At 57.4% G+C, this 55132-nt stretch overlaps 1 protein-coding gene across 3 annotated transcripts; it reads right to left on the reverse strand.

Moving 5' to 3' along the window:
- Positions 1-4338: 4338 nt before the first annotated feature.
- On the reverse strand, positions 4339-42464 carry FOXP4 (forkhead box P4). 3 transcript variants are annotated; one of them, XM_027896783.1, is made up of 16 exons: positions 42461-42464; positions 35926-35930; positions 23657-23731; positions 21897-21983; positions 16438-16585; positions 15737-15941; positions 15345-15449; positions 12959-13046; positions 11034-11123; positions 10419-10620; positions 10237-10313; positions 9920-10021; positions 6035-6156; positions 5843-5909; positions 5310-5476; positions 4339-5094 (listed from the first exon to the last, which is right to left on the reverse strand). In XM_027896783.1, exons 3-16 carry the CDS (start codon positions 23726-23728, stop codon positions 4950-4952), a joined length of 1677 nt encoding a protein of 558 aa, XP_027752584.1. In that variant the 5' UTR covers positions 23729-23731; positions 35926-35930; positions 42461-42464; the 3' UTR covers positions 4339-4949. The 3 variants fall into 3 exon arrangements, with proteins under 3 accessions (XP_027752584.1, XP_027752583.1, XP_027752582.1); XM_027896782.1 differs by lacking the exons at positions 35926-35930; positions 42461-42464 and adding exons at positions 31124-31213; positions 38515-38706 and having other exon boundaries at positions 11040-11123; positions 23657-23779; XM_027896781.1 differs by lacking the exons at positions 35926-35930; positions 42461-42464 and adding exons at positions 31124-31213; positions 38515-38700 and having other exon boundaries at positions 23657-23779.
- Between the last annotated feature and the right edge of the window lie 12668 nt (positions 42465-55132).

Raw genomic sequence — 55132 nt, forward strand, 5'->3', positions numbered from 1 at the left:
GGGGATGGGGACACCACCCCCCTAATGCTGGGGCACCCATGGGTGCTGGCTCAGCCCCCCAGGTGGGTGGTGAGGGGCTGCAGAGGCACGTTCAGCACACCCCAGGAAGCCACCGGCGAGCTGGAGGCAGCTCAGAGCCCTGGAAAAGCGCCACTGGAAAAAAGATTAAGTGAGTTTGGCTGGGAGGGAGCGGCGGAGGGAAAGGGGATGTAACAGTCTGTTAACATTGGCAGGGGCTGCACACAGATGGGAGCAGCCATTTCGGGGGGCTGGAATCTGGAACCTCATTCCCGTCCCCTCCTTGCTGCTGGCCATCGCTCCCTCGCTGCTGAAGGGCCTACAGGGATTTGCAGGGAGAACATTTTTGGGGAAAGGACTGCCAGGCACTGGAAGGAGATGCCCAGGGAGGTGGTGGAGTCCCCTTCCCTGGAGGTGTTCAAGAAATGACTGGATGTGGCACTCTGGTCTGTTGGTCAGTCACAGGTTGGACTCGATGATCTCAGAGGGCTTTTCCAACCTCAATGACTCCGTAAAAACGCCCATTTTTTTGTTTTAACCAACAACCCTAAGAAAGCAGCCAGCACAGCAGCACGATAGGTAATTTATTTTATTGCATTTTATAATGCCATTGTCCATACAGATTACATGCAGCTAGACCTACTGTACAAGGGTTTACCGTCTGCCAACGCAGACACACGGAGCTCAGAGTACAAATACACAGCGAGGCTATTTCCTTTATACAGCACGAGGACGGCGGGAGGGAGGGGAGGGGTCGCTTTGTACACATCCTCCCTCCCCTCCACCCTCCGGCCCCCTCGGGCCTCGTCCCACCTCCCCAGCATCACCTTCCCACCCAGCGCCAAAGAGGATGGGAACAGATGGGGAAAAACAGGAAAAGGTTGTGGCAGGGCTGGCGCTTCCCGGAGCAGCCAGGGGTGGGATGTGCCCGAGCCATGGGCTCCCCTGGGGCCATCGCGGGCACCTCCACGTCCCCCAGCCCCTGGCTCTGGCCTGTCCCGACCTCCCCCAGCACTTCCAGGACAAAAACCTAGATCCAGGGAGAACCTCCGGGGCGTGAGGCTGGCCAGGGGTGTAAACAAAGCAAAGAAACCCTTTGGTTAGATGCAGGTTCAGCTGCTGCTCTCCCTTCCCCTCCACCGGCCTCCCCAGCAGCCCCCCAGTGCTACCAGCACCCCCTCCCTTGGAGCACTGGTTTCTGCCCCCCTCCACTGGGTACCTGTTTGAGCTATCTGGGGGAAGACATCACTGAGAGGGGAAAAAAAAAAAAAAAAAAAGGAAAAACACATGGAAAAATTAGTAATTCCTTCAGTGGGAGATACCAGAAAAATGCCTTTATGTACAGAGAGGTGCCCACAGCTTCCCCTCATAGAAGTGCCCTGCGCTGGGCAAAAACAGGAAATAAAACACAAAAATACAGAAAAGCCCAAAAAGAACCACTTGTTTTGGTAGGCTTAAACCCAGAATATATATATCTCAATATATACAGACATACAATTCTGCCACACGTTGTGTTTGGTCCTTGATCCTCCCTCCCCCCGGCCTCCGGCGTGTGTTTGAGGTAAGACACGCAGAATTCAGTAAAATTCAAACCAGCAAAAAATAAACCAGAGGGGTGAGAGGGGTGGGTGAGGTGGGGGGGACACACACACACAGTACCTGGTTCAGGTGGGACCCTGCAGAGGCAGCTGGGCTGGGCAGGGGATAAGAGAAGGAATTAAATTTACCCCTGAGTATCAAACCGGGTACATTTCCTGTGAAATCACCCACCAGGATTCCCGGGGAAGAGGCATCACCTGGAGCCACAGGACTTTCCAAACCTGTGCATGTGTTTAAAGAAAAAAACTCCTTTATATTTATATATTTATTTATATATATATATAATATATAGAGAGAGTGCTCTTGGGAGCCGGGATGGCAGCTGAAAACCTCTGGGAATACTCAGCACAGAGGGGAAGGTGCCAGGTTTTCCTCACGGGGTCTGGGGGGTGATGATGGCACACAGGGATTTTGGCTGAATCCATGGGGATCTGGAGGCCCTGGGAGGCATTTCAGGGGGGTCTGTACCTCTGGAAAAGCTTAAAAAAAATATATAATCATACCCCGAGGAAGAAGCCCTGGAGGGCTCAGCAATGCCAGGGTGCCGGGGCCACCTTGGATTTATGGAGAATCCAGGGGGCAAAGCTGCCAAAAAATGAAAGAGCAGGAGGAAGGGGAGGGAAAAGGACCAGGAAGGGCAAAAAATGGGGAGCAGCTACTGAAACCTCCTCCAAGCAGTGAGGGGGTCTAACAGTGGGTGCTGGCACTGCCCAAAGAGGCACAATAACCCTTGCCTGGGGAGATGCCACCCCGAAATCCCAAAAGCCTGGATGGAGGCAGGTGATTCCCCAGGGAGGGTGAACCATGGCCGAGCAGCAGGGAGGGGCTCAGGGGCTGCACCCCGAGGTCCAGCCTGTCCATCCCTCCCTGCCCCTTCGTACGAGTAAAGCAGCAATGGGTGACACTGTCCCCCAGCAACACCCCCCGTGCCAGCTGTAAACTTGGTACTACAATAACTTAAAAGAACTGGGAACAAGGAAAAAAAACGGGGGAAAAAAGGAAAAAGAGAAAACGGGGAGGAAAAAAAAAAAAGAAGAAAAGGAAAATAAAAAAGAAAAAAGGGGAAAAGGGAAGAAAAGGGAAAAGAAAAAAAAAGAGGATAAAATAAAGTAGGTGGTGAAAATTCCCGGTGCCTCCAGCCTCGCAGCTCCTTTGGCAGGATGGGGGGACAGGGATGCAAAAGAGGGGGTCGGGTGGTGCCCCCCGGCCCGGGCAGGGTCTTTGGTGTCCGGCAGAGCCCGGGGGGTGCCGGGGCCGGGGCCGGAGGGGCCGGGAAGGGGCCGGGAGCGGGGGAAGGGGCCGGGAAGGGGCCGGGAAGGGGCTGTCCCGGAGCTCGGGCAGCCGCGGCGCGGGAGAAGCGCGGGTGACACCTACAGGGGTGTTGGGGACCCGCGGGAGGGAGCGGGGAAAACCCCGGATTTGGGAATGGGAAAGAGCACCCCTGCAGCCCCAGCAGGGAGGGGGTGCAGGTGACTCCCCGTTAACAGCCCCACCGGGCTGGGTCCCAGGGGATGATACAGGGGGTGGCACAGGAGAACACGGCTGGGGTGGGGGGTTCTGCTCAGCCTCCCCCCGGCTGCAGGGGGGAGTCAGGGACCCCCTTCTCTGCAGCCACCTGGGTATCGAGGATGCTTCAGGCAGTGAAAAGGATGAGTGGAGTTCGGGCTCACCCTGGGGACACCCCACAGCACCAGGAGCCCCCTGGGGAGGTCACAGAGGTGACGTGGGGACGGACAAAACCCACCCCCCATCACCTATAGCTGTGCGCTGCATTTTCAGTGCTGCTCCCAGGGTGTCAGCCCCATGTCCTGTGGGGACAGCAGCTCCCCAGCGTCTCATCCCGGAGTACCAGGGACAGGGAGGGACGGAACAGCCCTCGGGATCGCTCTGGGAGAGCCTGGAGCTGGGCTCAAAAACGAGAGCAGCCCCACATCCATCACAGCGAGTCCCTCAGGACCCCACTGTGTGCCAGGACAGCCAGTGCCAGCCCGGCTGTGCCAGGGAAAGTGCTGCTCCCCAAGGAAGGTGATGCTCCCTGAAGCCAGCACAGGGCACTGGGTACCCACATCACCACCCCAGAAAGAAAGAGCAGGGAGAAGAGGGGTGTTTGGTTGTGTTGTTCTCATTATTATTAATATTTTTTTTTTTGGCATTAATACCATCTGTTCACCTGAACTACGGACCTTCTGTCTCTAGAAATCTTTTGGTATCTTCCCATCTGGATGCACACAAAAGGATAAGGAAAAGAAAAGATGAAAGCAGGAGCCCCCCTGCAACAGGCTCGGCTTGGGGGCCGTGGCCAGGTTTGGCCACCACAGGGATCCACCGGGCTCAGCTTCGCTCCCAGCGGGATGGGATGACCCCCAACTCCTCCGCAGGAGCCCCCAGGAGGAGGCTCAGTGTTGGGGGACTCTGCCCTCCTGCTCCACTGAGACCCTGCCCCGGCTTTGGAGGTGGAACGGGGCGTGCAGGGGACCGGGAGCCTTTCCCTGAAGTCAAAAGTCAGGCCACTGGCCACCCCCACGTGGGCTGGGAAGTGTCACCCGCTGCAGCCATGCGGAGCAGGAACGGGGAGAAGTGTCCTGGCACTGGCAGTCAGCTGGGATGGTCAGCACTGCTGGGTGCCAGGAACCAGCTCTTGGAGGGCAGGAGCGTGGGGAGGCCGCTCTGCCTGCCACACAGTTGAGCAACTGGCCAGAGGTGACAAGGCAGAGGGGTCCTCGTCCTTCCCCAGCTTTGAGACAACGGTGCAGCCCGACATCCAGAGCAGGGCAGAGGACTCAGCGCCGTTTCTGCTGTTTCTTCCCCCAAAGCTGGGTGGAGGCAGCACACGTGGGCAGGGTCCACGGTCCCTCCTAGTGCAAAACCCCCCGGGGCCCGAGGGATGACAGCGGGGTCGGGGTTGGAGCCCCGCTGGGCGGCCGAGCAGCGCGGGGAGAGGGGACAGAGGAGCCTTCCCTGTGCCTGCTGCGCACGGGGAGGGAAGGAGGGACCATTTCGGATAGAAACAACCTACCATCCTCGTTCACCAGTCACTAACCAAGGGAGGAGGGGAGAAAAAGTCCAGCTCTCGGGTTTCTGCTTCTCGTGCCGCGGGACGTGCCCACGGCCGGGTCGGTCAGTCAGCGGCTGCAGCGCGGGGCAGTGGGAGCGTGAGGGACGCGCCGGCAGCAACAGCTTGTTGCCCCAAGGAAACCCTTTTGCTTTGTGGAAGTGCCTTTAAAGAACAGGTTAACGCCGAAGGTCACCTTGGGGAGGTGGGAGCGTCGCTTGGTCTCCGGCCGGGAGGGTGGGAAGGGTTTTGCCCCTCGGTGGGGAGGAGGAAGGAGTCCTTAGGACAAGTCTTCCACTGGCAGCTCCTCCTCCAGGTCCCTGTCGTCGGGAATCGTCACATTCTGGTTGGTGGTGGCCATCAGCGACACAGGTCTGCTGTCGTCCTCCGCCTCGGCTGGTTCCTCCTTCACGTGCACTGGGTGGCTGTGGGGGGGGAGCCTTCAGCCTCGGGGGGTTGGTCCCCCCCAGCCGCAGCCCCACCAAGATCTTGGTCCTAAACCCTCCTCACCCAGGGGACGGGAGCCATGGAAAGCCACGAGCAGCTCCCGGTGCCCCGTGTGTCACTGTCCTTTAGCTCCAAACCCTCCAGCACCCCAGTGCCCCCCGCCAGCCCCGTCCCTCATGTCACCCAGGCTGACCTGTACTGCTGCGGGGACAGGCGTGGGCTGTTGCTGCCGTTGCTGTTGACCTGCTCCACGGTGCTGCTGACGTCGTCGTGGCCCACGTGCAGCATGGCACTGGCCGAGCTGGTGTTGATCATGGTGGGGCTGTTGAGCAGCGGGAAGCTGCTCTCTGCCAGCGCAGCCTGCAACAGAGAGCGTGGAGCATCACGGAACCAGAACGGTTTGGGTTGGAAGGGACCTCAAAGATCAGCAGTTCCAGCCTCTGCCATGGGCAGGGACACCTTCCACCAGAGCAGGTTGCTCCAAGCCCCTCTACCCCAGCCCTGAACCCCTTCCAGGGACGGGGCAGCCACAGCTTCTCTGGGCAGCCTGTGCCAGGGCCTCCCCACCCTCACAGGGAAGAACTTCTTTTGTATCTCTAACCTAAATTTCCCCTATTTCAGTTTGAAGCCACTCCCCTTGTCCCTCACTACAGTTCCTGATGAAATGGGGCCGTGGAGGGGTTTAGTGCCCCCATGTCCCAGGCAGGGACAGAACAGGGTCCTTACCTGGTAACTTGCATTAAGTGCTCCGTAACCGAGTCCTGAAATCATATTTTTGACTAAGGTCGGACTCCTGCAGAAAGAGAAGGAGAGAAGGGTGCAAGGCTGAGTGCTGTTGGCCTGGGGACAGGGACACCGGCAGCAGGGGCAGGTGTGAGCACAGCTCCCAGGCTGTGTCCATGGCAGAGGAGCACCCACCCTGTCATCTTTGGTGGCCTTCGCTTTTGGTACTCGTGCTCGTCCACGGTCCACACGGCTCCCTTGACGTTCTCCACGCGCACGAAGCACTTGTGCAGGCTCAGGTTGTGGCGGACGGCGTTCTGTGGGCAGAGAGGGCAGGAGCTCAGTGGTATGACCCTCATCCCACTGCCCAAATCCTCCTCTTCCTCACCATCCTCCTCCTCGGCCAGGTCCCCACAGCTCTGGGCTGTCCTGGCCACCCCAAGGCTCCCCAAAGCCACCCAAGCTGCTGTGAGAGCTCCCCCACTCCATCAGCACTGAGGGGGTTGAGTTGTTGAGCCCCCAAACCACACATGGGACACGACCCTGTTTCGAGGACCTTGGCCAGATGCTGACGAAGATGGGGACAGTATGGGACAAAGTGACAGCAGCAAGGACGGGGAGCAGAACCCCGCTCTCTGCTCAGCTAATCTTCCCCTTTCTTTTCCTTTCCCCCACCCTCCCGTTTTGGTCCTTTCCCTCCCTTTCTTCCTTACATCGACCATCTTTACATTTCTAAATGTAAAATAAAGAGACACACACGTAGGCAGACAGCACAGCCCCGAGAGATACCAGCTCCCTTTTCCCCTTCCAACTCCCTGCCATTTGCTACTGCCCCTATTTCATTACCAATTTTAATTTGCCTCTAATTAAATCCTGTGTATTTTTCCGACTCACTTGCTAATCCATGAGGGAGGCAGGAGGCTGGAGTGGAATCTCTCCGAGCTATAATTACAAAGGGCCTAATCACGCCGGGGCTCTGCCTTTGAATAAATTTCCTTGCATTAAGGTTCTCAGATTCTCTGCCTTGCAAATGAGAATGACCCCAATTTCAGGAAGTTGGCCTCGGAGGGTTTTTTTTTTCTCTCTTTTTTTTTTTTTTTATTTCGAGTCCTGATTCGTGATGAGAGACTAATTCGTTACGCTAAAACATTAACAGCAATTTAAAAGGTCGAACGGGGGCTGTATAAACAAAGGAGCTGGCCAGCACAACAAGGCAAGAGGAGGCACAAGGACCGACTCCCCCCGCGCTGCCAAGTGCCAGAGTGCCCAGGAACTCATCAGATGGCACCAGCGCCCCTTTCGCTTCTCATTTAAGGAGGAAAACAAACAAAGCTGGGCCCTTCCCTTGTCCTCCATCCATCCCTCTCTCCCCTCACCCCCTTCTGGCCGTGGTGCCCGCTGCTGGCACCATGGCTGGGTGACAGGTGACAGGCAGCAGGGCTGGGCTCTGGTGCCTTTGGCCCTTTGGCAGAGCACGGTCCAAAGGGGAAACTCTGTAAGCAGCTTCTCAGGGCTCCTGGGGAAGGAACTTCAGGCCCAGTCAGTGCTGTCTGATGGGATTTTTTGGGGGGAACCCCTGCAGGACCCCACAGATCAGGAGCTGACCCAGCTTCTCAGGCGTGGTTGAAGCCAGGTCCCAGCTCAGAGCCACTGTCACTGTCCCCCAAAGGGCCACGCTCCATTTGGGCCATGCCCTGCTGGGAGGCACCACTCAGCCTCCAACCCCACGCTGGCATCTCCCAGGGTCGGGCTGCACAGCCCTGGCAGACAGACATCCCAGGGACCTGGAATTCCAAGGAGGACCCTGAAATCCACGGGGGAGCGGGACAAGCCCCTGTCCCCCACTCTGTCCTAACACCATCCCCTGCCTGGGGCCTGAAGTCCAGCCAGGTCTGGGGCCTTCCCCTGCCCTTGACCCGCTGCCCTTGGTGAGCAAACACAGGACGTCCCTCCCTCGCCGGATCCTGCCCACGCTCCCCTTCCCCCTTCCTCCCTGTGCTGGGGACTGCTCATCCAAGCAATGCCCTGACTGCAGCCACGAGTGTGGCACAGCAGAACCTTCCCTGCCCACAGAGACACAGGCCCAGCAGTGCCCATGTCCCCCCTCTCTCCCTGGTGACAACCCCCTGCTCCAAAGCACCCAGGTGGGGATGTGCCTGCAGAGGCTCGAGTGGAGGTAAAATGAATCCTGGCAGCGGGCAGGATTCGGCTCAGCATTCCCAGAGCCTGGGATGCCCCATCCCTGTGCCGGGCATCGGGCAGGGTGCTGTGCCCAGGACACGGAGGAGGTGCCAGGCGAGCCCCCCCTGGCATGGGATCCACCCCCACGGTGCCTCAGCCCAGCGTGGCTTTTGTATTTCGACAGAGTATTTGTTCAGAGCCAGACCCGCCTGCTCTGTTTGCTTCTCATCTCTCCTCTCTGATGGTGTTTGCTTTACACCCTCCACCCACTCCCCGGGCTGTGCTGGGGGCTCCCCGTGGGTCCCCCTGCTCTGTGGGGATGGGGCACCCACCCTGGTCCCCAGCACCCCTGTCCCACCCCAGGGAGATGAGGGAGAAGCTGCAGCAGAAATGGTGGTTTTCAAAGAGAGGAAACACACAATTTTTTCCTGTGTATCCCACTCCAGAAGAAGAAGCCTGACCTTGGACACTGGAAGTTACGAAGGGAAGTATCCCCCCTCCAGCTCTTTTTAATCTCCTGCCATCCCTTTTGGTGACAGAACAGGATAAAATGAATAAAAAAAAAAGCAGGGCTGGGAAATGCCCTTCTCCAGCTCTGCCCTTGGTAACACAGGGTGAGGGGAAGCCGCAAAAAACCTCCCAAAATATTTATTCCTTTCAGCCGATAAAAAGGCGGGAAAAAGACATTTCACCTGCCAGTCCCTCATTCCAGAGAGGGGCACTTGCAGTGCTGCCCGTGTGCAGCGAGGGGCACTCCAGACCGACACAGCCCGTGGCCAACCCCAAAACTGCCCCCAGCACCCGGCTGCTCCCGCCCAGCTCCATCCCAGCGCCCTCCTCCCGCCTGGAATGCCGGGATGCTCCGGATGGGCCGTGCTCCAGGGGCCACCCAGAGTGCTGGGGAGCCAAAACACGCCCGTTATTCACCCAGAAGTTCCCTGCAGATCCCAGCTCGGATCTGCCACAGCGACACACGGGGGCCCTGGGCTCCAGGAGAACCGATTCCTCCTCCTCCTCAACCCTCTCAAAACGCTCCATCTCGCTTGCACCTCGCTGATTCTAATTATTCTCATTTTAAACTAACACGTGTCCCTCTGCCACTTCACTCCTTGTTGCCCTGAGCAGGAGGGAGCTGAGCTGTGTCTCGCTAAATACGTGCAGCAGGAAACAATAAATAAATAAATAGACCTTTCCTGGTCAAGGCAGTAACTGAACCACAGAACTGCTCCTTCCACAACTCCCTGCTCCTCTGAGATGTGTTTTCTCGGCTCTCAATTTCTAAATAACCAAAGGGGAAGTACCCCCAGCACCCACGTGTTGCCCCAAAATTCACCTCCATCAGCCCAGGCCGGTTACAAATGGCTCCTCAGTGACAAAAACTTTCAGTACCCGCCTGTACAGCACCATGCACTGGGTGGGGGACCTGATGGGCACAGACACCTGCTTGGGGTCTGGCAGAGGAGCTCCCCTCGCTGATGGTCCCCCTGCCACCTCCACTCCCCATCCATCCACTCCCTATCCATCCTCCTGGCCCAGAACCTGCACTCCCAGCCACACTGAGGCCCAGCCACCTCGTCCCTCAGAGTCACCTGCCCCCAGGTCATCATTAACCTTCTTGGCTATTTCAAGTGTCTCTGTTTTGCCTCTGCCCTTCTCCTCCAGCCTCAGCTCCACAGAAAAGCCCAGGATTTTACAGCGCAGGGATGATGTGCCCTCGCAGACCAGGGACGCATTTTGGGGGGGGGAAATGGGGGATTTATCCATAAAATCATCTCCTGCACCATCTCCCAGCTATGCAATGAACTGGTCCTTTACCAGAGGTGCCCACACAAGCTCCCTTAGCAGCCAGTCCCAGGTGGGACGGGGTGAGCCCACGGTGCCAAGCAGGGCTGCTCTCACCTTCCAGGTGGCCGTGTTCCTCCGGAAGTAGGCAAACATCCGCGTGAACCAGTTATAGATTTCATTCAACGTTAGCTGCCTGTCGGGGGTCTCCAGGATGGCCTGGGGGAACCAGAGAGGGGACAAGAGCATCACTCACGCTGCTGCCCTGGGGTTCGACGCCCTTCCCGTGGTGAGGCACGAGGGGCAGAACTGGGGGTTCAGTGGGTGTGGGGGCTCCCCCAGGACAGAGAGAGAGCACAGTTGTGGCCGAGGTGCCCCCCAGGCAGGTCTCGGGGTCTCCAGAGCTGGACCCCACAGCCCGTGCAGCCACTGACCTGCCGGATGAGCGACGCGTACGTGAAGGGCGGCCGGACGTCGGCGTTCTTGTAGAACTCGTGATTCTGTGCAAGCTCTGGGGGGGGGGCGACAAGAAAGGGGGGGGCAAGGGTTGAGGGGACCCACTTTGGGACCCAGGGACTGCACCGTGGAGGGTGCTGAGCCCCACCCCGCAGCTCACCTGAAGATATCGGGGTGCAGAACTTCTCCGAGTTCCTCCTGCGGATGGGCCCCACGTTGTGTAAAGTGGAAGAGCTGATGACGGAGGGGCCCTGCCGCAGGGGGGTGATGGGCGCCGTGGCGGAGGTGGGGGGATGAGGTAAACCATCGGGGAACGTGTCAGAAGTGCTCTTGGAGAGGGTGGCACTGGAGACCAGGTTCAGCTGCACGGACAGGGGGAGGGAGGATGGGTGGCTGGGAAGGCAGGGGCTGAGCTGGCTCATGCCCCAGAGCAGGCAGGGAGGGGCTCACAGGGGGGACACTTGCTGGGCTTGGCAGGGATGGGATGCAACCAAGGGAGAGGATGCAACCATGGGAGGGGATGCACCTACAGGCCTGGATGCATCCACTCCACGCCAGGGCTGCCAGAGCAGCACAACACCCTGACACAGGCTGCATCTCCCTCCTGTTTGATGTGCACCAGCACAAGGGACCAGGCTGTGTGTGATGGAGAATGTCCATCCCACAGAGCCCACCCAGGGGTGACCATGCACGGGGCAGGGAGGGGACAGCAGTGAGGGGCAAGGGGAGGAGAGGGGGTGACTGTGGGGATGTAGAGGGCAGGAAAGGGACTCACGCTTACAGGCTGGCTGAAAGGCTTTGGCTCTGAAGGTCTCATGTGAAGATGGGCCATCATTGCTTGGAGACGCTCGCTCTCCTTGGCCAGCTGTGGGGAGCAAGAAGCAGGAGGGAGATGGTCAGGCAGTGCCCAACTCACCATGGAGGTGCCCATGGCCTGGAGGAGCTGCCAATGAGCCCCAAGCCCCGGCCTGGGCAGGCAGCACCCTCTATGTCCCCTGCAGCACCCACTGTGGGGGGCATGGGGGCCATTCCAGCTCCATGAGTGCAGTTCGATGAAAAATCTACGGTGAAAGGGAGCCCTTCCCATCCCTCCATGCTGCCACTCACCAGCGAGGCCACCCACCACAGCCCTCACGCTCTCTCCTGGGTGCTCTCATCCCCGTGCCCTGGTGCCTGCCGTCCCTGTCCCCTTCGCCCTCCTCCTGCTCCCCAGCAGCTCCCTGTCCCCCCACCCACCCCTCCACCCATCCACCCGGACGCCCAACATCGCTCTAATTGCTCCCTCCCCGCCTGTTTACTCCCCAGAGTGCGGAGAAGGGTGAAATATTCACTGTGGCACCAGGAGAGATTTTGAGCCCGGCGCAGGCGATGGGATCTGACACCCGCTCTCTCCCCGTCACCTTCCCTTTCCACCGTGACCCTCACAGCTCGGGGTTCGGCCACCTCCCCGCACACCACCGGCTCCCACCAGCCCAGCCTCGTCCCTGGGCAGGCGGCGGGGCCGGGCGAGGAAGGAGTTAAAGGCAGGAGCCAGAGCGGAGTTTGCCGCAAGTTTGGAGCAGCTCAGATGCTTTCGTGCTGTCGTGGTGCTCATTAGAGCTGACAGGTCTCCCCTCGTGATGCAGACGCTCCGCGCCGGCACAGCGGGAGCTCCGCGCTCAAAACTTCATAATTGGTGGCTCCGTGGCAGGTTCCTCTCTGCACACACAGCTCTGCTCGCCCTTCAGCTTTTTTTTTTTTTTTTCCCCCCTTCCTTCCCCTCCCCTCTTTAAGCCCCAGTAATTGCTTTCAACCTCTCGCTTTGGCGAGGGCTGGGGAGCAGGATGGATCGCAGGGATCACCCAGGAGGCTGCAGCCTCCCCCCCATCCCACAGTTCGCCCCGAGCTGCTGTGACTCAGGGTGGAGGCTCCCAAGGGTGCCCCACATCACATCCCACTGCCCCCCCCCAGGCCAGTGTACCCTGTGATGTCACACACACACACACTACCCTGAGCTCCTGCCAGCCCCAGCTGGGCACCCAGGCACTGTCACACCATGGGGGTCTGGGTGACTGACCCCCTGACAGACCCCTGCCCCATCCCTCTTTCAAGTCCTGAGATGAAAACTCCCCGTTTCCCCCCCCATCCCCCTCCCTTCTCCATTAACTGAATTATGCACAGCACGTCAGGAGCCAGAGATGCTGTGAGAGGCTCTATTTAAAGCACTGCCTTTCCAAAAATAGCGCCCCAAAGTTGGGCTCCACAGACCATGCTCAGCCACCAAAATAAGTGGCCTGATTTCCAAGGACCCCAGTGGCCCTGTAGCTCCCACGGAGGTGGCACAGCTCATGTCCCACCTGTGAGCATGAACCCTCCTGGCAGCACGTGCCTTCCACGTCTGTGGCATCTCCCTGTACCCACAGGGACACTTTGGGCAGGAGGGAGGGCTTGTCCTTTCCTCCAGCCCCACCACAGTCATACAGGAATGCTGGTATGGGGGGAATCAGACTGAGATTTGCCCAGGGCCTGATCTCCACCCAGATGTAGCCCAGGGCCAGCACTGCTGTCCGGGAAGGATGTTCGAAACGAGTCCCCAGGTGGGTGGTTACGCTCCCCAACCTCCCTACTCCCCGCTGAGGAGAGCAGCCAAGGCACAGAGTGCAGAGGGGGAAGGAAATGGCTTTTTACACCCGTGTCTGTGGAGGCAGGGGCAGCACCCACCTGTATCTCCAGCTGCTGTACCACTTGCATCTGGACTCGACACTGGGCCGTGCTTCGGTCATCAAGTGCATGTTCTGTGTTGAGGTGTCTGGGGAGGAGAACACGGAGGGTTATGCCTGGACATGCCCAAAACGCTCCCCCTCAGCTGGGGCCACACCTGGGATCAGCCCTGACCTGTAAATTGCTCAGGGATGCTCTGGCAGTGGTGCCCGAAGTGGGATGAGCAGAAAGGGAACTGAGGCATGCAAGTGACTGAGCACGCCAGGCTGTGCCACCTCCCCAGGTTGGAGGGTGGCCATACCCACCCAGCCCTGCCTGTGGCACCACATGGTACTCAGGAGCAGCCACTGGCTGATGGGAAGCCCAGGGATTTTCCTGGAGAAGGCTGCTGGCAGAAGGTGCCAGGAGGACCTGAGGAGCAGGTTTCCAGGACAAAGGTGTCATTATGGAGATCGACTTACACCCTCTAAGGAAACCCCCGAAGGCAGAAGGTGGCATTTCCAGGGTGTTCCCCATCCTACCACTCGTGTTTAGGAGGTGCTTTATGTTTGTGAAGCAGAAGGACCTTTGGTCCTCACTGCTCTCTCTCCTCCTCGGGGAGGGGAAGGACTCCTGAGGACGACACTTGTTGCAGAGGCAGGGACATCCTTGTGGGGGTCCTCACCCCCAAACCCAGCAAAGCAGCAGCCTGGGGATGCCCCCCAGGAGAAGGTGTCTCCTCTCCACCCTCAGTCTGGATGCAGAAGACAGCAGGAGTCTCACCCGGCTGATTGTGAGAGACTTCCAGCCCCAATCTGCACAAACAAGCCAGGTAACTGGGCCCAGCTGCCAAGCCTGCAGGTGAGCAAAGCCCCTGGTGCCTCAGCCCCGCTGCTCTCCCTGCGTGGCAGACCGAGGGCACGGCTGCTTCTCCAGGGAAAAGGCTGTCAGGGCCTGGGCTGTGCCAAGCAGGAATGAGACACCTCCCACTGACCCTCACCCTCATAAACTACTGCTCAAAGGCCATGCTGCCCCTTTCCACCCCAATCCTGGGGCTCTCTGAGCTGCTCCATGGAGGAGATGCTCAGAGGAGGCTCGAAGCTGGTGCTCAGAATCGAGGCCAGGCCCGCTCTCCATCCAAGCTCGGCCTTTGGGAGCTGGAAGTTTTCTATCTGCCCGTCCCACACCCTGACATGTCCCCACATTAGCAGAGAGTGGACAGAAACCCTTCACCAGTGTTTTTGGGAGGCTGTCCCTCGGGAAGCTTGGGCTCAGGGGGCAGGCAGGTGGGATGCAGGGATCCCACAGCCCTGGCTGGCACAGCACAGCTCTCCTGGCACTGTCACCCAGCCCCGGCCATCTGCTGCCAACTCCAGCCCCAACTTCCAAACCAGAGCTTGCTCATCTGCCCTGTGCCATTCAAACATGCCCTGCGAGGTGTGAGGAGATGCCTTATCTGGGTTCACCCATGAGTCAGAGGCAGAGGAAGAAGGACACAGGAGCCTGAATCACTCACTCACCACCCCAACCTCCCCAGGCTGCCTTCACACCTCCTCATCCTCCCGTGTAAGGCCTCTGCCCAGCTCCTGGTCTGGGAATGAGGAGGCTGGTGAGGTCTGAGGGGTGCTCCTACTGGAGCCAGAGGCGTGGCAGTGGGCAGGGTCAGCCTGTAAAACCCCAAAAGCTGGCAGATAGAGAGTACAGTGCACGCCTGGCGCCTCGGCCGAGCAGACAGCCGGGGAGGCGGGGGAAGGAGCGAGCAAGCCCGTCAGTTCCTTCTGATGTCTTTGCTAAAAATCCTGGCTACAAAGAGATCTAATTGCAAATGAACTAATTAAGTAAACCTCTGACGAAGCGTGAAAACAATTTGTTTGACCCTGACGCTGGCAGAGGGCTCTCCGACAGCAGAGTTAATCAGTCAGCGCCGGAGCCCACAAGCGGTGTCAGCGGGGCTCCCGCGCTGCCATCTGCTCCCCCCTGCGCCCCCCAGGAGGGAGCTGGGAGCCCCCCACGCCTGCTGCCGGCGCCTGCCTGCTCCTGCCTCCTGCACGGGGTCCCTCCTTCTCTGGAATCATCGACTCATCGAATGGGATGGGTGGGAAGGGACCTCAAAGCCCATCCAGTTCCACCCCCTGCCCTGGGCAGGGACACCTTCCACTGGCCCAGGTTGCTCCAAGCCCTGTCCAACCTGGCCTTGGACACTTCCAGGGATGGGGGAACTCCAGCAGCAGCCCCTGGTGTGTTCTCTCCTTCTGCATGGGGTCCCCCGGCTCTGGGCAGACACTTTGGGGTGTCTGGACCTACTTCCAGAGTCTTCCCCTCTACCAGCTCCATTCTGTCCCAGCCTCAGAGTGTGGGTTGTCCCCTTCTCCAAAAAAAACACCTCCCCCAAAAAGGGGACACTTACTTGACAAACTGTCCCAAGTCCTCACAGAGGGTTTCGCAGCCAGGCCACTTGCACTCTCCGTGGCCGTAGAGCGGGTGGGAGCCGGGGGTCTCTTCGTGGGAAGAGCTGCAGAAGAGGGAAAGGGGCCATGAGACAGGACAGCCAGGACGCTCCAGCATTCCCACACACAGGGACAGCCCTCGGGCACCCACAGGAGCCCCCCCAAGGACGGCTCACTGTCCTCCACGGGCACGTGGGCGCAGCCAAACAGCGACAGGACTTGTTTACGGGGTAGGCAGAATTTCCCCTCACCACCCCCAGCCCTGCTGCCAACCCCACAGCCGACAGATCCCAGCCCCTTCCACCTCTCCAGGAATAAAAACACAAAGTGCCAGGGCCCGACCCGGCTCTACCTGTCCCTTCTCGGCGTGTGCATGGTGCTCTGCCCATTGGGCAGAGGGTGATGGGAGATGGGAGGCGAGACCTTGGCGGCCGAAAACGAGGTAGAGTTGGAGGTGTTGGTGGTGAGGTCAAGACCTTCTTGCTTAATGCTGTCCTCGACGGGCTGGGCGGCCGTGACCTCCTTCCAGAGCTGCTGGAGGTCCGAGGGGCACACGGCTACGGCAGGAGAGAGCGCCCAGGGTCAGCAGGGGCACGGGGCAGAACCCACAGACACCACAGGGTCCTTCCCTGCCCCCTGGCACAGCTCAGCTCCCCAGATCTCACCCAGTACTGGGAAACCATCACCTAAAGCCAGGCACAGCCCACGACACCAGCAGTGGCAAGGGGAGGCTGCACAGCCCCACCAGGGAGCCCAAAACAAGGCGCTCTCAGCACCCAGGGGGCCACACAGAGCTGTTCCCAGAAGGGAGGAGACCCCTTCTCCCCACACCCTGGCACCCCAATGCCAGAGGAAGGGGTGCCCCAGCCCTGCACTCCTCTGCCAAAGGAACCCAGGAGCCCAACCCTGCACCAGCTCTGACCGCTGATGCCATCAGACCCCAACTTTAGGAAAAGCAACAGCCCCTCCCCAGCCCCCCTCACCCAGAGCAGGGGAATCTGCAGCCATGCCCCTCCCCACCCTGTGGGGGCCACCCCGGGTGGGGGTCCTTACCTTGGGGAAGGGTCTGCAGGGGCACCGTGCCCTGCCCTGGCGGGAGGCTCACCAGGCCCTGGCGCTGCAGGTTTAACAGGTGCTGCTGCTGGAGCTGCTGCATCTGCAGGAGCTGCTGCTGGAAGGCCAGCTGCTTGTTCCCCAACGGCTGCCGAGACAAAAGGGACAAATCCAGGCGCCTTATTCCCAGCCCCGCAGGGGAGGCAGGGGCTGGAGGCCACGGTGGGGGGTGCTGGGGGCCAGGGGTGCTGATAGTAAGGGCACTGTGCCTGCCCCTGTCCCCATCCTGCTGCGGGGCCTGCTCAGCTCACGGCTGAGCCGGACGGAGGCTTTGATCTATCGGAAGAGGAGGGGAAGGAAAGGAAAAGGGGAAGGGAAAAATAAAGCTCTGGAAAGAGAGGGAGTGAGCGGAGCTGGGAGTTGCTCGGAGCAAAGAACCAGCTGTGCTGGGAGGTGGGTGTGAACCCCGGCTGTGGGGTCCCACGGGGGAGGCTCAGCTGCAACATCGTTGTTAAAAAAGGGGACTCCCGGCACCCTGGCTGCACAGGACCCCCCTTTAATCCACAAAATGATCCCTATTTGTCAAAAACGACCACTATGAGCCCCTTCCTGGTGAGGAGCTGAACCAACTGCCTGCAGGGGAGGGGGTGCTCAGTGCCAGTACTGGTGCCCACGCCCCAGCCACGGGCACCCCCCAGGTAGGGGACTCTCCCCCCGTCCCCAGGAGCCAGCCGTGCTCTGACCAGCATCGCTGGCCCTAAACTAGTTAGGCAGGACAGGTCCCTGGGGAGGCGCCGAGAAATCCATGAGAATTAAGTGAAGGGGAGAGAATTCAATTAGGGCTGGGGACAGGCAGCTGCTAATCCGAGCCGGGCAGGAGAGGGGAGCTGCCCTGGGGCTGCCCGGCCTCATTAGCGGGGCAGGCGGCCCCGTGACCCTGTGAACCCCCCGAGCCCCCCTGTTTGGGCAGAAGGTGCTGGCAGGGATTGAGGAGCCAGAGAGCACCGGCCAAGCCCACGCTGCAGCACATCCCCCATCTCACTGCACTCGGGAGTGGGGGCACTTCGCAGCCCCCCAAAGAAGGATTTTCGTGTCTTTGTCCTCGCTGATGAGCACAAGAGCTGTGCAAATGGGAAATGTCCTTGTTTGTCCTCAGTGTTGTAGGGATTCAGGCCCCGATGCACTGGGAATCTCAGGGACCTGGCACATCTCCTGATGATCCCCGAGGCTACACCAGCAGTAACAGCAGACAGACTCTCCACGGCAATCCCAGCCCATGATTGAGTTTGGAACCAGCACGTTCCATGGGCCCACGGGATGCAGGTGGGATTCCTGTGGATGCTCAGCCATAGCTTTGTGAACAGGAGGGAGAGGACGCGATCCAGACACTGCCCTACAAACCCCCTCCACTCTGCAAAGTCAGGCACAACCACGAGTCCTGTTTAGGGCACAGACAGTGTAATTCCAGTTTCTCAGCCTCAGAGGGATATGCAGACTCTCCCTGTCCTGTCTATCTCTGGGCCACGGTGGAATTGCCCCCCCAGCATCAGGTCTAGATCATCCCTGGCTCTGCCTCAGCCCTGCACCTCTGAGGCTTAAAGATTAAGGCACAAATCAAAGTGATTTCTGCTCAGCGAAGAGAAATCCCTGTGCCCACCCTCGCTCCTGAGCCAGGAGGACTTCAGGCCTTGGGATCAGCAGGATACAGGAAAACAGGCAGGACTAGGCTGCAGCCAGAGGGCTTCAACAGAGGCAGCTCAGTCCCCCACAGTGTCCCCTCCCGGCGAGGGAAAGCTCTGCCACCACGTGGGATGGACACGCGTGCCCTGCCCTGGTTAGAAACAGCAGCTGGGATGGGATGGGATGGGACAGGATGGATTCTCCTCCCCTTCCCGGCTCTGCCGACGCCCTCCCCGGGGGCCCCGGGGCAAGCCCGAGCTCTGCTCCAGCACAGCCTCAGTCACGTCACTTCCAGACAGCAAAGCAGGAGGAACTGGGAGTGGATGAAGGGATGAAGTCATGAGGATCCCTGGGCACGTCCCTGAGCCCCAAAGCTGGGCTCTCCCAGCTGTGGCCGGTGGAGTGGGATCCCCGAGCCCCCCGGGCAGCCCTGACCCACACGTGGTTCTGGCAAGGGACGGTGTTGTTCAGGTTGAACCTGGACCTTCACATGCTTCAAATCCACATGTGCATCCCTCCAGCTTCACCAGGCCACAAACACAGGGACCAGCCCCAGGAATACGAGTCCTGGTGCTGCTCTGAGTCAACCCAAGGACCACTTCCCCCCAGGGAAGCCAATTCATCATCACTGGGGAACAACTGCGGCCCCACAGACCTCTAAACCTCTGAGTGACGGCTGAGGAGGTGCATCCCCCTGCAGACCCACCCACCAGCCCGCAGGCTCCAAGCCAAGTTCTCCCTGGAGAAGGCAGGGCGGGGAGAGCATGGATTACAACCCCATCCTCATGGAAAACCTCACGTGCCACCCCATGAGCTCTGCTGCCCTAAGAAAAGTCACCTGAATTCCCCCAGAGGGGACCCCCAGCACCCACCAGAGGAGCTGGCTCTGGGTTAGGGCCGAATCCTGCTCTTGGCCCCCCCAGCCCGTTCCCAGCTCCCGTCCCAGCGCAGGGCCGGGGCTCTCCCTGCATTAGACGCAGCTGAGCGGGTGCAGCTAGCGGGGTAGGAGCCGCCGTCACTTTGATTTATGAGCACATCAGGAGGAGTTTCGCCGTGACACGCGGGACTGACAGGAGCAGTTCATTAAGCTGACACTGGGGTGAGGCGCCAGCAGCCCCCCCCGCGCCACCCCCTCCCCAACCCCGTCTGCCTCAGCAGAGGAACAAACCCCCACCCCCAGCAGCTTTGGGGGCACACAGAGACCCTCTGGCCTCGCCCTCAGGGATACCGGGGCCTCAGCAGCCAGATGTCCCTTGCAGCACTGGGCTTGGAGAAGCCAAGTTCAGGGAAGAGCAGGAGATGAGGGCGAGGGGCTGCCTGGAGCGTCCCAGCCTGGCGCCACAGCTCCTTGTTCCCCCATACCCGGGATGCTGCTGGGGATGGGGGTTCACCATCACACCCTAGCACAGGAAAATGTTCCAGGAGGACTGGGATGTGCTGTAGCTCAGCCCCATACCACTGGGATTCATGGATCAGCTGTCTTGCTTGGCCCCTTCCTCACGCCCCCACTGCACCACAGCTCCCCACAGTCCAGGGACACACAGCACCCCCCCATCCTCTGGGACAGGATGATGCCCACAGGCGCTTCCGACACGTTTCCATCCTCTTTTCCTGTTCTCCCCTTCCCCGCTGGGGGACCCCCAGCTGAGCCTCTCCTGAGGAGATCTGAGCTGCTGCTCCAGGAGATACTGCTCCCTGCTCTTGGCACCTTCCCTGTGCCGCTCCGGCTGCTGCTCCTGCAGCCAAGCCACCGACTCACAGCTACCCTGAGAGGAGCCCTGGGAGTCGGGCAGAGGGGAGGCAGAAGGCACAGGGTTTGGGGAGGCAGAAGGCACAGGGTTTGGGGAGGCAGAAGGCACAGGGTTTGGGGAGGCAGAAGGCGCAGGGTTTGGGGAGGCAGAAGGTGGGTGCAGGGTTTACAAACCTTGCAGCGGGGCTGTAATGAAACACGGCCGTGGGTTTCCGGGAAGGAGCCAAGAGCAGCTCTCCAGCGGCATCCCAGACATGCCAGCTATTCCCTGTGCCATGGGGCAGCCACGGCAGGCAAAGCAGAGCACAGGCTTCATGAACTGCAGCTGCCCGCATTCCTGGGCTGAACCCAACCCCACAAAGCCCATCTGGGGGGTCTGGGGGGGGGGGGAAACGCCGACATCCACTTGCTGGGACCCCCTGGGTGCTTTTCCCAGCCGTGATGCTGCCGGGAGCTCAGTGCACACCCCCACAGCAGCATTTGCTGCCCCTTCCCCCCCGCCAGCCTCTCTTTCTCAGTGGATATATTTCCCATTTCCTCTGTACCATTTAATTAAAAGTTAACACGCGCTTTTTAAACCGGAGCCCGCTAAGCAAGTGCTTTGTTAGAGCTTAATTATATCCCCGCTCGGTGCTGCAACAGAACATCGCCACGGCCAAGAGGAGAGTCCTTGAGGAAGCTCAGATTTATGCCTCCCCGTTCCTGGAGCACCAGCAGCCACTCCAGCTCCTGCAGATGGCTCTGATAAACCTGACCCCGTAAACACGCCAGCATCCCGCAGTGAAAGCCCAGGCCAGTCTGCAGAGACTGGAGCACGTGCCAACCCTGAGCCACTCCAGCCACCCTGGAGTGGCTCAGGGTTTTTGCCATCAAGTCCCCTCTCTGCCACACCAATGCACAGTCTGGGCTTAAAATCTTTCCTCCCCCGAAAAAAGGCCAAATTTCAGCCCTGAAAAGGGATGAGTATTTATCAGGGTGCTGGATTTCTGGAGGGGTGATTGCCACAAACAGCCCCAGCACCCCAATCCCCTGCTTGGACAAGGACATGGAGTGAGTGGCCCAGCTCCATGTCCCTCCGTGCTGGGACCCTGGGAAGGACACTGGATAGAAGGGCAGCAATGCCAGACATGAATCAGCACGTGCACTGCACAAAACACCCCACCCCGTACCCTGTGCAGCAATCTGGCAAGAGAGAGAGGCAAAAATGTGCAAGGAGAAGGAAGGGAGTGGTGCTATCTGCCGGCTGGGGTTGGTCCCCAGCCTCTGTGTGACTGGCACATCCCCAAAATACAGCCACAACATCAGGTAAGGCATCACTGTGAGAAAGGACAGCAAAAACTGTTGCAAAAAGGGAGTTAGTTATACAACACTGATGGAATCACATGGGCACGAAATGCTTCTCTACCAGGCACCCACCTCCCCAGCACAGGGCCCACTGCTGCCAACGTGGTGCCAGCAGGGGCTGAGAGCATCCCCTGGCTGAGTGTCTCCTGCTGGAAAAGCCCTTTGCTGGCATCACTGCTCCTCCACACAGTGCTTGGGTTTTGGAAAACTGCCCTTCCTGGCAGAAGCAGCCCTGCTTTGGGTTCCCACCTGACCAGCCCTGCCTACTTGCTGCTGTGCCAGCTCAGCCAAGACTGGGCTGCCCAACTGGAGCTGTGCCAGGCAGGGGCTGAGCTGAGCCTCCTCTGCCTCCACTCCAGGGGGAATTGGGGAGCCTTGCTCTGTGCTGGGGGCAGTGACCTGCCCCTGCCCCTGCCCCTGGGGAGGGTCCAGCGGCCCCACACCCCCGACCTCACTGCCCCCACACACTCCACATGCTCGGTGCACGTGCCAGATCACAGACAGGGAGGAGAAGGATGAGGAAGAACAACAACTCCCAGCAACTGGACTGGCCATCCAACACCCCCCAGAGCAGGATGCCCCCGTGTCCCATCCCTGCTGGGGTTCCTGCACACCTTGTTGTGCTCTGGTCCTCCTTTAATTTGCCGCCAGATCTGATGGCCCAGCGCCCTCCACGTGAGCTCACCTCTTTGGGTTGCTGCTTTCCAGCTTGCTGCTGTGTCAATAGCTGCAGGTGAAGCTGCTCCTGTTGCTTCTTGTAGTATTCCTGCAGCTGGGAGGGGAGAGAGCAACCGGATTAGCAGCAGAAACACCCCAAGCCCAGTACCAGGCTTTGCCACAGCCACGTCAGCTCCTGGCACTGCGTCATCAGGGCAGGCTCCTGGCTGCAGGGTGGGAGGGAAGGGACCCGCCAGAGGAGTCAGGGCAGCAGAAGAACCCTGGGCACACATTCCCAAAGGTTCCAGATCCCCACAGCAAGTGAAATCTCCCAACACCACCAGTGCCAAACCCGCTGCTTGTTTTAATGCCCCTGAGAAGCAGGCCTGGGTGCTCTGGCACGTAAAGGTGTTTCAGCAGTGGGGAAACCCCATTTTCAGCATGGTGGGACCCCAAAACACCCCTGGCAAGCGCTGTGAGAGGGGACTCCCAGCTGGGAAGGGGCCAGGAGCAGCCACAGCCCCTGGTCTGGCTGGTGCAATCCTATGAGTGCTGGGGGCTCAGCCCTGCACCCCCTCCAGGGGCAGCCCAGCCCCTCGCAGCCCCCTGGCCAAAGCAGAGAGGTTTGCTGGTCCTGGAAAACAGGGACAAACCCCCCTGCCCCACAATGAACCACCAGAGAGGGTCCCAGTGTCCGCAGGCAGCGGCTGCAAGCATCGGCTCCAGCTCCCCCCGGCCCCTAAATAAACTGTGGGTGATGGATTTGGCGTGTGCAGGGGGGGCAGAGCACGGGGAGGTCAGCGAGACCCCACAGCCCCCTCCCAGCCGCCCCTACCCTGTGCAGGGGCTCAGGAATGCCCCTGTGGATGCCGGGAATCCTTTATCAGCTCGGGGCCGACAGCGCTGACAGCAGCAACTTCGCTGTTTCTGCCGGAGAACAGGTTTGGAGGGGCTGGGTGTTTACCCCAGAGCCAGCCGGAGCCAGGGCTGCAGCGGGGCCGAGCAGGCGCAGGAACATTGGGTCAGGGGTGAGAGGTGTGATGTTTGGTTTTCTGCCGGTGGAGAATGCGAGCTATTCCGGCCTGGGTTGTTTAATTTGCAGTCAAACGTGTTTCTTTATCCGGCTCCAAAGAGGCTTGTGGAAGGACCCACCCAGGGTAGTGTTTACCCTTTGTTCTTTCCCTGGGGCCAACCTTGAATCCTTATCAGCCTGTTTGGAGTAAACAGGTACTGGAGGCAGGAGGAAGGGCGTGGAGGATGCTTGTGGGGTTTCTCCCTCTCTCCCTCCTGCCGGCAGGAGGTGTTTACCCAAGCAGACCTGTTTTGTTTCGGAGTTGAGGTTTGTTATTTTTCTTCTCCTCCTTTTTCTTCCCTCCCCGTCCAACTGAACACTCCGGAAAAGCTGAGCAGGCCATGAGAAACAAACCCACGTGCTCAGGTCTGGAGCTGGACACAGCCACATGCCCAAGGCCCAGCAGCAGCCACGGGGGCTCTGCTTGGGGTGCCTCGAGCCAAGAGCTCCCACCCCAACCACGGCTCTTCCCAGGAGCTGGGCAGCCCCAAACCAGACCTCGTGCAGGAATTTTCTGGGCCTTGGGCAGCAGCATCCAGCTTTGCCAGCACTGTCAGCACCCACAGCTGTTTTTGTCCCTGGACCTGCTGGGAATCCCCAAGGAAATATGTGGAGAACGCAAGAACCCAGGGAGGAAGGGACCCATCTGCCTGCCCACAGCGAGCTCCAGCATTCTGGGACCCCAGTGGGAACTGCTGGGCTGGATCAAGCGTTACCTGTTGCAGCATTATCGCCTGCTGCTGCTGCAGGAGGGCCTGGAGCTGGGGCGGAGAGAGGATCTGCTGCATCTGCTGCGGCGTGATCATCTGCGGGGACATCATGGCCACGGACACGGGCACCTGCGGCAGCAAGGACACGTCACCACTCCCCATTCCAGCCCTGGGAAACCCTCCCCGAATGCCAACAGCCTGCAAGTGCCCCCCACCTCTCCTGGAACACCCTTCATGCCCCCCCATCCCTGTGTCACCTTCATGTGAAGCCCTTGGCCCCTGGTCCCTCCTGGCACGCCAAGGCCACTGCTGGGACATGGTGACAGCAGGGAGGTGCCCCGTGGTGGCACTGGGGTGAAGCTTCCTAAACCACATCCTGAGGGCAGGGTGCTCTCCTCTAAATGCAGTTGAGCTGGGGGAATTGGGCATCAAACCACAGCTTCCTCCCCTCCTGTGACACGGGAAGGGTGCCGGGCACTGCTGCTTCCCTTGAGCTCCCGGAGTATGCAGGGCAGAGGGAAACACGAGGGAAGTGGGAAGATACTGATCACCCAAATAACTTAGCAAAGCAGAGCACGGAGGAAGAGGTTACCAGGTTCTCCACAGACACATCAAAGCTTTACCTCCAGTTGACACCAGTAACCCACGTAATTACCGTGCCAAGAGGAGGGAGGGCCGAGAGAACCTGCCAGCCCCTGCCTTTGGTTATCAAAACACGGGTCCACACCCCCGGCAACGCTCTGGAGAAGGTGTCAGTGATGGATTCCAGCCCTGCCGGGTCCTGCCCAGGTGGAGCAACGCTGCCTTCCCAACCACAGCCATCAAGAGCTGCCTTGTCCCAGCCCTCCGCTGATCCCACCAGCCCAAAGCCTTTCCCAGGGCTTCGCTGTAATTTAATAACCCTTCCTGGGTGCCCCCCTTTTCCCTGGAAAGCAGATGGCTGCTGCCTCCCCCTCCAGCCATCCTGGTGGGGATGGGACCAGAGGGTGGCCCCGTGCAGTCCCTCCCCCCGTGGTGGGTGTCCAGCCCGGCTGGAGCGCTCTGACCTTCAAGGGAGACTGCCAAGGCTTATCTATTTACTCAGGCATTCTGCTGGAGGGAGGGAGGTGTGGGACACGGGGCGAGCTCCATTTGTGATCCCCCCTCCTTCGTGTCGCAGTTATTGATTAATTGCTGTGAGTTCCCACCCAAGGGCTGGGGCTGCTTCCCCCGCTCCGGCCGTGCAGGGAGCATCCTCAGGAATGAGCCACAGCACCCTGGGAGGGCTCCAGCACCCACCAGAGAGCCCCAAGCCCCTCCCAGCACCAGCAGCAGCCAAGAGCTGCTGTTTGGGTGCTCAGGTGCTCCCAGCCAGCTGTGCAAAGCCCCCGGCACATCTGGGAAGGAGGGGAGCTGGTGAGGACGGCGAGACGAGCGGGGTGTGCGCCCGCTCCCGCGAGCTAAGCATCCTGCTAATTTCCCTTTGCCAATTCATCAGCTGGCAACGTGCTCGGAATGAGAGCCCCTAATTAATTGCTCATCCGCATCCCCCATCCGGGCGGCCTCCCCGCCCCCACTGCATGGCCCCTCCAACACGTTTGCTGGCATTTTCAAATCGGAGGCATCCTAATTACCGGAGAGTTATAACACCTTCCATTTCTCGCCCAGCGGACTGACACCCTGTCAAGAGCAAAGAGAATTGCCAGAGGTTTTGACAACACTAATTGCCCCTATAATCTAAAAACACAAAGGAGAGGCGATTAGTCGAGAGGGCCCCAGCTCTCGATCCGACACGAGGTTTTCACAATGTTACAAGAAAACAAAAGTGACGCTTTTTAGAGTTTGATGGCTGCTAACAAAAGCAGAATTATATTTTCATACAACCTTTGTCTGCATTAAATGGCTTTTTCTTCCGTGCTCGGATGCGGAGCTGACACGGGGAAATGGTGGCGGCTTCGCGCGGGGGTGAGGTGGGAATGGGGTGAACCGGTGCCGGTGTCTGTGAGGGTCATCCGGGCTCTGCTGCTTCCCCGAGCCCCAGAGGATGCCAAAGCCACAAGAAGAATTTCCCCACAGCATGGAAAACATCCAGTGAAAAAACCCAGTGAAGGTTTCCAGGGAGAGCAGGAACTTTCTTTAGTAGAAGGAGAAATTCCCACTTACAGCCAGTTTTGCTCCCACTGCAGCCACTCATCCCAGACTCTGGTGCTGGGAAGGTTCTGGCACTGCCACCACGTCTGGCTCGACCCTGATGTGGGGCAGCAAAGCCCCGTGTTGGGTTTCTCTGCCCTGGGCTCTGGTGACAGTCCCAGCTGCCTCTGCTGGGGACAGTGACAGCTGCTGCCCTGGCAAAACAAGAGGGGGATGGGAATGTCCATCCCAACCTGGCCAAACACCCCACACCAAACACAGGGGCACCCACAGGCAGCTGATCTGCCAGTGGGGAGGCTGAGGGCACAGCGTGGCCCCGGGACACTCCTTCACCTGCAGCCATGGCACATCCCAAGATTCCCCACAGCGGGAATCGAGGCCAGCCTAGATAACGGGGGGCTCTGTGCAACAAGCACCTCCAAAGCTGGGACCCAGGCAGACAGAGTGGTCAACAAGGCAAGAGAGAGCCAAAGGGCACCAGCAGAGCAGCAGGGGTGGTACAAGGGGTGAGTGTCACCCAGCTGCCTCCTCCACAACCCCCCCTCCACCCCCGGGCACCGGAGCAGCCGGGGAATGTCCTCACAGCCGGCACAGCCCCCGGGAAGCAGGTCCCAGCAGCGGCTGGTCCCCGGCCGACGCGTCACGAGCTGGCATCTGCCAGACACCGAGTCAGGAAGGGTTTGACTCACGCCTTGGCCGGCTGCCACTCCGCAGAACTGCTTACTAACAGCTCCGGCTGCTCCCAGAAACACCCGGCGCTGCTCCGGCCAGCGGCATCTCCGGGGGCGATTTTCCAGGCGGTCCCGGTTGTAATCCCTGCGTGCCAGAGGACGGGCGGGCACGGATCAGCAGGCAGTGGGTGGAAAGCGAGGCAGGTATTCCAGGGAAGCTCGGCGGGAGCCCGGAGCAGCGCTGCCAAAGCCGGCTGAGGGAACCAGGATTTGGTCGGGTGGAACGCGGCAGGATGGGGAGCGAGGCTCTTCAGAGAGATTTTTCTCGGATTTTTTTTTGTTTTATGGGAAGCAGATTGAACTCCCAGGCACGAGGCAGAGCGGGGAAAGCCACGGCCCGACGGCTGCTCTTGGCTCTCCGCACGGCGGGGCTGCCAGAGGGACGGTGCCCTCCTGACCCCAGGGACAGCTGGCTTGGCACGGCCTGGGGACATCCTCCATCAGCCCGGGGCTTGCTCAGCCTCAAAGCATCCCTGCTCCGACCGCCACCTCCCAGCTGTGCTGTCACCCACGCCGGGAGGTCACCGCAGGAGCCACGATGTCCCCGGGGAGCCGGGGGCAGCACGTCACCCGTGCTACGGGAAGGAGCATCTCCTGGCCCACACCTAAACCACACCCAAACCCACACAGCCCTGCTCCCTCGCCAGGGCAGCCACACACCTCATCCCCCCAGCCCTGCTGACCCGAGAGGGGCTCTGGGACCACCAGGATGAACACACCTCTCCCCATGCACAGCAGCTGCCTGGGATGCTCTGGGCTCCCTGCAGAGCCCAAGGCTGCACATCTTTGCTCTGATCTAATCTTGCGGTTTAACTCCCCATTAGAAACAACAGAAAACAAGTTTGTGCTCCTTTTCCCTTAATTTTAAACACCCTTTTCAAATCTGAGCCCAAGAGAAACAAACGGAGGGGGTTGGGAATAGAAGGGGGGGAACAAACACCAGGAGCAGCTTCGAGTTCTGCTGTTTTAGGGGCAGGGGACAAGCAAATCCCCACCCCAGAGAAGCCACTTTTCACAGGAGAAGTGCAAACCAAAACCCCCAGGCACATCCAGGCGTCCTTTCCTGCACTCTCATCCCTGGGAGAGCTCCAACATCCAGCTGGCTCAGACCGTCTGCGAGAGCCCCGAGCGCCCGGGGCCAGGCACCGATGCCACTGACACCAATGTGACCCCAGCCATGGTTTATAAACCCTGAGGGTGGCACAGGGCCACCCAAACATCGCTCTGCCATCCCTCCACTCACAGCACACTGTGCCTGAACCTCCCCAGGATGGGACAGAGATGACAGACTAAAATCTACCCGGGGTTAGAGGAGAAACTGAGCTCAGCCACATGTGGGTTTGAGGCTGTGAACTGTTTTATGAACCCTCTGAACAGCCACCAAAGGACTGATTGCCCTGGATAGGGGTGGCAACAGGAGGGCAAGGGGGGGCACAGTGTAGAGGACACCAGGCTCTGGTGTTCAGCTCCATGTAAAGAAAAGGAGGAATCAATCAGCCCAACGTGCATCCTCATTAGTGCATCCTCGTTAGCACGGTGTTCCCACCAGGGAGGCACTAATGGCACGTGGCTGGGCTCCAGGAAGCTGGAAGGAGCTGGCTGGGGACACTGGCAGCAGAGGTGACCGTGCTGGAGTGCCCACAGCCCCCTCCTTGGTGAGCCCCTGCCCCCAGCATCACCCTGGGGGGGACACCACAGGCACGGGGTGCTGGCACAGCTCATCACACTGATGAGCTACAGGGACTGAAGTGACTTTGCTCCCCTGTTAATCCAAAATGCCAGTCCCAGAGCAGGGTGGTGGTGGTGGCTCGGGGCTGGCAGAGCCGGGGGCTCCAGGAAGGAGGGATGGGAGCAGGGACAGACAGTGATGCTGCAAGTTCAGATGGAAAAATCTAACACCATGCGAGCCCAGACGGACAGGCTGCTGGATTTGTTCCTGGAGAGGGAACGCAGAAGGGCTGGTATTGATCTGTCTTCATTACCCATTTCACTCAAGTTTCAAATCAACAAAATACACTTTTCCGCTCCGCTGCCCTCCCCGCGCAGCAGACAAAAGAAAAGCAATTTCCCGCAGTTTGCTCCAAACTCCTCTCCCTTCCCCTGGCGCCCTTCAGCCCCTCTCCCCTTTCAGCCAGGGGAGACCCCCAGCTCCGAGGGCTGAGCTGGGGAGGGACCCCAAAGAGGGCACCCCGCGATTCCAAGGGGTCTCCAAGCCTGCACTGAGAACGGGTGCTGCCTTTCCAGCACCTCATTCCATTTCCCAGACCCCATATCCCAGCAGGATCCCAGGGGGATATGTTGCTTCCACCAGCCCCATGCAGGATGGGAACACCCTGCAGCCCATCAGCACCAAAAGTCCCCAAACGCAACACTTTGTCAGCACCCGCCAAGTTTCCAAGAGTTTTAAAGTTGCAGAGAAATAAACCCATTTTTAAATGGTTTAAAACACCCAAAGGGGGGGGGGGTTGCCTTTTTTTTTAGCTGCAGCTGTAACTCGAGTGTCAGCGTGAGGCTCTCCACACACACCTCCAGGCATCTGGGGAGAGAGGGGGTCCATACTCCAAAAAAACCCTACCCCAGGATGCTACGGAGCCCAGCAGCTCCCTGGTTGTTTTGAAGCGCACGCCGTCGGGAATGTCATTAATATTCCCGCTGGCTTGGTGCCCCGAAAATGTCCCGTCCCCATCAGGGGGTGACAGGGAGAGTGCACAGTGTGGCCAAGCACGGGGGGTCCGTGGTGCTCCTGGCTGTGGGGGCTCCTGCTCTCCCTGCCAGCACCAGGACCCTCCTGTTCCCTCCCCCTGGGACTGGGGGCCAGGAGCTGGCTGGCATGGGGCTGAGGGGAGGGAGGCCACGGACACAACTTCTGCCCCCTCCCCAAAATACCCAACCGATGTGAAAATCCATTGCCCAGCCTCGGGGGGCTGCACATCCACAAGCAAAGCCTGCGGGACCCCGGGCTGGCACCCCAAGGACACCCCAGTTCCCAAACACCTCCATGACTCTCCCATCCTGCTCCCTCCCCAGCCAGGAGCTGCTGCGCTGGGACCAGCCTTCCTCCTCCTCCTCCTCCTCCCGCCGTCCTGGCCAGTCTCATCCACACCACTCTGCCGTTAGATAAACTTCCTTTCAAAGGAGTCTGCTTAATCCTCTATCTCCCCTCGGTCAGATCCCGCTCCAGCTGCCGGCGGGGCCGCGGGGGGAGGAAGAGCCGCTCGCTGCTGAGTTATGAGCTATTTCTGACTCACGTCTACAACTTTCACAAGTCCTTTTGCAACACAGAAAGGGAGGAGGGGAGAGGAAGGAGATCCAGTTCGCTCCGGCAAAGCCGCTGGCCAGATGGGCAGGGAGGGGAGGCCGGAGAGCAGCAGGGAAGGGGAGGATGGGATGTTGGAGCGGCAGCGCGTGTATCCAGCCGGGAATACGGTGGGGAGAGCACCGAGGGACAGGCGGGAGAAGGAGTGCAGGGACACACACCCACGGAGGGGAGCGAGGCGCCGGTTACCGGAATCTGACTTCACCCTCGCTGCCTTTGTCCTCTGCAGACATTTTCCATGCAGTGACTGCATTTCCTTCCTGCGAGCACCACTGGAAAAAGCCGTCTGTTTGTGCCGCAGCAGCCCTGACTGATTCCCACTGCTCGTACCCAGCTGCTGCTTCCCAACCCGGAGGGGCAGCTGAGGGTCCCGAGCTCCCCTGACCCCTGGGAGCCCCAGGACCTGCTGCTGGCTGGCTCAGCCATGGCCTGGCTGTGCAAACCAGGACTGGAGCCTGGGATCGCCCATCCCAGCCCAGCTCCCGTTGCCCTCCCGCTGCCACACAGCCCAGCCTGGCACAGGCAGGACCTCCAGCTCCGAGAGCGCTTGTGCTAATTACTTTCCTTTGTTAATTAAACCCACGTGGCTCTAATAAGGTAACCTGCTGTTCTCCGATAAATTTAATTAGCCTGAAGGGAGAGCCCCTCCACACAGCTATTTAAATTGTCACTTTCCATCGCTTGGGCTTTGCTTCTTCCAGCCTCCCCCTCTCTCCAGATTTCACCCCTCTTCTGCTCCTTTTCTTCCCATTTTCAGTCCCTTTCCTTTGGCAGAGCAGTGGAGCAAGGGGGTGGTCCCCCCATCCCTAGGGGAGCAGGATGCTGTGCCCACCCAACACTCTGCTTTCCTGCCAGTGCTGCAAATCCCACCTCAACTGGGCCTGTCCCACAAACTGTCCCACGTGGGAGGACTTGCCCTGGCTCCAGCCCAAAGGATTGCTCCTTATCCAGCCCCTGTGCCACACTCACAGCACCCAGCACTGATCCTGAGGTGCTCTAACCCTGGGAAACTCTGAGTCTATCTGAAATGTGTCCCACAGGCACATGGTCACCTTCCCCCCACCAGTCCTTTCTCCTCTGGAGCCAACCCTTCCCTGGCATCGCCCTTTCCCACCACATCAGCACAAAACGGGGACCACACCTCCCCCAAAAAATACTCCCAAGAAATGTCAGGAACTTCCCAGAGGATTTATCTCCAGCCATCCCAACCATGGAGGTGACCCGTGGCCTGTCCCACGCCTGCAGCCGAGCCCTTCCCGACCAGGGGGTGATGGGGGACACGAGCTGGGGGCTCACCTGCACCGCTGGCTGCTTGCCCTCGTTGCTGCTGGGGGAGCTCAGCCCCGTGGCCTGCTGCAGCAGGAACTGCCGTGCCACCTGGAGAGCCTGCAAAAGAGACACAGCACCGTGGGCAGGGGAAGGCTGCCCTCCTCCTCCTCCTCCTCCTCCAGCTCTGGTTCTCCATGGGTTGTGAGGGATGCATGAGGAGGGCAGCATTCCCTGCCACAGCAGTTTGACCAGTACATGCCATTACAGACCACCTGCTCCTACCCCCCAGAGCCATGGAAGGCCAGGGGCAGCTGGGAGCAATTCCATCCTCTTCCAGAACCACCCCTCCTCCATCTTCAGCAGTCACTGGGTCCAGCAGCTCTGTGCCACTGGCAGATTGTCCCAGGGGTCATTCCCAAACTCCAGCCCTGGCACAGGTGTCCCCTGGCCAGACACAACCAGTACCTGACCAAAGCTCCTGGCTGGTTCATTCCACCCTTGCACGGAGCCATCACCACAGTTCTGCTGCTGCCGCTGTCCCTCGTGTCTAAAGCACTGTGTATATTTAATTTTACATCTGATTGTTACACTGGAGCACCAGAAAGTTCCAGTCACCACCCAGACTTGGGTGAGGCCAAGTGCAGGATCACACCCTGAATCAATCCATGAATGTGTCTGCACGGAGTTGATGGTGATGCAGGAGGTGTTCAGCAACTCCCACAAGCAACTCCCACTAAACCTGCTTATTTCTAGGGGTGTTTGCCTAGAAAAAGTGATGGGTTTCCTTAAGCTGTTTACAGGGATGAAGGCATTTCACTGGGAATCACACAACAGGCAAAAGAGGGAGAAACCAACATAAGTGGATAAAATACACTTGTGAAACACACCCAGGCACAACTGAGCCAGGCACAGCACTGTGGACAGCTGGAGAAAGCAGGGGAAATGAAGGAAAATCCTGTGAAGAGACGAGGAGGAGAGAGGAGCAAGTGTGAGCTGAGAGAAGGAGCTTCACTGAGGAGCTGGGAGCCAGGAGAAGGAATAAAGCTCTAAGGAAAACAACCCACTGCTCTCAGACCCGCTTCCTCCTTCGCTCCTTATTTCTGCTTTTAAAGAATTCTTTTCCTTCCTTCTGGGGTTTTTTGGGGCACGTTTCTGAACAAGCAGGGTATTGTAGCCCTGCCTGCAGGACAGGGCTGCGTTAGGGCCAGCGTGGGGGCAGAGCCCAGCGGGTCCCTGCCTGTCATCCCCCATAAATCCCTGCCCGCCTTCCAGGAGGGTTTGCCACCATCATATGAACCAAACAGCCCCAAGAAAGTAAAAAACCAAGGAGTTCCAGAAGCAGATGGATCCTGATTTTGTATTCCTCTGATGAATTACCAGGGCTGCATCCCAGGATTGGCCCCAGCTTGGAGTGCCCAGTGCAGGAACATCCAGAGCTGCCCCATGGCCACTGGGCATCCCTGGGGATACTCAGAGCTACACAACCACTAACCTGGTTTATCCAAACTCACTCTATCCAAACAATTAAAAACTAGAATCCTTGAGGACAAACATGGCAATTCACTGCTGGGAACCACCGATGGAACGAGCCGGTGGTGCAGATCCCCAGCGCGAGGCGCGTTTCTCCACGGGCGTGTTATTGCCCTGTTATTAACAGGATAGATGTGCATCGGTAATGCGAACACAAAAACCATCTGACAGTTATGACAGCTCGAGGTCTGATATTTTAATTACTTTTTGAAATGAAAACAGTAATTCCAGTTAAAAGCCAAGGGTGGAGGAATTCAATCGGCGGCTGCTCAGCGGCAGGTCCGAGGCTCCCACCAGGATGGGTGCTGGACTGTGGCTGCACCCCGTGTCCCTGCACAACTGCCTGAGCTTGTCTGCTTTTCCACGTGTCCTTTAACAGAGGATTGCATGGATTTGGTTTCTCCATGCACACCACACGGAATTCCTGTGGTGTTTGTAAGGGCCATCTCACAGAGGTGACCCGGAGAGGCAGGTCCCTGCCCCAGACCAGCAAAAATCAGTGCAACAGGGACAGAAAAAACAGCAAAGAGGGGAAAACCAGAAGGCACATAATTCCAGCACAAAGTGCCACACAGGACTTCTCCCAGAATTTCTATTTCTAAGCCCAAACAGTGGCTGGTGCCACCGAGCCCCCATCGCCCGCCCGGCTCGGCCCCACCGCGCCGCCTCTCAGGGGGGAATTTAATTCACTCCCCGCTGGCTCTCTCACTTTGTTGTGCTCTGAAGCACGAAATTACAAGATTTACAGGAAAAAAAATGACATGGCCTTACAATTGCACACAGGGGCCTCTCCACCAGTGCCCCAGAGCTGCCCCCTCCCTCCCTCCTCACCGCCCGGCAGCGATTCCCACTCCAGCCTAAGCTGAGCTCAGCCTGCAAACGAGGGATAAAAACCTGTTGCACGGCTGCACAAAGCACGTGGAGCACCAAGGATGGAATTTTGGGATGCAGAGCCCCTGGTTATTTGCACTTGTTGCCCTCACAGGGCAGGAGGAGCAGCCCAGATGCTGGGAGATAAAGCCTTTCTGTTGGGATGAGCAGGGAAACCATCATCACAGGCTCTCCTTGGGACTGAGGAAATGGGAAAGCAGAAGGGGGAGTCCCCCCATAGGAGTGGATGGGCTTCCACCTCCTGGCTCTGGGAGCCAGAGAAAAACTGGTTTCTTAAAAAAAGCCCATCTCCTGCTGCACGGTGTCATCCAGGAGTCATTAGCACGCTCCTCGTAATTGGGAACGAATGGGTTGTGTCAGCCCCTGGATGGCTCCCTTTGATCAGCAAATTATCCCATAAAAAGTTTGTAATGTCTCAGGCACATCCAGAGCTGGTGGGGTTTGGCTTTGCCCTCCCCAAGAGCAGCAGCAGCACATTCCAGGGCTGAGGAAGAGGAAGGTGACCCCGGCTGGGGAAGACCCACAACTCCCTTCAGTTGTGCAGGGACAGGGAACACATCAGGGATTGCAGGGAGAGATGGAGATGCTGGAAGGTGTTAGCTGGGATGGGGAGGGGGTCAATGAATAAACCATGCTGGAACTAATCCTTAATTCTTCCCCCACAGGCTTGTGTTCCAGCCCGTGAGGGTCCATAAATTCACTCCTGCACATGATGGAGGATCCTCCAGACACCAGGAGGGGCAGATTTTGGCTGCCTTCCTCATGGCAAACACCACAAACTTCCCTTTCTTCCTCAGGGAACAACATCAACTCCCACTTGATCCCAGCCCTGGAAAAGCCCAGGCTGAGGAGACAGCAGCTCCCATGCCATCCCATCCCATCCCATCCCATCCCATCCCATCCCATCCCATCCCATCCCGGATCCCACCCTACAGCCTGGATAACATTGGATTAACCCCTCACCCCTGCCTGGCAAAAAAACCACACAAAACCCACCCCAACAAACCCAACAAAAAAATCACAAAACAATGGAAAATCTTGCCCAGGATATCTTAAATTCCCTTATTTACCAGGTATTTCACTTTATGGCGACAGAGTTTTTAATTCCACCCAGCAGTGCCTGGACACTCCAGCTGCCAGAGCCAGGAGCAGGGTCACCACCATGGAAACTGCTGCCCAAAATTAGCTGAGGGATCTTCTACCTGGATCAAAGCTTTACATGGGGTTTTACCCTCCAATGAGTGAAGAACCACCTGAAAATGACTGTAAAGCAAGAGTTTTGCAAGGAAAGAGGATCTGTAAGAGAGTTTGTATCTTCCCTTTTCCCCCTGACTCTTTCAGAGGGTGGAAAGAGGTTGGGAAGGGATGAAAAAATGGCAAAAAAAAAAGAAAAAGGAAGATTTTTTACACTAACCTCATAAAAATGACATCGTCGCATTCCAGAATTAGAGCCATTAAAACAACACACACGGATATTTTTAGCTGGATATTAACAGTAAATGATGCCATATTGAGGAGCACTTCCACCAGCCCAGCCTGGCCTCGCTTAACCAGAACCAAATGGCTCCAAGAGATCCAAACTAGCAAAAATGACACAATTCTTCACAGGGAAATGAAAAAAAAAAAAAAAAAAAAGGAGTTTTTACACCCAACTCCATGTCTGTGTCCCAGCCCCAGCTGTGCTCCCCTGCTCTAGTGCTCCAGGACTTTATTAATCTGCTCTTGCCTCCTCAGACCTCGCAGGCGTGGGGTTAAACCCATCCCCACTAATGAAGAACACAAGGAACACGCTCCTGAAAATCCCACTCCACGGAAAAAAAAGAGGAAAAAAGGGGAAAAAAGAGTAAAGAAAGGCTCCTGCATTTGTCCTCAGTAAAATATGAAATACGAATCAGGGAAGTGAATAGAGAGATGAGTTTCACTTAAGTGCTCCAGCCTCGTTTTTATCTTAAATACCCTAATAATAGCGGATTACACAATATATTTGAGATGTGATCACATGTTTTATGGAATGGTATCTCTCTGAGGGCAGCAAAGTGCCTCTCCTCCCCCCTCCACACCCTTCCTCAACTCCCAAAAAGGTCCCATTTGCTTCTTCTCAAAAGCAAGACTTATTTTTGTTTATTATCCCCCATTTCTTTGACGTCTGTCTGCAATAAACTGCACTTTTTAATGTAATTTTTTGCATAATGAAATAACACCAAACAACGCTGGAGCAGCTGGATTTTCCAGATGGCTCCTTTTCCATGGACTGCAAGTTGGAAGAAGCTCCCGTGCGGTGCCGGACTCGGGGATTTTCCCCATGATATCCTTGCACCAGCACCTCCCACCCCTGCACCCCAAAGCTGCAACGACCCCCCAGACCCAGGCTCTCTGTGCACCACGGATTTAAACTCCAGCTCCAGGACAAGAGCTGGAAACCTGGGATTGTTTTCAGGAATTCAGGAGAAGCCCAAACCATGGCACCCTGGGACTCCCCTGTCCCTCCACCGCTCCCGACACCCAACCCAGAGGATCCCCCCTCCCGCTCCCACCCCAGGGATGTGACTCCCCCATCGCCCCCCTGCCCCCGTTTCCTGCCCAGCCTTCCTCCACCGGGAATTCCAGGGGGGCCTGGCATGGCAGGAGGGGCCAGCGGGGCCCTCTGGAGCCCGGCAGTGCCGGAGGTCCCACCACGTTCCCCCAGCAACGGCGGGGGGTGCCGGGCCCTCCCGCGCCCCCGGCCGACCTCTCCCCTCCGCCAAGCCCCGCACAAAGCGGGCGCGCCCTATTCAGGCCTTTCAGCCCAATCCCACCATTGAAATCCAGGGATTTACCCGAGCCAGCCCCTGGGCTGGGGGAGAGGGAGGGAGGGGAGGGGTATGCCCTTTCCCCACCCCATCCCACTCTCCCTTCTCCCTTCAGACCTGCCCCTCTTCCTCTCCCGCTCGCCCTTCAGACACTCCGGAGCCCGGGATGCTCTGAGGGCACATGGATTGGGAAGGACAGACGGATGAGGATGGCGATGGAACACTGTGCTCCGTGGTGGAGCAGAGCTGGCACCAAGCTGGGAGCCCCTGTCTTGGCAAACCAGGCTGGTGCTGCCAGACGCCCACAGCCTCTTGCTCTGGGGACATCCCAGAAGCCACAAAACAGCCTCAAGGGCTCCCTGAGCACCCAATGACACACCTCTCTCCCCTCAAGATCCCACCCAGGGCACCCATCTCCAGCAGCACCCTCAGGAAAGAGTCTGAACCCAAAAAGTCCCTGCAAAGACCTGTCTGGGTTCACCCTTTGAAGGAGGTGAAAGCAGAGGGGCCACGGGCACTGGAAAAGGTCCAAACCAGACAAAACCGGGGGCAGAGCATGAGGTCCCAGGATCTGCATCACCCAAACAAATCCCTAGAGACACAGAGCCTTGGGCCACTGCTGGCCCTGCGAGCCCAGGCTGAGCGGTGGCTTCCCACCCCTTCAGGCTTTCAAATGTTTCTCGGGGATTTCATAAAGTTCAGTAAGAATAAGGATTGAGTGCCGGCATTTCAGGAGCCGGGATGGATTTGCGATCGGTCGGGAATAGCCCAGTGGTCCGAGAACGTGGGGCGAACGCTGGATGCTCCCGAGGATGGTGCAAAGCCCTCATAAAGCACCTAATTGTCCAAAACTCCCGATATGGGGACATTTATTCCTGACCCCAGCTGGTGCTCAGCCTGCTCCCTGAAGCAGGAAGATTGATAGTCCTGGGGATGGGTCCTCCCCCTTCCCGAGGTGCTGGCACTGCAGATGCCATTTGACTTTGGAAGTTTACCAAACCCTCTGCCTCAACAACTCCATGTGGCCAGCAAGTTTCCCAGGGTAATCACACCAGGAACCCAACAGAAGAAATGCAAAAGGGGGACATTAAACACCGGCCGTGCTTTGGGCAGGGCGGGATTCACCGGGCGAGCCCAGGGAGCATCCACAGGGACGAGCCAGCAGCACAGCGCTCTGCTCCGGAAAAGCCTTTTTCATGCTGATTTTCTGGAGGAGATGCCCTGCTTCACACCCACGGTTTGCATCGTTTTGGCTGTGTGGGATCACGGGTCTCCTGTTCCCCCCCCTTCCCCCCCCCCCCGGGTGCGGAATTCGGGGAGGGGAGCGCGGGCGGCTCCTCGGCGGGCACTGGCAGCAGCATTACACGCATGATTACCCCTCGGATCCGGGGAACAGGGGCTTAACTGCGTGCGAAACGGCTGTTATCCAGGTAATGGATTTACAGCACTCACTACTAAAGTATCAGACACAGCAATTTTTTACAGCTTTCACGCTGGAATTTATGGCTCAGGGAGGCGATCTCCATACGAGGCAGGGATCATTGCCTTATTTAGTAGCCGAGGAGGAAAATTTATGTTTTTGCCAAAGTTTGTTTTGAAAGGTAACCTGCAGGCACGGCTCCCCCCTCCCCACGGCTGCCTGAGGGGACACGTGTGCCAGGGGCTCCCCGAGGGGCACACGCGTGTGCCCAAGGACAGAGCTGCTGCACACACATGTCACGGTCACACGTGTTCTCAGCCATGTGTGTGAGGTTAATTCCTCAGCTGAAGGCACCAGGAGCCCCAAGGAGTGGGGGACCAGCTCCGCTCACCCACCTGGACAACCAAATACAGACTTGGAGAACACCTGCTCTTGTGTTACAGCCAAGGCCTTTGGCCTCACATTCCTCCTCTTCCTCACCTCTTTCCCAGACCGATGGGGGACAGAGCAGGCAGGACCTCCCCCCCTCAAAACAGAGCCATCTCTGGGGCACCAGGAACCCCACGGATAGATGGGCTCCATCTCCCGAGGGATGTGCACCCCAAGGACAGGCACCTGCTTTTTGGGGCAGCACCTGCAGCCCCAACAGGGATGACCGAGCCTGGCAGAACCCACGGGACGAGGAGGGGTAAAACCAAGTGCTGCCCCCAAACCACATCCCGGAAAGACCCAGATCTGTGTTGCCTTGTGCAAGGCTGGCGGGAAGGAACGGGGTGTGTCCGTCCTACCTGCTGCTGCTGGAAGTGCAGGAGCTCCACGGGGCTCATCTCTCCGTTGGCCTCGCCGGCGGCTCCGTCGCGCCCGCCGCCCCCCGCGCCGCCCCCGCCGCCATCGGGCTGCTGGCTGAGGCTGCTCACCCCGTTCTGGGCGGAGGGGGTGGAACGTATCGTCTCCGAGGCAGATTCAACCATCATGACTCGCTAGCAGGACCTGAGGAGGAGGAGGAGAGAGCAGAGGCTGAGAACGGAGTCCGGGATCCCCGGCTGGCATCCCCGTTCTGCCTGCCCTGTCCCTGGCATCCTGCAAGGGTGGGATGTCAAACCCTGCCTGGTTTTAGCTGCGTTCAATTTACCCCAAAAAATAAACGTGCAGCGGCACGAGCTGCCACAGACAGGCCCTGCACATCCCTGGGCAAGGCAAGTGCAACTCGTTCCTCAGGAAAACCCATGATTCCAGCTTTCACTGAGCCTGATGCAAGACATAAAGCCCCAGGAATCCGGGTATTTTCACTGAATCCCAAAATATTTCCCTTTGAGATGCTGGAGACGGCACAGCTGGAGTCCCAGCGAGGCTGCACACGGAGTGCAGGGAGCCTGTGCCACGGATCTCACTGTGAAAATCCCAACAAAGTCAAAACACTTCCTCAAAGTGCTTTAGCTCCCAGCAAACCAGCACTTCCCAGCAGGAAAAACCACCTGGCAGGAAAAACCACCCGGCAGAAGGTTTGCTGGCAGGCTGAGGAAACCCCGAAGTTTCGGCAGAGCTGGGACGCGGCAACGAGAACACAGCGACACATTAAGTGGAAAATCCTCCCTTCCTCCCAGCCTTTGCTCAGCTGGCTCGGATTACTGGGCAGGTTGTTGGCTGCGAACCTGAGGGTCCCCTTTTCTGGGAGAAACTCCTGGACCTGGGCACTGGAGGAAACAGAACCATCGCATCCAACATCGATGCCCCTACGACAGCATCCACCGAGGCCCTGGGGCCACGTCCAGCCCTGGCACACGTACAGTGATCAGGGGCACAGGAACCACCCTGGAGTGAGGGTCTCTCCCCCTCCTTCCAGCACACTTTCCTCTGTGGAAAAGCAGAGGACAGTTTTATCCCATCCCATCCATCCCCATCCCCATCCCCACAGGCGGGTGCCGGCGCGGGATCAGCGCCGCTCGCAGAGTTTGAAACAGGAGGGGAATAAAGAGGACGGGGAGAAGCAACGCTGCCTCTCCCTTTTTTCACCCCCCCCTCTTTTTTTCCCCCCATTTCCTCCCCCCCGCCCCAAAAGCCGGAGAGACAAACCACGAACAACATAATTGCTGAAATGTGGCGTGTAATAATCGCTATTCAGGGCTGATCATTCATATTAAACAGGGTGCAGCGAGCTGCTCATTTGCATGTTTGAGATTATATGCATTTCAAAAGTCATTTCCGCAGGGTATATGACTGACATTAATTCCCATGGGGAGCTGCTGGTTCCCTCCCACTGTCCCAGTGCTCCCGAATCCACACAGGGTGACACACCAGTAGCTGTGGGACAGTTCAAGGTTAACGGGATTACTGGGATTTGGGTTTGGTCGAAGCACAGGAGAAGGGATGAGAGCATGGCACGGCTGGAGCAGCTTCCCAGGGCTCAAGAAAGGATGAGGTGCTCACAGGACGCTGCGTTAGGAGTAAAAATCTAGAAGAAAGAAAACACTTTTTGCCTTAAAAGCTACATTTGTTCCTTCCCCCCTTTCGATTTCAACAAATATCTGCAGAAATACTAAATTATTGCTGTTCCTGTTCCCATTTTCCTTCTGAAATCCACTGCCTGCTCCGTGTTTTGACCAGGCACCACAGGGAGTGCCGGGCTCTGCCCATGTCCGGCAGTCACACGGCATCACCGCGGCCAGAAACTCGTCGGGACTCAAACAGGGATTTGACTTTTATACGGAGAACAAGAATATCCAGAGTTACAACAGGAAGTATTAAAAAAGGGAAGAAAAAAAAAAAAAAAGGTTTTTGGAAAGGATATAAAACTTTCCTGGCTTCGGGCATAAACTGAAGCTTAACTATTGGGAATTAGGAGGAAATCTCTTCTGGTGGAGGAGCTGTGGGCTCGTTCCGGCGGCCCCGGCCCTGCCAGAGGCGGGATGCTGGAGCAGATTCCCGCAGCCCGGGTGATTCCCGGAGCCGGGGACACCGGGCCAGTTGGGTTCCCTCTCCAAGTCTAGTAAAACTCGACTTCCCGTTCACAAACCCTACGGGACGCTGGAGCGTCTGGGATCCCAACGCTGCAAGGGAAGTCATAAAAGAAAGTCATAATAATAATAATAATGAAAATATTTCCATTCCTGTAAAAGTTTTACAAAACCTTAAAGAAAAAAAAAAGAAAACGAAGCCAGTGTCTGCAACGTTATAAAGTGGATTTAAATTAGGAAGGAGCACTTTCCCAGCCAGGACTGATCTGGGACGACGGGGAAGAGCGAACCTCAGCCTCGCGAGCGGCTGCGATGCCGAGCACACGTGCATCCCTGCACGCAGCCAGGGGGATCCACAGCATCCCAGCTCCTGCCTCTCATCTACTTCAGTTCAAACACAGCCAGTATTTCAGGGGCTCTCCATACGCTGGTATCCGCAGGGTCTAATCAGGATCAGACCTTCCCCCAGGCAGAAAGGCAGGGACCATGACCAGGCAGTCAGCGGGAAGATGCAATACCCGGATAAAGCGGGAAAGGGTGGGTTTAGTTAAAAGGGGAGGGAGGGAGGAGCCCCATCCAATGGTAACAGCAACAGAAGCTGCGCCAAAGGATCGTTAATTACCATTAATTACCATTTCAGACTCAAAATCTCCTCGCTGAACCACCGCTCTGCCTTTTTTTTTTTCCCCTTTTACTCAACCACGCACCTTCCGTAGGACAAAGAGAAGGAAACGGAGAATTACAAACGGAGCAACGAATCCCCCTGCCTTCAGCGGGACCATATGGCAACGAGGGTGTTTTAATTACCCTTGCTTTTAATTAACAACTGCTTCGTCTGAGCAGTAACATTTCCTCGACATCCCCCGACTTGCCGCTAACCCGCGCGGTGCACGTGCCACGCCGAGTCATCAATCCCGCTTTATTGACATCCATCCCTCCCGCAAACAGGCACGATCCCAGGGTTTTCCAATTAACACCTCCACACTCTCTAATTAGCGCAATTAACAGGCTGATGGATGCCTGGAGCTTCCCTGCGAGGGAGGGGGGCAGATCAGCTGCCGGGATGTTGGACGCGGCTCCCACCGCGTGTGCCACGCTTCCCGTGGCAGCGCCGCGCGTGTGCCATGCCTGGAGCCGGGCACGGCCACGGAGCCTTGTGGAGCACTGGGGGAAAGGGAAGGATGGACACAGAGGCAAGAGAGAGGATAAACTAGGAACAAACATTTGCGCTGAAGATCACGGGATCTTCAGGAGCAGGAACAGCAGATGAAGCATTTACAGTGATTTCTCCCCAAAAGCTCCCAAGGAATTTTGGGGTGTCCAGACCCACCCAAAGCGATGCCACTTCTCCACCTGATTCTGCGCCACGGACGTGAAAATTAAATGGCACCTCTTGGCCCCCGGGACCCGCAGGAACAGGCACAGCCCCACCACGAGCTCCTCAGAAGCAATTGCCTCAACACCTATTTTAGCAGCTTTCCCTATTTTTAATTATCCTCAATACCACGATCCTCAGGGGCTCTGTAACTTTGGGTTGTCCTTCACAGGCTGCCACAGGCACCTCCTCCCCGCTGCCCCTGTCCTCCAGTCCCTGTCCCCAACCACTGTGGGAGCCCCTCGGCCTCAGTTTCCCCAGATCCAAACTCAAAGAGCTCAAAACCATCACCCAAGGAGAGATGAGGAAGAATGGTGGGAAACAGCAGTGGGAAAATGCTCCCAAACCTCCAGGAGCTCAGCAAGGCCCTGCTGATGAACCAGTACAGGACAGCACAGGTGACACCACACGCTGACACACAGTACAGGACTGTGGCTCCAGAGGCCATTTCTGCCCTTCCCACCACATCCCGGCCCAAAAGTGCATTTTCCAGACCCTTCCTTCCAGCCCCAGCCTGTCCAGGATGTTGAGGGGAGCTGAGGCTGTACGGGGAGGGTCCTCCCTCCAGCAGCTGCTCCTGCAGGTACCAGCAGATGCTGGAGGAGCAACAGACCCAGCAAATCCCCCCAAAGCTCTCGGAACTCCGTGGGATGCTGCTCTGCACAGCTGGGAGAAGAGGACTGGGGGAGGCTGGATCCCAGGCACGGGATCTGCTCCGAGCTATGGAAAGTTGAGCAGCCTGCCCGTCCTGCTCCGGCACTGCCGGCTTTAGGAAGCGGCTGCTAATCTTAAAAGGCTTCGGCTGGAGGAGAAGCAGCAGCCGGGATTGCTCCGAGAGTGGCTTTTTACCCTTTAATTAACACATAAACACATGGAAATGTGGAAAGGGGATTAAAATAAAAGTCTGGGGGAGCTGAGACGAATCTAGAGCATTACTGTAAATTAGAAGATATTTAAGGAACCAGGGACCGGCTAAGCCCAGGCACTGCTTTAATGGGATCTCACCTCTGGGCACTTTCATCTCCCACTTTCATCTTGCTCCCAGCAACTTCTTTGGGAAGAGCCAACCCTCGGTGCTCACCTTCACCCCCCAGCTCTCCTCACCTGCCTCGGAGCCATCACACCCCAGCCACGCTCACAGGACCACTGTCAGGCAGTGGAAAGCGTTTGCTGCTCCACAGAAACCAAGCAAGAACGACCCCAGTGAGGCTCCTCTCCCCAGGAAGGGGGGTCAGATCTGCTGGAAGCACAAGCCCCTCCAGCAGGGAAGCCCTGGAACTGTGCTTGCGAGTGGGACATGGCACTGCCCCACCTGCCTCTCCAAACCACACCACTCTCAGAGCATCCTTTGCCCTCCACAGCTCACACCAGACCCGGTGTGATGGTGATCCCCGTGCCCATACCAGACAGGGCATTCCCACAGACACCAATGGCTGGCTGGCCCCTCTCCCAGTCCCTGCCAAGCTTAAAGGAACATCGAATCCCTCCCAGAGTGGAGGTGGGACCGGCTGAACACAGCCAGGCTGGTGTCAGGCACCGGGGCTGCTGCTCCATCCTGGCTTCCCTGGGCACGTGCCAGGCACCGGGGCCGCTGCTCCATCCTGCTCCATCCCGGCTTCCCTCGCTGTGCTCTTGAAAAGATTAAAAAAAAAAGAGCCCCACTCCATCTCATTAAGAAAGTAAACACAAGAGCCGTCTAAGTGTCTAATTAAGCTTCTAATTAGTCCCTGCTTGTTACTAATGCAAATTAGATTACGCCGCTTAACTACAGCATGTCCACAACACCCTTGTTAATTGCGGCCTTTTGAAATTAAATTACTCCCTAATTAGCATATCAAAGCCATTGATTCGGAGCCAGGAAAGATGAGGGCAGGAGGAAGCCGAACGCCAAGTTTTGTTAATCAGGGACGTCTAATTAAATAGTGACGTGGAGCACGGGGGGCTCCCGCCTTGATGCTCCGGAGCCACACGTGGGGGCCCAGGGGACCCTGGGTGGGGCAGCCCCTCGCTGGGTGCTGGTGGTTTGCACCCACCATGGATCATCCCTGCTGTGCTGGACCATCCTGGTGGGTCAGGATGCAGGTCTGCTCCCCGTGCCCCAACGTGTTCCAAATGGGAATTCAAAGGCAAAACATCCCAAAACGCAGACGTGGCCCGCTGTGCCCATGGATGCAGGGTTACCCCCGCAGAGCATCCCTAAAATCCTTGGTGACCCTCCCAGGAGCTGAAGAGGCACCTCAGTGAGGACAGGAAGGGCTGGAAGAGGCAATGGCTTCTCTCACCTGTCGGATCCCAGAAGCAGCTCGGCACAAAACCCCTCGTGGCACAGGGAATGCCCCCAGTGGGGGTCCTGGCACCAAATCACCCCTTGCCCGGGGCACTGGACACATCCCCCCACCAGCCATGAGGAGTCCATGGATGGGATGCTCCCACCTACATCCCCCTCCCAGCAGGAATCAACCAGTGTCTGGCACAGATCTGTCCTCTGGAGAAAACCAAAACACCTCTCGGATCTCACTCAAGTTATCCCCAAACTCCCCCCAAAACCTTCAACCCCAAATTCCCAACAGGACATAAACAACAGAGCCACCAGGGAAGGGTCTGAATCCAACAGTAACCAGAGACAATCACTTCAAGGAGAGTGAAAATGAAGCGAACTCCTAATTTTTAAGTTATTTCAATAACTTCCTGAATGACCCAGTTCTTCACGGTTTATAACTTTTCCTCTTTCTCTGTTTTTTTGGTGTGTTTTTTTTCTTTTTTTTTTTAAAGGGGTGGGAAGGGAAAAAAAAAATAAAGGGGCGAAGATTGGAAAAGTTTAATAGAGGGAGAAAAAGTCTATTAAAAAAAAAAAAAATAAGGCAGGCAGCCCGTCTCGGGGGAAGAGCTGAAATATTAAAGAAAGGAAAATCGCTTCTCCGGCTGCCGAGCCAGAGGAGGAGAATAGAGCGGCTGCAAGAGAAGGAGCCGGGCACTTTTAATTGAAAAAAAGGAGATTCAAATGAAATATCCAATATCCCCCGTTAAAGAAAGGAAGAAAGACGGACCCTGGCCGCTTTGCTGCGCTGAGAAATTGCTAAAGCCCCAACTTTTCTTTCTCTCCCCCTTCCTCGGAAGTTATAGGAAAGAGGGATGAGAGAAAAGAAGGGAAAAAAAGGGTCTTTCATACAAGAGGAACTCAAGGAAATGGGGGAGGAGGGTGGGGAGAGAGACCAAGTTTTATTCATTTATTTTATTTTATGAGATGACTAAAAATAATATATTTAAAAAAAAAAAAAAAAAGGAAAAAGGCAGAGTTTTATAATGTCACAGTGTTTGGAAGCAGCAGAGGGAGCAGAGAGGGGGGAAAGCAACTAAGAACAGAAGGGCCAGCTCCAACCACCCGCCGCACGAGCCTCTCTCCCAACGAGATTCAATTAATTGATAACAAGAGGCATCAAATTAATTTTTCAAGGATGTTAGATTTTGATGAAGGAAAAAATCTCTCTGATTTTAATCGGGGCGGCGTTTAAAAGGCATAAATGAATATCCCTTTCTAATCATCTGAGGCGCCGAGGAAGCACCAAGCGGTTAACGTGGAAATTCAAATCGTTTAATTAGGGGGGGGGGCGAGGGGAGGTGGCCGTGGTGGGGGAAGGGGGCCTGGGGTTCTCTTTTTAAAGAGCTTTATGAAGAAATTATTTTTTAAATCATTTCTTTCAAGCATCTTCTCTCTCCCCCTCTCCCGCCCCGAAACGCAGACGCACTTGTAAAAACCCATCTTGGAGGTTTTTCTTTTGAATAGAGACCGTTCCCCAGCACAATCTAATTAACAAAAATGATAATGAAGAGGGTGGGGAAAAAAAAAAAATAAAAATCACAGGGAACAAAAAAAGCCCTCCAAACTCCCAGGGAAAAAGAAAACCAACACGGGAGGAAGAAGGCGCGATTCCCACCAGGCACAGCTCGCGGCCAAGAGCCGCTCTGCGTCTCTACACGGGACCAGGGCTTTAGGATATGGGACAAGGTTTGCAGCACGATCACCCCCCAAATCCTATTAAAACAATTAACAGCAGCTCCCATCGCTGGTGATGCAACCAACGCAGCCGTCATCCCAAATGAATTTTCCAAAGGTTTCTCCCCAAAAATCCCAACTCCATTAAGCCTGGCTCACACTGTTTCTTACCCCATCAGCCACAGACGCAGCGGGGACGCACACCCCTGGTTTACATCCCACCCTGCATTCCTGCTGCAGCATCCCACCGGTGCCAGAGCCCTCGGAACACTCCACACACCCCCAAAATCACCTCTGTGCTGCCAGCCTGGATGGTCCCACACTCAGGGGTGTCCCCATGGAGGCACCCGCCTACCAGAGCCTGGGGAACCCCAGGGACAGGAGAGATCTTTCTCCTGGATAGAGACAGGAAGGACATTGCAAGCTGAAAAAGAGCAGGGCCACGGGAAAGCATCCCAACTTCCCTGGAAGAAAGGTGTGTGGCAGCACAAGAGCAGCACCCAGCACCCCTGGGACACCCCCCCAGCAAGGGGGAGTGTGGGGGAAGGTCTTACATCAAAATTAACTCCAAACTGCAGGAGCTGCCCTAGCCCCATCCCCTTGGGAGAGGCTGCAAAGGGCAAGGAAAGAGCCAGGGAGGGAGAAAATGACCTGGAGCAGGTGAGGGACACACCGGAGCAGGACGAGGAGCGATGGCAAGGCCATCCCCATGAGAGCCTCGGTGCTGGGACTGGAGTTCCCACGTCACAGCCCAGCAAATCTTCCCAGCCAAGTTGTGTGAAGTCAGACTGGAGGTCGCTAAAAGTCTCTTCTGGCCTTTAAATAATCCAGAGGGGAGGAAAAAACAGCCACGGTGCCCATTGAGCACAAGGGAGGAACTCAGATGCCACAAGTTTTCCCAGATTCCGTCATGTTTGTGCAGAAATTCATCCAGAAAACGCTCTGGTTAATGCGCTCCCTGCTGCACGCCGATGCTTTCCACTGCAAGTCCCGTTCCTATGCAGGAAGAGGCCTGGTTTCCATCCAGAAATTAGGCTGCTCATGAGGAGGGAGAAGAGAAAGGCAGTGCGGGGGAGAACTATCCTTGGGCATTTTCAAACTCCTGGTCTGAAGTCCTTTTTTTTCTTTTTGCATCCCAATCAGAGGCAGCGTGACCCGAGGCTGGCTCCGTCTCGCAGCCCGGCCAGATCCCGGCTCCGCACTTCCAAACAACTTCCCTGATTTTATTTTGGCTCCTCCATGCACAGATTCAACATCTCCCGGTCTCCCTGGGCATCTGGCACCCTCTAAGAGCAAACCCAGCCCGCAGACGAGCACATCTCCCAACAGCTCAGCTCGGAGCTGGCACAGGAATAACACCAGAGATTTCTCCAGCGCTTCCTTTAAAGCTGGGAAGGAGCGGGCTCGGCAGAGGCTGTGCTGGGATCCTGCACCGGGAACGCTGCTGGGTGGCCACGGGGCCACACTGCCCACAGAGGGGAGTGGGAAGGTGCATTTAACATTTGGGGTGCTCGGGAAGAGAGCCAGGCTCAGCGGAGCATCCCTCTGGCTCCTGGAAGTGTTTCCCCACACAGACCCTGTGCTGGAATCAAAAGGTCACCAGGGTGCCCCGTGTTCTTTCTCTGTGTCACCTGGATGAGCCACGTTGATGGGAAGTGATCTGGTCCCATGGTATCACTCTGGTATCACCTTTGGCATTCCCAGGTTATGCCACTCCATCCAAACTCCTGAGCCCTGTGTGTCCCCACAGCTCAGCCTGTACCAGACAGCACCTTCCCAAATCCAGGCAGCAGATCCCTGCTTCGTTTGGGACAGAGCTGGGGATGAAATGACTCGAGGTGCTGTGCACCTCCTGAATCCCTGCTCATCCCAAGAACAGCCAGAACCCAGACAGGCCCGGCTTCAGGAACTGGCCACGGCCCCAGGAGCAGCATCCAGGTGGCTGCTGATTCTCCAGGCTCAGCAGCCATGGAAGCCATGGGATAGACAGCAGTGTGCAGATCCAGGGGGTTATCACATTAACTGTGCTCCCACCACCCCTCCTAAAAACAATCCTCAGCCTTTAAAACGTTAGTCAATGATTCCCCAACTGCTGTAACGCCCCACACCTCACCCCAGCTCCTGGCTGCCCAGTCCAGGGGCCCCTCAAGCACCTCTGGGTGCTGGGGTTGAAAGGGGCTCGAGGTACCCAGTGCCCCCCTGGACCAGACAGGACTCCCTTCCAGCCGATGGGAAGCACAGCAAGGCACAAACTGCTATCTTTGGGGGGAACCCTGAACCCCCAGCCCAGGGCTCTCGCTCGGGGTCACAGAGGAGGGTGCCCAAGGAAAGCTTTGCCCTTGGCAGCTGCACCACAGCTCCCAGCTCCCTGCAGCACTGCTGCTCCACAACCAGGTCACATCACACACAGCCCCTGTCCCCAAAGCACATGGCCCTGGGCAGGCAGCGAGGGCTGGGATCATCTGCCATAGGACACGGTGCCACAGGGGCTGTCACCGGCCACCCCAGGCAGGGTACAAACCCAGGGGACATCCCTCATCCTCCCTGGACCAGAAATCATCACATCACAGTGAGGGAAGGCTACAACATGAGGATACAGCCTCAGGCAAGACAGGAAGAGGATACAGTTTGGATCACCAAGTCCCCCAGGGACACAACCCACCTCTGCCAGTACCTGTCCACTCCAGCCCCAACACAGTCCACAGTTCCTGCTTTCAATCACCAATTATTACTTAAAACCTCCCTCTAAAACCAGCAACTTGTGCTTGTTCCCAGAGTGATTCCCAGAGCATTTGTACCCGTAACAGCGAGGACCAGCTGAGATCTCCACCATGGTCAGAAAGGACCAACCCTGCAATGGAAGCAGATGCTCGTCCCCTCTGAGGGCAGGGGACAGGGGTCTGTCCCTCTGTACCTTTCCCAGAAAAAGGGGCACAGCCACTGTCTCCTCCTGCGTCATCCCAAATCTACAGCTGGAAATTCGGCAGCACCGACGCTCCCACCGCGGCATCTGCTGCTCCGGCACAGCAGGGACACGAGGGACCAGACAGCACCAACCCTCCCCAAAGCCAGTAACAACCCCCAAATGACCCCTTCACCTGGTAAACTCCATCCCATTGCACTCCTAAATGCACCAGGCTCATCATCAGGGAGCAGTTCAAACCCAGCAGCTCCATAACCCAGGGAATCGCTCCTGCTGCTCCTGCCCAGCCGCAGCCTGCGGTGCCGGCACCGCTGTCAGCACTGGGGTAACTCCTGCACGGAGGAACAGGAACCAGGTGCTGCTTGATCCACGGACGGGGCTGCTCCCACAGCTCCAAAGTCTGACCCAGTTTTGGAGCTGTGGCTCCACTTCCAGAGAAAAAGGCATTTGTTCAGGGCTGGAGCCCACCAGCATCAAGGGAAAGACTTCAAGGGATTTCGGAACAGGCCACGCTGGGTATAAATAAAAACCCGGGTTAAAAGGAGAAGTGTGAATAACCCGAACAGAGCCGTGCTGACCTCGAGCTGCCACTGCATCCAGAGGGTCCTGAGCATCCTTCAGGGCAGGCAGAGCCCGGCCCTGGGATCCATCCTGTGGAAAGGAGCAGAGCTGGACCCCACAGCCCCAGAGCTGTGGCCACGGAGCAGGAGCAGACCCAAATATCAGCACAAATCCTCCCCTGTCACACGGCAAAGGAGGGGTGAAAGGAATACCGTGTCACACCACGGGAGTGGAGCTCAGCCAGGAATCCCTTCCCAGGGTTTCTCCGGCACGCTCACACCCCCACCCAGCACAGGATGGATTTTAGGATGTTTTCCCTAACCTGTTTCTCTCAGGAGTGCACTGACTGGGCACGTCCCCCAACACTCACCACACACCTAAAGTTGGGGAGAGCTTCCCCAAGACCACACAGACGCCTCTGTAGGCTTTATCCCCATCCATTAGGGGCTCCTGGGGAAACCAGGACAACTCTGACCCCGTCAGGATCAGGTCCCATGCAAAGCCTGCCTGTTCCCTTCCTTCACCTCTGCATGGGGTGCAAGCAGCACCCTACAAACCCACCAACCCCCATGCTGGAGACGGGCTGCAGGGATGGGAATGGGACCCGACTGCAGGTGCTGAGAGGCTGAGACAAACTGGGAGTGATGGGACAAGGTGACAAGGGCCTCTTTTGTTTTCCAAATGAGAAATCCTGTTGATTTTCAGGGTTTAATTTATTAACAGAGAATATGTGTGGCAGCCTGGCTCCCCAAACCCTGCTCTGGCAGAGCTGGAGCCGAGCACAGGGCACAGCAGCAAGAGATGGGGAGGGGGAGACCCTCCCCTGCCCACAAAACAAACCACATCCCAGCTCTGCCTGGCACAGCACATTTCCAAAATGCACATTTCCTGCCACAAAAGTTATGGGACACTTCTCCCCACACCTTTATTTTCTCTTCTTCTTCTTCCATTTCTTAATAGGCCCCTATTTCTATTCCAGACCTGAGTTACCCCAAGCTCCAGGGAATTTCCCTCCTGCTGTCAGGTGAAAGATCAGCTGGGACACCCTGGACTCCAGAGGAAGGAGTGATGGTGACCCACTGGGACACCCTCCTGGTGGCACAGAGCTCCCCAGCACCTCCTCCTGCCTCTCTCCCAGCTGGGACATGGTGGCTGCAGGCACAAAGCCTGACAGGCGGCACCCAGAGGGAACACAACACCCCAGGTCACAGGAGAGCACTTCTCCCTCTCCACTGCAAAGTCTATGCCCAAAATTCCACCCTGACCCTGGTCCAGTTCAGCCAAAAGCTCCCGCTGCTCAACAAGAAACTTCATCTCTGCCAGGTATTTCCTGCCACCAGCTGTCCCCTCACCCTGCGTGGCTCCTCCAACACAAGGACTCACAATAAGCAGCAAAATGAAAATCACTCACCTAAAATCTACAGTTTGTGGAATATATCAAGGCTTGCAAAAAGCAAGTGAAGGGATGGAAGCTTTGGGATCAGAGCTGACAGATCCCAAGGGAAGCTGGCAATGGGATGCTCAGCCAGTCCTGCCCAGGTTCCCGGGAACTGCTGTTCTGTGCCTTTATCAGCCTCAGAGCAGTTAAATCCCACTGGATAAACCCAGCTCTGCAGCAAAGGTGTGTTGAAATAAGTTGTTTCATCACCACCTGCTCCGGGGGAGCGGCTCATCCCGGCCCATCCCGGCCACGGATCCATGTTTGTTTAAATGGGAGCAGCATCTCCCTGAGCCTCGGAGCTGCCAAGAACCCTGCACGGCACCCAGAGCACAGACCCACCTCACTGGGGCCTCCTCCTCCTCCTCCTGCCGGGGGCTGCAGCTCCCCTGCTCCCACCAGGACCATCCCAGTGTCCCCAGCACATCCACCCAGTTCCAGCTCCCCACCAAAGCCAGTCACACGGAGGTTTGCAAACAAGGCACAATAAATACCTTCCAAATCACCTCCAAATCGGGGCCCCCCCACGGGATTTTTTTTTCCTCCTCTACCACCTTAAATTTCTCTTTTGCATCTTTCCCCAGCTTCGCAAGTAATCATCTTCCTTCAAATAATTTTATTACCCCAACTTTTGCCTCTGACAAACACACCTGGAGCCCCCAGCAGAGCTGGGACCAGGTGAAATTTCCTGCAGAGCCACCCTCCGCTCCCTGCTTTGCTAAAAACCCCACGGTTTCGCTGCCAGGCTGGCTGCACGGCCCCGGAGGAGGGACAGCTTCCGCCGGAACACGCTGCCAACGCCGCTGCCAACTCGCCAGGGCAGGAGAGCCGGCGGGAAGTGCCACCCATGGTACCCGTTCGCTCCACCCCAGGGAACGAACACACTGCAAACACAGCACTGCTTTCTCCTTAAAAAAAATAAAATAAAATAAAATAGGAGGAAGGATCCCGACTCCCCCAGGCCAGGAGCTCCGCTCCCGCCGGGCTCCCTTCCCTGGGCATCCCGGTCCCGTTACAGGCAGCCCCTGCCCACGGCACTGTAATCCCTTAATGACTTCCCTCCACTTCCCTCCAGCTCTGTCCCAGATCTAATCTCTGCTCCAGCAGGATCTCTACCAAATAAATCACGGCATGGACGGACGCCCGTCCTTGCCTCTTCCTCGCCGACCTCCGAAGGGATCGGCTCTCCTCCTCTGCGGCTCCTGCCTCTCCGTCCTCCCCTCTCCCTGATGCCATTCCACTTGCAAACACATTTTTGTCACAGGCAGCCGGAGCACCAGCAACATGTTTTATTGTGGAGGCTCGTCTGCACGATGCCAAAAGCAGTTTAAATTAGGAAAAGTTTTTAAAAAAACCCCTCAAGCAGCGCCTCGGCTGGATTTTATACAACAAACACTTGCAGAGGGGGGGGTGGGAGGAAAAAATTAGGAAGTTTTTCCAGCTGTGCCCAGCCCCACCTTGATCTACAAGTTCTATCTGACTTTAAAAGGTGCAGCACAGGGAGCAGGGGAGGTTTTGCAAGGCGATAAAACGGGTGCAAGCCCAGCAGCCAGCGCTGGCCACAGCCCCACGGCGGCTCGAGGGGCCACCCCAAGGGTCATCAGCCAGCGATGGCCCAGCTCCTGGGTTATTGTTGAACCAGCAGCTACCCCCGAGGTACAGTCAGGTGCATTGGGAGCTCCAGAAGTGGCTCACGGAGGACTTTTACACCTTCCGAGGCAAACACATGGAATTCCAAGCTCCGAGTGCACTCACGGCTTTATTCTCCCTCTTTTTCCTTCCCTCTCCCACTAACAGAGCTCATCCCTCCATGGGGAGGATGCCCATGGAACATCCCTCTGGAGGAGGACCGAGCCCCCCAGCCCACGGAACTCCAGTGCCCGTGCTGGAGGAGCTGGAAATCAAAGAGGACGGGACAGGAAATTTCCAGTTCCCACTTCCAGAAGCAGCAGGTGACGCCGAGGCAGCCGCAGGGTCATTTCAGGAGCGGAGGATAAACCCAGGGTGGCCCCCCAGGAGGAGATGGGAGCCCCCCCCTGCATCCAGAGAGACGCTGAGATGCCAGGCACAGGGAGCATCCCCTCGAGACCCCCACAAACCACCTGCCAGCCGCAAGGCAGGGCTCTCCCAGGCTTCACACCCTCCGTGGGGAACAGGGATGGAGCGGCAAAACCACCCCAGCTCTCCCTTCCAGAAAACAGGGAGTTTTCCCAAATCCCGAAGCCGCCCGTGCAGCGGGGAAGGCGGCGCAAAGGGCCAGAAATGTGCACTAATTCCAAGCGCGGGGACCTCCGGGCTCTCCCGCCTTTCTGCGGTGGGAAGAATGAGCCGGTTCCCGGCCGGGGGCACCGCCTGCCCCCCACCTTGCTGCTACAAAGGCCAGCCCAGCACCGCACCTCTCCTCCTCCGGCCCCGCTCCCCCCGGCCCCGCTCCCCGCCGGACCCACAAGAAAGGAGAAAAGGCGGGGGGGGGGATAAAATAAAAGGAGAGAAAACCCTGAAAGCCGGAGCCCGGCCCCCCTCCCAGCCCCACAGCGAGACACAAACATCAGCAGACTCAAAGCATCCCCCTCGCCAGCGGCGGAAAAGAAAAGCTCCCGGGCTCTCCGGGCAGCAACTTCACAACTGAGTGCACTCGCATTCCTGCCGGGTTATTAGGAGAGAAAGGCCGAGGGCCCGAGGAGATATTTTAGTGTCACTTGATTTCATACATTGCACAGATTTATTTTTTTCCCCCCCTCAAACACTCCCTGCTCTTCCCTTTCCAAAGGGGACGTAAAACCTACGGCCGCCCGGCTTCCAGGGAAGAGAGCGGGGCTGGACACGGCATTTACAGATATTTTCAATATTATCCTTCTCCAGGGCCGAGAGCAGCCCCCTCCTCACCTCCCCCAGCAGCAACTTTAATCCGTTTTATTTCATTTCGCTCTGTTTGCTCAGCCTTCCCCCCTCCGCCCGCAGACCCCCGTCCTCCCCTCGCCTTTCCTGACCCTGCTGGGCGACACGTCCTGGGCTGCACGGGTTCAGGGGGGGCTTTTCCACGCCGACCCCGTCCTCCTGCACTTTTCCCCCCACCAAACCCAACTTCGTGCTGTGCGACGGGGCCGCCCTGGCTTTTATCAGCGGAGCGATGCTCGACCCGACTGGGAGCGGAGCCACCCCCGGCCCCACCCCGAGCACCCCAGGAAGAGGGGCTTGGGATGGGGGGGGACGTCAAAAACCCACAAACAAAAAAACCCACAGCAACTAATAAATTAAAATTAAAAATAAAAACGAAGAGGGAGCATCTCGAAGCGGGAGCTCCCGAGCGTCCTTTCGGAGCAGAGGCAGCGGGAGGGCTCCAGGCTCTTCCCCACAGCCCCCAGCCCCGCTCCACAAAGGGCAGGAGAAAGGCAGGAGCCGGAGCCTCCCAGGGCTCCAAGGCCTGACAAAGCTCCCAGGCTCGGCACAGGGAATGCTGTCCCTTCTCCCCCACATTTTCCCCCTTCCCAGTTTGAATTAAGCGACCTGAAGGGGGAAAAAAGAAAAATAAATAAAAAGGGGGAGAATGAGGCAATTTTTCCAAATCTCATTATTTTCTCCATCCACCCAACCCTGGAGCCTGTTAAATTTTTTTTTTTTTTTTTGATGGACTTTAAGGTGGGGTGGAAATTAAAAAAAAATTAAACCCACTTAATTTAGAGTTCAATTTCACAAAACCCTGAGACTTTGCTGTGTTTAATTGAGGATACAGGGAGGCATGAAAGGGAACACGTCCCCGCCGACACCCGGGACCGGGTCACACCGCCCGCGCCAGACACATGTTGGGTTGATTTAACATCAAATCCCTGCTCTCCACAGAACGTATTTCTCGTGTAAATTTTTAACACACCAGAAGAAATTTGTAAAAGTAAATCCTCCTTCTGGTTTGGGTTAAAAACAACCCAACCTTTTAATACAGAAACTAATAACAATTTTATTGTCTGCCCCACAGCTTTACAATGCTCGTGGAAAAGTGAGGTCTTAATCCAATGGAAGTTGGTTTGGAGGGTGGGGAAAGGCAAATCTTGGGGTATCAACTGATGGGGAGGGAAGAGCTGCCTGAAGCCAAGGAGCAATCCTGGGCAGGAATTTGGGCACGAATTCCTCCAGGACTATATTAAGAGCAGTAAAAAAAAAAAA

Source organism: Empidonax traillii, unplaced genomic scaffold (genome assembly GCF_003031625.1).
Source record: "Empidonax traillii isolate 1590-97213 ecotype Southwest subspecies unplaced genomic scaffold, ASM303162v1 scaffold516:size646513, whole genome shotgun sequence".
NCBI lineage: Eukaryota > Metazoa > Chordata > Aves > Passeriformes > Tyrannidae > Empidonax > Empidonax traillii.

Excerpts from the sequence above, each read along its gene's own strand:
- FOXP4 (XM_027896781.1), bottom strand. The coding sequence starts at position 38,700 with ATGATGGTTGAATCTGCCTCGGAGACGATACGTTCCACCCCCTCCGCC. Across the intron at positions 13,047-15,344 it reads GACTTGGGACAGTTTGTCAA|ACACCTCAACACAGAACATG; the intron begins GTAAGTGTCCCC and ends TCTCCTCCCCAG. Across the intron at positions 5,910-6,034 it reads AGGCCACCAAAGATGACAGG|GAGTCCGACCTTAGTCAAAA; the intron begins GTGGGTGCTCCT and ends CTCTTTCTGCAG.